We start from the raw sequence: 63,744 nt of genomic DNA, 5'->3' as shown, positions 1-63,744 counted from the left end.
CCATTCTTGTCAAAGCTTCTAGATGCAGCCATGCCAACCATTCTTGTCAAAGCTTCTAGATGCAGCCAATTTTGACATGTAAGACAAGGTATTACCTACACTTTTAATCACATTCATTCTCACAGTTCAGCTGAATTGGTCTATCGCTGCATCATTGCTCAGAATTATGGCCAAACTACCCCTTCCAAGATATTCGTAAAGTAAAAATGATTGTCGGGGATGGAAACTGAAACCATAAAATTTCACAACATTTCGATGTCGCAACTCTGTCAATGCCTTGATCTCATTCGAGAATGCTTGTTGCACTACCATATCAGGATGTGGTGAGTGAAATTTCTTAACGGCTACGATCTCCCAAGATGGTAGCTCAGCTTTGTAAACACTGGCCTGTCCACCTGTGCCGATGCAATACTTAGCGTCAAAATTGTTCGTCGCTCTAATGACTTCTTCATACAAAATTTTACCTTCAAAAGTTAATATCGAAAATAATTTTACCTTCAAAAGTTAATATCGAAAATAGTCCTTGATTATTCAAACAACTTACTTTGTTTTCTCTTGAAGCCTTCTTCATTCTTCCAGAAATCATTCTAACCACAAAGAACAAAAGCTCAAGTATTCCAAAAAGTGGAAACATATTTAAAAACCATTTCTTTTTGAAGACATGTTTGTGAGTTACATAGTCTTTGCAATGCTGAAAACCGTCAACATCACCGCACAATCCTTTGTTCCCTTGTAATGCATCCACAAGATTATAATGGATTCCTGTGCTGTTACGAATTAGACCTCGCAACTCATTGTATGATATGTCTATGCATGACAAGCCATGCATTCCTTCAAATTAACCTGGAATTAAACCAGAAAGGTTATTGTACGAGAGATTAAGCTTCTCCAAGCTTTCCAGATTACAGATTTGGGGCGGTATCTCTCCTCCCAGAAAGTTATGACTAAATCTAGCTCTGTAAGCTGAACCAACTTCTCCAATTCAACTGGAAATTCTTTTCGAAACTCATTGTTGCTCAAGTAGTGCAATTTCAACAAGTTTCCAAGAGTTTCTGGGATAGAGTTGCCCAACTAATTTGTAGACAAGTCAAGATACTCTAGATCACTAATTGAGCCAAGTACTCGAGGTAAGCTCCCATAAACTTTATTACCATTCAAAGCACGGTAGTTTAAGGACTTTAAATTTCCAAGTTCAATTGGAAGCTCTCCAACTATGTGATTCAATGAAAAATCAAGTTTATGAAGTTGGTATAACTTTCCAATCTTAGGAGGTATGCTCCGAGTGATGTTATTCATTGAAAAATTTAAAGAGCCTAATTACTGACATTTCCCCCAATTAGATGAGATTTCACCATAAAAATTGTTTTGACTAAGATCTAAGAACGTCAGGTTTGGGTATATGCCGAAAACTTCATATATGTTTCCCGTGAGATGATTTTGTTCAAGATGTACTATGTTTAAGCTTGTGAAATTTCTCGGGCTTTTAGGAATTTGACCAAAAAGCTGCTTGTTGTCTATCTCTAGCTCAATTAATTGCAAGAGATTTCCTATTTCTGCTGAAACCAAACTAGAGTATAGGTATAAACCTTCTAAATTGCTCAGATTGCTAATTGAAGGAGGAAGGACACCATTGAGTAGATTAAGATCAAATCCTAAACTCAAAAGAGATTGGACTTTTCCTAGAATTGGGGGGATAGAACCGAAAAGTGAATTATCACCAAGATGCAATACAGCCAAGTTGCTCAAATGGCCCAAAAAATGGGGGATCGAACCACTAAGCTGATTTTCAGACAAATCTAGATGAAAGAGAGACTTCAAGTTTCCAATAAGTGAAGGAACAGAAGAAATGAGTTTTCATAAAGATACAAAATAACCAAGCTGGTTAAGTTACTCAAAGAATTTGGCATTGAACCACTAAATTTATTTATACTCAAGTCTAAAGTGGAAAGAAACTTCAAGTTTCCCATAGATGAAGGAATAGAGCCAAAAAAGTTAATTATTATTGAGATTCAACATAGCCAAGTTGTTTAAGTTACCGAAAGAAGAAGGGAGCCAACCAGACAAACCGTTGCATATAAGACTAGTTGTTTAAGAGAGCTTAATTGACCTACTTCTCGTGGAACTGAGCCGCGTAACTTATTCACATTAATGTAAAGGTGTTTTAGATGAGTTAGAGGGTCGATTTCTTGTGGTATTACTCCAGACAATTGATTATTTCCCATGTCAAGGAATTTAAGATTGGAGATGTTGCCAATTTGAGGCGGGATGATAGCAAAGAGTGTATTACTTTCATGCACTACTTGGAAAAAAAAAAAAAGCCAAACATGACAATCTACAAAAGCAACAGTCAGCTACTTGCTTGCATTTGGTGGCTCATTCGGTGGCTTTATAAAATGCAACATTTTGATAATTGCTTCATTTACCAAATTGGAGAACCGAGAGCAAAACAAAAGAAGAAAAAGAGAGAGAAAAGTGAAAAAGAGAGAGAAAAGTGAAAAAGAGAAAGAAAAGAAAAGAAAGAAGCTGAAGGTGGGAAAAGAGAAATTGAGAGGAAACGTTACAGAAAATAGAATTGGATATTTAGATTAATATCTAGTAAACTCGTGGGTAATAGATTTATGAAGTTTGAGCAGTTATGTTACTGTTTACATGATATGCATAAGTTTTTATATCAGTTCTAACCGGTAATTACAAATCCTATATTTTAGGAGGAACTCTATAATCCGGGAACCCACAAGAGACCCAACGAACCCCGGAGTGAAACAAGATTTGTGAGTGGATACTATTATTACTATTATGTATTCCGTGAAGCATTTATGTTTGATATTATGATTTAATATCATGTTATGGTTACATGTACGCATATCGTATGTTTGATTGAGTCATGAGATGTGATTACTAGTCACCATATATGTACCTTTCCCCATAGACTATGTGCTTGCGTATTGAGAGTTAGGTTACTTACCCGTGCGATATAGTTTAATTACGCTAGGTATTGAGAGGTTTTTCCCTCGCTCTACTCGTGCGATGATGATCCCGGCGAGTATTAAGAGTTATTTCCCCTAATACTGTTTGGTGCAGTTTGTCATGTATGTATGTATGAATTCCATGTCTGTTGATGTATGATATTCAGTGTGGAGTTATGTCACATGATATTATGTATAAGTACTAAGTACTAGTATGCTACTTATTAGAGTTATTTCTCCTGGTATTGTTTTGTAACATATGTAGAATTTAAAATAAAAATGAGGCGGTTAAGGATTTTATTAATAAAAAAAAGCTGGAAAAAACAGAGCAAACACAGAAGCCACACGTGTGTGAGAGGTGAGAGAGAGAAGCCATCAACCCGACTCGAAAACCCGACCTAGAACCCGCAAACGTGACCCGGCCATATCTCCCATTTCCGGCCACCTTTTCGGCCGAGCTTGGTACCAATCTGAAGCTTAGAAGCTAGTCGTCGTTCCCCTGCCATCCTCGCCGCCGAAAACTAACCGGAACACCGGCGATTGAAGCTTGAAAACCCGCAACTGTTTTGCTTTGCTCCGCCAGGATTTTCACTGGTTTTGGGTGACACCACCGGTTGGATTTTTTTCCCCACGATTCCCTCTTCCATTTCTGACCATCCATAGCCACCGGGAGTCACTATTTTTCCGCCGGTCAATTGTTGGAATTCACGGCTGCCGAGCTAGATTCTGGCGTCGTTACCGCGCGTTGGAGCTCACCGCCGGTACCATTGAACTCAGCTTGGCCAAAAGTGTCTAACCCGTGCTTCCCGGCCAGCGTTGACTAAATTTCGGTGATCGTTGACCGACAAGGGCATTTCAGTAATTTCACATTATAAGGGCAATTTTGTAATTTCTGAGCCTGTGGATATTTTAGTAATACATGAAATTGAGGATTGGATGTAATTACAATTCCGAGGGTAATTCAGTGATTTACAATTTCAGAGTATTTTAATGATTTACGGACTCTAGGGCATTTTAGTAATTTTACCGACACAGGAGTTGTAAATTATGAATAGATGTTCGTTTCGAGTTTATTGCATAAATTTAGTCGTAATTCTGATTTATGGAAAATAATTATGCCATTTCCTTGATTTAGGAGGATTCGCGAGCGAGAACCGATCCGCGGACGTAGACGATAACCGAGCATGAACACCGTCACTGTGAGTGGAATATATAAAACCTATTTTCATAGTTAATTATGATAGTAAAGTATGTTTGTGAAATAAGTATTTTAAATGTTCTGATTTAATGATTTCCTCGAAATGGATTTTATTCATGCATTGAGATTTTATTAAAATGTTTAGTTAATGATTTTGCGTATCGACTTTGAGTAAGCATGATAATATTTTAAAGATAAGAAAAGTGGATTCAAATGTGGTATTGATTTAAAGTATGGTTAAACGGTATGTGAATATGAGTGTAATGATTATTTTTGAAATCATTAGACAGTACCCTTCCCTCCAGATACAGTGATACAAATGATATGAGAGGCCTTTGGGGCCCGTCTGAACACACATAGAGGCTTTGGACTGTGTGTTTGGGCGTTTATGCCTTTTGGGGGCATATGTATGTGGTATGATGATTACAGAGATACAGATGATACAAATGAGATACAGGCCTTTGGGGCTCGTCTGAGTACACACAGAGGCTTTGGGTCGTGTGCTTGGGCGCTTTTGTCCTTTGGGGACTAGATTATGCATGCACAAATATGATGAGATATGGGATGGTATTTCCCTGTATATCAGTGTAGCTCCGGGGTGTTATGGTACCTAGATAGTACGTCATTGCCCGTCCGTTGAGGTCCGGATATGACGAGATTATTTCCCTGGGTACTTGTTTGGTGATGATTTTCAGATTTGTGTATTCTATTTGATATTGTGATATGATTTCTATGGTTATTGGGTACGATATTATATATGTTTTTCATGGTTAGTAATCGGATTTAAATGTTAAATGATTTATTACTGGTTTCTCGCATATGGTTTGATGAAATCGTATCTGGAAATGATATGATTATTTCTTTTAAAGTAAGAATGAATTTTCAAAAACTACTATCCACTCACCCCATTTTTATTATATTTTCCCCCCTCACCAGGAGATTGCAGGTACACCTGACCGACCCAGCGACTGTAAATATATTTTGAGTCTTGGCCACATGATGGTGTTAGAAGATATAGATGTTTTTGTCAGGACATTTTGGTTATCTCATCATGTTGGGATTGTATAATTTTGTTATATTATTTTTTTGGGATTAAGAATAAATTGAGATATTACTATTAGTTATAATATTATCTTTTGAGATTCTGAAGATATTTTGAGTAAAACTCAGCATTTTAGTTGAAGATATTGATCACTGGAGTTTGTTGTATATTGAATTACATTGGGAGTGTTATATTTATAGAAGAGACTCTGTCGAATTTTCGGCAGAATATTTACTAATTAGATTATTATCAAGTCTGTTTTGATGAGACTAGATTGACTCGCTCGGGGGGATTCGGGACGGATCGTTTCATGTTTGGTGTAGTTTGTCATGTATGTATGTATGAATTCCATGTCTGTTGATGTATGATATTCAGTGTGGAGTTATGTCATATGATTATGTATAAGTACAATCACTTGTGGATGTATGATCATCTCGATCAGTAATCCAACTAGCATCCGAAAATCCTTCTAAAACTGAAGGATATCCAATATGGTATATACCATAATCCATTGTATATTTTAAATATTTTAGAATTCTGTACACTGCTTGCCAATGTGCTTGGATTGGATTATTAGTATATCTACCCAGCTTTCCAACAACGAAAGCAATATCAGGCCTAGTACAAGTCATCGCATACGTAAGACACATAATAACACATGCATATTCTAATTGGGATACTGATCTGCCAGTGTTAGGATACAGTCTTATGTTGAATCAAAAGGTGTTGACACAAGCTTACAATTATAATAATCAAATTTCTTTAAAATTTTCTCAATATAATGTGATTGGGTCAATACTAGCCCATTCTCATTTTTTATAATTTTAATCCCCAAAATCACATCAGCAAGTCCCATGTCTTTCATATCAAAATTAGATGACAGTAATGATTTAGTGAGTTCAATGCTCTCACTCTCAGTACCAAAAATTAAAATGTCATCTATATATAAACAAATAATCGCACCTTTATTTCCATTGAATATGCTATAGACACATTTATCATATTCATGAATATTAAATCCATTTGAGACAATCACTTTGTCAAACTTTTTGTGCCACTGCTTTGGAGCTTGTTTAAGACCATATAAAGACTTGACTAGTTTACAAACTTTATGTTCTTGCACTACTAGAAAATGGTTTTTACTAACACTTGTCTTGTGACACTTTATTAACAAGTATCTATAATTACATGAGATTGGGGCATTTTCCGTGTTTAACAGATAAGTATCACAAATTTCTAATACTATAGCATCTGTAAATTAAGTATCAAGATATGTGACATTAAGGTATCAGTAATTAAAAAAATAAAATTTTAATTTTGTCTCACTAGAGTCGAACCGCAGACTTCTGAACCTTAGCTTTCTAATTTTAAACATTAAACCACTAGACCACAAGTTGCATTTAATTTTTAAAAATTAAATTAAATTATCTAGAAACTATGTCTTAATGAGGTGTACATGGAAACCTAAAATCTAAAAATTTTGACGAGCAAAAAATTTGTCCCCACCGCCATTTTCTTCTTTGAACCGAAGCTCTCTTCTCTCTCTCTCTTCCCCTCTCTCTCTCTCTACCTCTCTCTCTAATAACGATTTACCTCACAAGCCGCTACTGTAAACCTTCAAAGCCGCCATCCTTGAGCTAAAATACCCCCAGAAAGACGCCTAGAAAGTGTTGTGAAGAACTTGGCCAAAGTTAGGGTTCGAAAGTCAGATTAAAAAAAATAGAGCTTTTTTTGTTCAGGATATTTTATTGTTTTTAATGTTGAGATCGGAGAGAATGAGTTTGTCACCGTCGACGAAACCAATATCAGTTATAGAATCCACAGAGGCTGATATACAAAGAACCTGTGACTTAGAAAAGGTTTTGTTTTATCTTTATCTATAATTACTTTTATATATATATGAAACCCTGATTTTGATTTCCTTTGGGGTTGATGTTTTTGGTTGAAGCTGGGCTTTATAAAAGCAAAGAAGAAGCAACAAAGAGAAAAAAGGTTCTCGATCGAATTAATCAGGCAAGAATTTTTTTTTTTAAATTATGAGTGATTTTGAAACTAAGATGACTTTTTGTGATATGTTTGTTATCAGTTGGTTCATTCTTCATTTTGTAATTTGCTTATGAATTGAGCTTGTTTGAGTTGTATTGGTTATCTTAGATATTTTATTTTGTTAGAGAATTTAGTGATTTTGTAATCAGGAAGTTTTGTGGGTGTGTTTGGATTTGGGTGTTCTAGGGTTTGCGAACTTGAATGAGGTTGTGATTTGGTGAAATTGAAATTGATGTCAATTTTGAGCTTGAACTATTGATTCTATAGATGGGTTTGTTCTATACTTGTCGAAATTATTCGTATTCTTTGAATGCATGAGTATGCCCTATGGACAACCTTAAATTATTTGAAGGGTTTCTCAATAGTTTGTTTAATGATGATGGAGTTCAAAGACAATGATAATATCAAGTTTAAGTCACAATTCCCGTTATGAGTATTTTTCCTTTTTATTTATTTTGTGGTTTATGTTAAATTATTTGTCTTCTGAGTGCCAACGCGTGTGTTGTGTACGGAGTTTAGGCACCAGTGATAAGCATGAAGTTATGGAGCCTTCTTCTGTTTATGGTAGAAGAAGTACTGTTGCTAAAAGGAAGAGTAAAGGCAAGGAAGTATCCATGCATGTGGCTGGCTCTCTTGCAGCTACTATCAAGACTACTGGTGCCAGGTATGAATTGTGAATTTTTTTTTTCGCTTTTTATTTTCCCAATCAGCATTTGAATTTGCTTTTTGCACAAGTTTTGATGTACGTTAAGTTTTGACTAGCTAGGTTCGTATTAATTTAATCCCATTATACAATTTTTTACTATACCGAATACAAATTGAAACACAAGTCAAACTTAAATGAAAGCAAAATCAAACAGATAAATTATTAATTAGCTAAATAGCCAAGGAGTCGACCATAGCTTAGTGATTATATAAAGCAATTGGGTTTCTATCTTTTGATGAGTCACCTGGACGTTTCATATTCATGCAATAAATAGCCACAGTTTCTATAGATGTTAAAAAGCCTTTGCTGCAAGAAACCACTTCAGCTTCAAGTTCCAGTCCCATTATTAGCCCTCTTTCCTTTCCTTTTTCCTATAAAAGTTCTTCTCTTTAAAGTTGGTTTTTGCACAAGTGCTTTTTCATTTGCTCTCATCAGAGGTGAGGAACTTTGTAGATGATGCTTCAATGGGTCCAAGTTTCATTATGAAATTATTTCATTTCAGTTATTTATTTTCTTTACATTATGTCATCGCAGGCTGCTGGTCTAATAAATTAAAAATGAGAAATTCCCTTCTTTCTTCAGTGCCTTCCCAGCTTTACTACTTTGGCAATGGTACTTTCAATTAGTTTTCTATGAAGCTTGAGTAGAGCCTAATATAAAATATTTATTTTTGCTTGGAGTTAATTTTTTACTAGGTTTTTAATTAATGGACAGACACATTGTGTGTTGTGATGATATTTAATTTTGTTCTTTTTTTTTCTTTGAGTTCAGATGCCATATTTGGCCAATTCCATGCAAGTTGATAGCCTAGTGTATGCTTTCTTTCTATCCTTCAAACATTATTACACCATTTTAATTACTTAAAATGAATACAAGATATTTAAAGATGCTGCAGAGTGCAGGCAAATGGCGAAAGATTTTTTTTTTTTTTTTGGTGTGATTATGGACTATGGTGTTTGTTGGAATAATCAAAAGTATTTTTTGTTCCTTTTTCTTCTCAGGAAAACATACACATTATCGTAGATTCCTCTGCCATTTGCAGACTAAGACAGCCCAACACGAGGTTAAAGCGTTAACTTGTGATTTTTATTTATGAATATAGTGATATTTGTGTTAAAACGGTATCAAGATTAATGATATAAGGCATTTGTTTGTAAAGTATAGGTTTGTGAATTCAAAGGGGGTGGAACTATATGAATTAAAGATTGCCTTAGAAAGATAGAGAATATGCAGAGCTTTAAGAGGTACATCTATTAATTGCCTTGAACTCTATATTTATTGTGAATATTTTGGATTAGTACCTCCATCAATATAATGGCTGAAATATTTTATTATTCTAGTAGAGTAATTTGGAATGAGTTGACACTAATTGTATTATGCAGAAAGTGTGTAATTATCAAGAGTTAAATGCTTTACTCTCACACTTAGGCTTGGTGGCTAAAAGACATAGTTGCAAGCCTTTTTTTAAAAAAAAAACATACTATGTTGTATTAGATATTAAATTTTATTATGAATTTTTTTTAGCTGGAAAATCATTGTTTTTTATATAATGAGAAATAAACACAATTTCTTGAAACTAGATGTTATACTAAAAACTTGAATGCTATAATTTGCTCTCTCACTCTCTCTTATTCATATATATAAGAGAATGAATTCACCTTTTTTTTTAATTTATATCTATAGTTAAATATATTCTACCTTATTTATAATCAAATGAGCTACAACATTCTTATTCTCTAATTTTCCTTTAAGATAATTGAGTTGATATGTTCATAGCTTATGAATATTTTTGTTTTCGAGCAAAATATGTTTATTTCTATTAACTTTTGTCTCTGTATTGCTTGTTAATTTATTTTGCAACTGTTAGAATTTGGCAACCAATTTCTTTTCCTTTTTCTTTTATTTGTTTGCAGATATGATTAATATGTTTAAAGTGTTTCTTCTTCAACTTATATCCCTAACCCATCAAATTAATCGAATGAAGAAGTTGTCCGTGATAATGCATGATCGCAGTACTTATGTTCATGGAGTGAAAAATAATAATCCTTCTAAATTTAGCTTTTAGATTTGGTAAATTTAGCCCTTAAATTCAGCTACGAGTAGAAGGAATTTGATTGGATAATAGCAGTTAAGATTATTCAATTATAAGAATAAGATGTCTTGTAATAAGATATCTTGTATATTAAAGTATTTGGATTGTGTAATATATATTGATAATATTTAAATGTTATGAAAGGTTTTGCAATATAAATTGATTTTTGTTCTTATTTCTCACAACCTTTTAATTCTATCAACAAATCAATGGGCAACATGTCATTTTATATAATTATTTTTTTAAATAATAAATAAAGTAGTGATATTATAGTAATAGTAATCACAAATACTAATATAGTATTGTAATATTTTGATAACATGGTGTTATGATTTTAGTGATACTATAGTAATAGTAAATACTGACACCACTTACAAGTGTCACTATTTTTCTGACTCCCAGATTACTGACACAATTAACAAGTGTCACTAAAAGTAATTACTCACACTATTCTAATGTCAGTAAAGACCATTTTTCTAGTAGTGTTGTCCTGGCATAACAAACCCTTCTGGTTGTTTCATGTAAATTTCCTCACCTAATTCTTAATTTAAGAAAGCTGCTTTTACATCTATTTGATGGATTTCAAAATGATAAATTGAAGCCAAAGCAATCAAGACTCTAATAGTAATAATTCTTGCAACATATGCATAAGTATCAAAATAATCAAGGCCTTCTTTTTGTGTAAAGCTTTTCGCTACTAGTCTTGCTTTAAATCTTTCAATTGTTCCATAAACTTTCTTCTTCTTTTTGAAAATCCATTTACAATCTATAGGATTAGAACCAGGTGGTAAATCAACTAATTTCCAAGTCTTATTACCTATAATAGAGTCCATTTCATCATTAATGGCCACTTTTTAAAAAGCAGCATCTTGAGACTTCATTGCCTCTTCATAGGTGAGGGGATCAGAATCTATAGTAGGTGTGATCATGGTTTGTTTTGATTGTGAGTCTCTTGTCCCTTCAACTAAATAGACTATAAAATCTTGTCTAAAGGATTTTATAGTCCTTATTCTTTTACATCTTCTCAAATGATTTTGCTCATTATTAGCATCACGCTTTTGATCAATTTCTATTTGTTTATCATTCTCTTGAGAATCAATACTTAGTAGAAAATCTATTTTCATAGAATATTGCATCTCTAGATTCCACTATAGTATTGATCTCAACGAAGCTATTAGGTTCTGTTACAAGAAACCTATAAGTTTTACTAAGCTCAGCATATCCCAAGAATATGCATTCAATGCCCCTTTCTCCTAATTTCTTTATCTTAGGTTCAGCTAGTCTTACAATGGTTCGACAACCCCAAACTCTTAGATAAGAAAGATTAGGCTTTCTCTTTTTCCATAATTCATATGGGGTCACCTTTGTTTTCTTATTTGGCACTCGATTTAAGATATGACATGCAGTTAAAATAGCTTTACCCCAAAAACCTTTACCAAGCCCATTATTAAAAAGCATAACATAAACCATTTTGTATTAATGTCCTATTTTTCCTTTCAGCTACGCCATTTTGTTGTGGAGTATATGCAGTGCTAGTTTTATGCACAATGCCAACATATTCACCTCTTTTATCACTTGTAAGGCATTTAATTTTAGTGTCACAAAAATTCTCAACTTCATTTTTATAAGTTTTAAATTTCTCTAAGACTTGATCTTTAGAATGTAATAAATACATATAGCAATATTTTGAAAAATCATCAATAAATGTTACAAAATATTTTTTACCACCTTTAGTAGGATTACTAGGCATATCACGCACATCACTATGAATTAAATGCAATAAAAAAGATGTTTTTTTCAATTTTTGGAAAAGGAGATCTTGTGATTTTAGTCTGTGCACATACTTTACATTTTTCATGCATATCATTTTCATGCTTAGGAATTAACTCTAAATTGGCCATATCATGCAATCTTCTAATATTCACATGTCATAAACGATTATGCCACAAAGATAATAAATCAACCATATAAGCAGAAGAAATATTCCTATTATTGATATTGAGTTTAAACATTCCTTCATACATGTATCCTTTCCCAATAAAGGTACCTACCTTAGAGAATATAAATTTGTTTGATTCAAAAACAAGTTTGAAGCCAAACTTTAAGAAGGCTACTAGATACAAGGTTTTTCCTAACTTTAGGAACATGATAAACATCAGTAAGAGTTAAAGTGTTTCCAGAAGTAAACTCTAGTTGCACATTGGCTTTTCCTTTAACTACTGCACTGGAGGAATTTCCCATGTAAGGAACACTTCCATCATCCATTGCTTTATAAGATTTGAAGAGGCTACGATCCTTGCATACATGCTTGGTTGCACCAGAATATATCCGCCATGCATTACCATCTTCAAGAACATTGATCTCAGATATCATGGCCACAAAATTTGTGTTTGAAACTTCCTTTTATTTCTTTAAAAGTTGACAATCTCTTTTGAAGTGGCCAAATTTTCCGCAGTGGTGGCATGCACCCTTTTTTTTCTTCTTCTTGTTTTGATTCTCTTTAGAATCAAACTTTCTCTTTTGGTTATTCTTGTGGTGATTAGAATGCTTAAACTTCTTCCTTTCCTCCACAACATTAATTTTAAAGGACATAGCAGCTTGATCCTCAAGATTATTAAACTTGAGTTCCTTTTCAATACGAAGACTTTGGCCTAAGCCATCCAGACTAATTTCATGTTTGCTATATTTAAGACTTTTCTTATAGCCTTTCCAAGAGAGAGGAAGTTTACCAAAAATTGAAAAGACAATAATAGACTCATCCATATTCATGTTATGTTGGTTGAATTGATCAAGAATATACAAAATCTCATTATATTGTTCAACCACAAGTCTATTATCAACCATTTTATAATTAAAAAATTTAAAAGCCAAGAATTTCTTACTTGTGGCATCTTCCATCATGTACTTAGTCTCTAATGAGTCCCATATTTCTTTTGTTGTAGGTTTGTTGTGATATTGATCAAACAAAGTATCAAACATGGCATTGCAAATATGTCCCTTGCACACATAGTCATCTTGCTCCCACTTCTGCCGCACTTTGGTTTTCGCTAATGTCTCATCGTCACGTTCTTGAGGCTTTGGTGTTGTGAGAACATAGACCACATTGAGGCTTGTCAACACGAAATGCAACTTTTTCTGCCAACGAATAAAATTGCCACCATCGAAACACTCTAATTTGACAAAATCTATTGCGAATTTTCGAAGAGATGAATTTGGTGCCATTGTTGTAGAAATAACGTCTTAAGATTGTTGGTCGTTGAAGTCTGTAGGGAATGGAAAATGTGGAGAAATACAACAATAATGGTGGAACTTTATTGTGTAAAATAATGTGTTTACAACTAAATCTGTATGTAGGAAGAAAAATAATAGTAATAAGTAAACTGTAGAAAAATTTGTGTACTTCAAGGCACGTTATAAATGTCGCTTTCCTTAAGACGTTATTTGCCCCCACCAATTGAGTGATGCACATGGGTTAAGCAAATATGCCTCCAGGATACAATGAAGCACTTGTTTGTTTGTTTGCATCGTGCATCGATGAAAGAAAACCAGAATACTCTTGATTGAAGCAAGTCTACCAAGAAACAATATATTGTTCCTACATAAAACAATATATTGGATTTTTAATGCACAAAAGAAATGGATGTTTTGTGTTGAAATTCGTTCTAGAAAGGAAGGCTAAGAAAATAGTAGTGTAGGATCATTAATTTCATGTCTAAATGGCTTAAACATGACCCCTATTTATAGATATACTTGTGCCCCCTCATTTGAGTTGTCATCTTGCATGATACCCCTTCATTCATGGCCATTAGATCTATATTTAATTTTAATCAATGGTTCAAATTGAACCATCACCATTTCAAATGAAATGTCCCATGAAATGATGCATCTCTAAGTGAAATGTTACCATGAAAAATTGTATCATTTAGTAAAAAGATACATTTCCATAAGACACAATTAAATGGACATGTCCTTACAACAAGACATCATTCAATTAGACATGTCTTCAGTGAAAAGTATCTTTTCTATAAGGCACAATTAATTAGACATGTCTTTACCATAAGACACCATTTATTTTGAAAAATTTCCAACAGTCAATGCATTGCTTAGCATCAAAATTATTTTTCGCTCTGATGATTTCTTCATATGCAATTTTAGCTTCAAAAAAGTTAATATCAAGAGCACTCCTTGATTGTTAAGCTATGTGTGAAGCTAAGATGTCAGACCAAGAATGTGTGAAGCTAAGATGTTAGACCAAGAATGGATTCCATATCTACTGGATGATGGTGTTTTCCAATTGGAAGGGATTAGAGCTCATATTGGAAGGTGTGACTGCAGTGCAGTTCTGTCAATGGATGTTATAGGAGTAAACGTAATCGAAGTCTATATTGCGTAAGTGATTCATAATCATTCTAGTTTTATGTGTACTTTTTATGGGAGTCCCAATTAATGGACTTTAACATTGTTTGTCTATTGTTTATCAGGATGTTGTATGCTTCCATTCTCCTTGGGAAAAGAGGAGTGAAACCATTTGGATTCATTCGTCCAGGTCTGGTTTCGCTAGGCAAAGAACGTAATCCTACTGCATCATTTGACCTTAGGGCACGTGGAGTTTGTGATCGATTGAAAAAAGCGAAGAAGGGACAATTCATCTTTATGCCTTATAATCCCTAGAATGCTCCTTTAATACTTTTCAACTCATATTAATTTCCTTTCTTGCCTTAATTTACTAAAATTGCTACCTAAATGTTCTTTCATTTATTATAGTTATCATTGGGTGCTGGTCATCTTTGATGTGTTGAAAAATGAAGTTTATTATCTCAATTCTTATGGAGGAGATCTTGATGATTATTTAAAAGAGCTCATTAAAGTGTATGTCCAATTTTCTTTATTACCATTGTCAATATAAAATTACTTTTACATACTTTATAGATACTTTGTTACAATTTTTTTTTTTGTATACAGCTCTATGACAATGTTTATAGCATAAGAGAGTAAGGAGAAATGGAATTATAATAAGATGGTCAGATCCGTAAAGGTTTGAACTATTGCCTTAACTATAATTATATATTACCATGCTTAATTGTTATTAAAATGAACTGTGCAATTGCTAATTGTGAACAGGTCCCACAACAACCAGCAAGTTCAGTCGTGTGTGGATTTTACGTCATGAGATTCATGAAAGACTTAATTAATAACTTCTCTTTACTAATGAACAATGTGAGTTCCTTGATCATAATTTGCTTCATAAAAAAGAACATGTCATGTTTTAAAGTTTCACTAAATATTTAATTTTCATAAATAGTTCAACAGAAAGACAATATATTCCAATGCTGAATTAGATGAAGTCCGTATTGAGTGGGCAAACCATTTTTTCTGGAGTACTTGCTGTTATGTGAGATAACCCTTACCTATTATGTTGTTATTGTGAGTTCATTGATGAAATAAATTAATTTACTACCTATATTTTACTTGGGCAGTTATCTAGCTTATTATACTTCTATGTTGGATTATGATGAAGATGGTGGGTACTGCTGGAGTTGGCTAGTTTTTTTCTTTGTTTGGGGATATTGATGCAATTTTACACATTTCGGTTGTTCTTAGGTTGGATTTTCACGTTTGGGAACTGCTGGCCTTGTCTGATCAGTATTTTTGGCTCCTCTTGTGTTGCTGGAAGTGTTGCTGGAAATGTTGCTGGAAATGAACTATGTTGTTGCCTTTGTTCATGTTGGTAGAAATGACTCTGTGTTGGCTTCCTTATGCTACTAGAATTGAACTGATCATGGTTCATTTGTGTTGTACATGTTGCTGGAATTTAGTTCTTAGGTTGTTACAATACTCTTCTTCTATTTATGTTGGACTTGTCACTCTCGAATTTGATTAAATTATGTTTGTTGACAATTATGAAATCTTAGTCAATGTTATCCATTTCATTTTCTTTGTTAGTGAATTTTTAATTGCAATATTAATTTTAATAATCTAATTAATTAGCTAATTTATGAAATATTAATTTCTAATAAATCAATTGCAGGATTGTTATTAAAATGATAATAATTTCATGGTGCAAAAAAAATACCCATTTTTTATTAATTATAATTTCAATTTTTGATTTAATTGAAAAAATTCATTTAATTATAATTTGCATTTCGCACCAAATTTAATTTTCCCGCCAAAAATTCAAAATATGGCGCACAAATTTAAAAAAAAAGAGCCAAATTCAAATTTATTATATTCCCCTCTAAGTAAAGTTATGACAGTTATGTGACTGGTAATATCTATCACAGATTATGACTGGTATTGTTCTGTCATCAATTCTTGACGGTGGCTACAATGACTATATGAACAACCGTCATCCACCTCCTACTATGACAGTTTTTGCCTGTCATAGTAGGCACTTTTTCTTGTAGTGAATTAATTATGGGAAACATTACTAATACCATTCCTTTTTGAAGACTTGTTTCTGAATTACAAAGTCTTTGGGAGGTTGAAAACCGTAAACATTACCTTACAATCCTCTGTTCCCTTGTAATGGTATTTGTATAAAACTCCTAACGAATGACATGTTAGTGATCATATCTATCTATGTGCTTTTATCTGAATTTGTAATTGTAGCAGTTTATGTTGGTAATATGAAGTTAATTGGAACTCCAGAAGAGCTCCTAAAACTGCTGAATATTGAAAGAGAAAATTTGAAATGCAAGCTTTTCTTGAAAATAAATTAGTATCTCTACATACAGATCGAGCATAAAATAAATGGATTGATTATCCATCAATCAGCTTATGTTTAAAAAAAAAAACCTAAAACATTTCAATATGAATAATGCTCATTTTATTAAATTTCATAAGTATATCATCGATGAGACAAAAAGGAAAAAGAATTTAAAGTCATAAGTGAAGACTTAAGTCTAATATTTTTCGCTTCTTACTATTATCTCCATCATTTTTCTTGTCTTTATTGCCACTCCTTTTACCGTCATCATCTTTTTTTTCCTTATTATCATCTGGCCTAAGTTCAGATTGATTGGGCGGACTTCAAGCCCATATGCCTGAAACAAATCGATCAATTCGTTGGCGCTATTGACATGAATAAAGATTTTTCGTGCCGATAAAGAGAGAAAGCCCTACATCACAGCGCCATCCAAGAAAAACAACATACCATATAAATTATTTGTGAGGTTTGCTGGTGAATCAAACTCATCAGAACCAAGCGATGACGTTTTGGCAATTGAAGGAGCACTTAAAAGACGCGTGAAAAGCACGTGTGTTGTCACTTAAGATTAAAGCTTGAAACGGCAGTTCAACCATGTCGTTTAAAGGAAGCTTATAAGTGATGCACGTGACAGATGTGTGAAGCAGCTCATCTTAGTTCGTTAAGTTTGTTACGCTACGTGTAAGCAATCAGTTCGATCTGGGTTTAGCTGGTTAGTTGCTCTGTTAGCTATAAGAGCAGGCTGATGAAACGATTTGGGTTAAGCTTGTGAATTCATATCAGAGAGAGAGAGATTTCAGTGAAAGGGTTAAGAGTTCTCTGAAATCTTGTAAACCATTCTCTGTAAGAAAGATCCTCCATTGTTGAGTAATAAAAGCTCTGCAGAAAACTTTTCCCGTGGATGTAGGTTGTACCAATTTGGTGCAACTGAACCACGTAATTGATTCTTCTGTTGTCTGTGATTTTTTTGTTTCTTGATTCTCTGTTCTTTCTAGTTCTTGGGTACATTGTTTTCACTTGGCTGGATTCATTCTTCAATCTGTGCATCTTGTATAGTTCTTTATCAAAGATCCTGGGACGTGTTTTATTTGTCTTGCATGTTATATAGCAGATTAAAACACTACAATTATTTACGTTGAGAAAACCAAAAGCTTTCTGATATCTGTTTCGTTGTGACTTGTGGCAATAGTAAACATTTCTTCCAGGGTTTTAAATCCAGGAGGTAGAACAATAAAAGCATCAACACAGTTGCTCAAATCAAGAAGTCATTCATATGTATTATAGATAGTCGCATATCCAGTTGTGGGAATAATTTCTGCAATACTCCCCATAAACCCAACATCACTATTCCCAAATATTGAACGTATTTTTCGTTTGCCTAATACCTTTCCCAGATCCCTTGTACCATTCACAAAATCTGAAATATTTTCAGAACTATTCTCGCAAAATACACAAATTTTTTTAAGCTGTCAAACTAGGGATTCATCCATTATTTCTGTAGAAGCTTTAAATGTCTGATCTGCAGTCTTTGAACGCGATATTTGTAAGAGACCGAAGTTGTCTAAAAAAGCGCAGATTTTCTTAATCGGGTAATCTTTGATAACTGCATGGTGATTACGCCATATGCAGGTGCGATTGATACCATGTCTTGATTTTACTTTAGACTAATCATATATTTTGGCCTTTGGTGAGATTCATTTAAGCAGATAATTTGATATGATCATTTGTGACCACGTATCTCCAATGATTAAAGGAAATAGAACAAGAAAATTGATGTCAAGTAGATACGTTCTTACTGATATAAGATTTTCCACATGAATAATTGAGAAGATATTTTATCAAGGAGCATATTTTTGACGATAAGAGTTTCTGCAGCTCTATTAGATAGATGTGCACTGTACTCTTTTTTCTTTGACTAGATTTTGGTCCACTAAGTTTTATTGGCAAGGTTTTAACAAGACAGTATTAAGCACCTTTAATATTACCTTTACATTATATGTAAAATAAATGGTGAATCCAAGGGGGGTATTGTGAATAGTGGATTCACCATTATGCCATTTTATGAAATTACTATAACACCCCCACAAATTGTGTATGTGTAATACTCAAGAAAGAAAAAGGAATGAAAAATAAGAAGCCTAAAGCTTCTCTCGGCTATTTACCATATTCTTATCTCGTTTCGTTGTTGCATGCTTTTTTCTTTCGTTATAAATCATTTATATAAATATGCAAATGAGCATGTAAATTCATAACAAATTCTTATTTAAAAGAATATAAATGGCATAGACACAACAAATCATCAAGAATTTGTGTTTATCAGAAGAGGCATGTATGCAGCACATAAATTATAAATTCTCACAAACATATGTGACATTGTTATCTTACTGCGTGTTATTAATTTCCAATTTCTATTTTTTTTTAAATTTCACTGTTTATATCTCATATCAGTTTATATGATTGAATTTAAATATATATGAACATCTGCTCTAAGTTTCCTATCATAAGTTGTGGAAAATTATTAATTTCATCATCAAGTTTTGTTGGTTTTATTGGTTTTGTTTGTACTCTTGACTCTTTTAGGGCATGCATTGGAGACAGCTTTAGTACTAAGCAAACTAGGTGGTCTCCTAAGGCCCCAAATTTTAGAGAGGCCCAATATTTGACATTTGTTTAATTAATACGCTAATAAATAATTATTCTTCTAAGATTTCAAAGATTTTATTTAAGTTATGTATATTAGAAAGCCTAACTTTTAGATATGTCCCTATTATTACACCCATTTATAATTATCCAAAAATAAGATTTGTTTTCTCAATAAAAATTGTATATTTCATAATCTTCACCTTAAAAATAAGATTTATTTTTTTATAAAAAATCTATATTTGATAATCTTCACATATGGTAGGATTAATAGTTTTATAGTTAATTCTTTATTTATTAATGTTTCCAAGGAAAAAATTAAATAAATACTTTCATTTTCAAAAAGAATACTCTATTAAAATTACTAGCATAAGAACTGACTTTTAGTATTCCTTCAAACTGTATTAAGAATCTCAAAACTAATAGACATTGAATCAACAATAATCTCAACTAAAATATTTCTTTCTCTCTTCTCTGCAAAGAAAATTATTCTCTAAGAAATATATTGCTATCAATTAATCATCATATTCATCTCCACTAGACAACTTCTATGTGCTATTATTCATTATTTATTTTAAATTATTATTATTCTTTTTTTTTACAAATTTAATTTATTTTTAATTTTATATTGATATACGGCTTGTGTAATCCAAAAGAATTTAAATTTTAAGTTATTTTATATATCCTTCAAAAGTTGATGTTGTTCAATGTACAAAGACCTAAAGCGAAATTCGCTAAGGCCCCGAATCCCTTAAAGCCAACCCGGGATGGCATGATGGGTATAATTTTATTGTGTTGTTATTTTGTTGCTTTTTTAACAAGAAAGTGTGTGTGTGTGATCAACTCGGCGATGCATTAATTAAAGTTTACTTAATGCATCGCCAAGTTGAATATGAAAGTCTTGAAATTATATCACATATTCTTTATGCTTTCCGAAGAAGAGATAGGAAAGAAAAATGCGAAAAAAAAAAAAAATTAGGAATGGGAATGAAAGGCGTCCATTGTCTAATGGATAGGACAGAGGTCTTCTAAACCTTTGGTATAGGTTCAAATCCTATTGGACGCAATTTTTTGCCATTTCCCCATATTCAGATTCAATTAACATGTTTTCATTATTGCACACTAAGGTCTGGCTCCTCTGGTTAGTAGGCAACCTTACCAAGACCTAGGTCTTAGGTTTGTATCTCATATAGTACGTGTATATATTTAATTGATATTTTTTAAAATAAATATTTTGTTTATTATGGAAAAGAACTGTGACATTTCGTGGTCTGGCAAAATTAAAAGATTTAGCATACACTTCCTCAAATTTTAAGAAATAGTCATATAAACTTATTTTAGGACACATAACACATATATTCTTTTTTGGAAAATTATCAATCATCCATCCAAACAATATTTTGTTATCAAAAATACTAAAAAAGTTTGAATTTGTTCGATTTTACACTCATTGTTTTCAATTTATATCAACCGTCCACCAAAATATTAACTTTGCTAGAGTACTTATAAGGATCTAAACAAAATGACTACTTTACTATTTTTAACTTAATTAAATTAAAAACAAAAATAAGTAAAACATCTCGCCATATTCTTCCTTGTCATATCTCTCTAAATTTTTAGTATTCATGAAATAAATATACAATTTGTGTGAAATCCTTCATTTGCCAATATCGTTTCCCACCAAATCCTTCAACCACCTTTGATTATTGACAAAACTTGCCTTGGACTTTGAAGGCCGGCCATTCAGGAGTCTCTGGGAGGTCGCAACTGTCCATAAGGCCGACAGAGTAGGCAATGACGGGCAGCAGCAGCAGCAGTGGCTATGATGAACATGCCCCACTTCGATGAATGTTTGATGCTGGAATTTCTGGGGCTGTCCTTCTTTCTTACCAAATCCTTCATAATTAGAAGAAGATGAAGTCAGGTCTAATTGTTTTTATTCTTGTTCATCGTTGATTTTATTCTTTGATTTGCAATAAAAAGTTTATTTTATGTTATAATGTGTCATTTGAGGTGTATGAAGTCTGAAGGATTAGATAAAAAATAGTTTTATTTTAATTTTTATATCTTAAAATATTATTTAATTTATGAATTTAGTATGTTAAATCTTTAAATTATCGTTGTGATGCCATCAATTATAATAACTTAACATTTTAGTGGATAACGGATACAAACTAAAATCAAGATGAATTAAATCAAATAAATTCAAACTTTTGTAGTATTTTTAATAACGAAATATTTTTAGTGGATGGCTAAGCTTTTATGTATGTTGAAAATGATCGTGTAATGATCAAACAAAAATTTTATTGTGGCTCGAGTTGGTCTTTATGCTTACGTAGTTGTTATATTTAATATTTTGTTTCATTTTATTCCTTTATTATTATTGTTGTTGTTGTTGTTGTTTCTGTTTCATTTTTCATGGTCTAGTATAGTACGTTGTTTTACTTGTGCTTGATAACTGCTAGCTTGCCACCTAATCTTGACTAAAGTATGACCGCATTTTTTCACACTGAAGCAAAAGAGGGCGAATTGAAGAGTCCGGAGAAAATGAGAAATGGTGGAGAAATTAGATTAAGAAAACATATTATTTACTTTAATAATTATTAAACTATGTATTAAAAATAAAACAATTGTTGGTTTAGTTAATTAGTAACTTTAGTTAAAAAAAAATTCTTACATAGATCTTAGATTTCTCTGTTTGCATGAAATTTAAATCCAGTACGCTGATTTTAATTGTGCTTATTTTTTAAATACTATTTTACCAAACATACATTACTTCTAAATTCTTAAATAAGTAATTAAATTATGTGCCACTGAAGGATACATAATTCTTAGATATTTACTACACTTCTCAAATATCTTGCAGTTTAAATTATATGCTACCTATCATTTTGGACAGTTGTTTCATATTAATTTCTTATTCGATCATACCCATGTATATGATGAATGAATGATATATTACTAAGATAAAAGAAAAAGGATATTGATTGGAAAGGAGAATTTCTTTTGATCTTTAATACTTTTCATATTCACCACGACGTTACTTATTATTTAATCATTTAACTTTACGATTAAAAAAAATTAACATACAAAAGTAAAATTATATATTAGACTAGACAATAAGATGAAAACTAATTTTTACCATAAACTCCATTAAATCGAATTCATTAATTTTTTATTTTTTTTGAGCGATGGTTGGGCGATAGCCATCTCTCAATCCGGGCAATGGGCTATCGCCCAAACAGAGTGGGTGGGTGAAAGGCCGTCTCCCGATTTCAAATTTGATTTTAATAGGAAATGATAATTTTAATAGTTTCAATAGGCAGAATTTCGGATCAAACATTAGTTACCCAAAACATATGACTGCATTTCTTTGAGTACAAAGGAGTGAAGTTTTGATTTTGTCTTATACGGCAATTAGTATAAGCATCCTCCAAGAAGCCCAATGGGTTTTCTCAGACAGGCCCATGGAACATTCCTAGGCTCACTATAAAGGAAATGAAAAATTAAAATAGGCAATTTAACGCAAGAATTAATTTTATTTTTCACAATTTCAAGCAACTATTTGGCTGAACAAAACCAGAGGCCGATCCATCAGCATTCCTACACGATGCTTCAGCTGGTTGATTCTTGTAAATGAGCTTCACATCCTCCAAGTTTATGCCAAAGCATGGATACATTGGACTACAATCAAACTTTACAACAACTTCTGTTGCTGATGATCCATGAATATCTTGGTATGTCATATCACTGATTTTAACTCCTGATGGCTGTTGAATATAGAAAATATAATTATTAAGTTTAATTTTATTCACATCAACGTCTAACATTCTCACATACAAACTTGTGATAAATAAAAACCTTTCCAGGGCAATTCTTGTTGTCGGGGCAGTAATTTTGATCAATTACGATGGGATTATCGACATTCTTCATAAGAGCATGTTGGAAAAGAATGTTCTGAGCAAATCCAGTGCTTGGTCTTTCCCAGGACTTAATCCTCAATCCATTTTCAGTTCCTGTAAAAATGTCAGTGTTTTTACTGTCACATTTTGCACTCCAGCCTTATGTAGCTCTTTGCCTAAGCTACCAATGCTGCAACAAATTCACAATAGTAGCACTAAATATTATGACATATAAAAAAAAATAAAATGATATAAATAAATCATCATGCATGTTCTTTATTTTCTACCTGATGCCATGGCCAGGACCACAAGCAACGTTTTCACTCCATAAATTGGTGGTGCCAGGGCCAACTGATACACAATCGTCTTCAGTCCCAATTCTAGCGTTCAAAATTGTGACATCACTTGATGATTGAACATGAATGCCATCGGTGTTAGGGCTGTTTCCTGAGGCCGAGACTCTCACCCCTTGTACTTTCACATTGTGACATGCATTGATGACAACATGAAACATCTGGCTATTTTGGGATGTTAGTCCGTTAATCAGAATGTTGTTTGAGTTGCTAAAGCCCAGTGTCTGCTCATTTACACAAGAAGGAACGTTATCAATTATTTTAATCTGAGGAGAATAACGAAACCAAAAGCCACTTAATTTATGGCTATAATTAAAAGTAACGATCTTCCAACTTACCGTGGCACCGCTAGGGCAATTATTATTGCCTGATCGTTTACAAGCCCAGAAACCAGCACCTTGGCCATCAAGGATGCCACCATAAATATAAACGCCATTAACATGCTCAAATAAAATCAAGTTTCCCCCATCTCCAATGACATTATAATCGGATGGAGCCACTAGAGTCCCCTCAATACGTATGGTAATGTCATTGTTCCTGCATTGGCCTTGAAACACAACATTGTGTAGCAGGTACTGTTGGGAAAATATGCTCTTTAAAAGCATATGTGTTTATTTAATTGTAATAAATATTTTTTCTGATTAATAAAATTAATGAGATATTTTATTCAAATATCTTAATTGCATTAATATTTTTATTAAAGTCCATTTAATTATATTATATGTATTTATGTGATCACCATGTGGATTCACAGAAGACATAAATACAAGTTATCTTATTATTAAATAAATTTAGTTCGCAGTTAATAAATAAAGTTGGGCACTTTATTTAGGTATAGACTATAATAAATTCATTGAATGATTTGTCTTAATCATGTATGAATTTATTGATGTAGTACGACTACATTGAACCTGATCACATATGAGATTTAATTAACTTTGTAATAATTGTCAGACTTATTAAATCTCATAGGCATTGATTTTACTGTAATCTTAATCTTGAGTTAATTATGATTTCATGATTGTAATTGTTATTCCATTTGAGTTACCAATGGGCATGACACATACTTGTAGTCTAGATTACCCGGTATCTTGGTGGGAGCATTTATGAGTATTGGAGTTATAGATTAACAATATAGAATTTGTACAACACATCTCTTGATTGGTTTTCGGCACTTGATCATAGAATTATCTGGCCAGAGTGTGTCAACATATTTAGTATGTTGAAAATGATCATTAGAGAAAACCAGTAAGTAGCAAGGAATAAGATGTAATTAAATCAATTGGACAGTTGAGATATTGATTTAATTAATGATGTGGTACAAAAGATTGTGCAGTAAAGAAATCAATGTGGCTTGGGACGAATTATTATTCCAACATACAATTATGGAGGTCAATTCCAATCTTTTAGTGGAGTAGATTTGGAATTAAACAATTAGGCTAGTTTAATTACAGGCCTAATTGTTATAGCCACTATTGTATGTTCCCAAATGATCCCTGGATTAGCTCATTTAATTGACTGCACCACTACTGGATTAATAAGCAAGATAACTAGCTATTTGGGTCAAAAGCCTAAATATATCATTTAGTGCGAGGCTCCATTTAATTAGCTTGTGTGTAAGGGGCCTTATGTTATTTTACAAGGTGGGTCCCCTATAGAAAAAGCAAGTAAAGTGAGTTTTGATTTTCATTATTTAGAGCCTAGGGTTTTCACTAAAGGGAGATATAAAAAAACTTATTTTCTCTAAAGAAAGAGGCGGTAGCCATTTTATACAGATCAGAGAAAAAGATTTTTCTCTCTATTGTTGAGAGAAAAATTTTCTCGTGCTAGTTGCTTTGGTAGTGATAAAGGTGCCCACACGTCTGAGTCATAACCTGGAAGATCATTGGTGTCAGTTCGTGTTCTAACAAGCGTGGTGGTGACGGATCGTGATCTAACAGGAGCGGCGGTGACGGATCATGTTCTGGGAGCTTAAATCATTTCAGCGGAAAAAGGCAAATCGGATTTTCAAGGTACGATTTCTAGATTACAAATTCTTATATATTGTATGAGAGTGATCTTAAAAGGTTTTATAAAAATTTAAAAAACTGTATTTTTCCCAACAGGTACCTCCCAGGTGGCACGTAAATGGTTGAGGCCGCGGTTGAGACACAAGCTTTAGCCCATGCAGCTAGAAAGGCTTTCGTTGAGTCAGTCCGGCCATCAGATTTGGCTCCCAAACTGATCATACTGTAAGTGGCCAGTGGAATTGCTAAAGATGAACTAAAGAAGAGAATCAAGAATAATAGTACTAAAAGAATATGCAAAGACATTGATTATGCCATTTTCTTGAAAACTTAATTTGTAAAATTAACTAATACAAACTTTATTTACTTAAATGCCCTTACTTGAGACTTGGATGATATATATTTGATGACAGAAGGCTACAGAAGCAAACAAAGGACAAGTGCGCATAAATGGTTTGTAACTTTGTATGATAATAGGAGATTTCAAAGGCAGTTCTATTAAATTAACAGAAAAACGGAAAAGTATTTATCTATTTTCAGCTTGTCTGTTGCTATATAAAATTATGCCCTTATGTTTGCTTTAAGCACAAGATCAGGCAATTCCCGTGGAACACATTTCTGAACTATTTGCCCTTGTAGCTTGAAATGGCAACCTATGCTTCGTTCTGACATTTTGTTTCCTCAATTCATGTGGATCAATCTATTCATTTGTGAACTATTTGTGATCGTTGCTTCAAATTGCAGCCTTTGCATAATTTTGTTTTTGTCCATCATGCCAAAAAATTACTAGAGATTAACATTTTGTGGCAACAGCTAGCCAAAATATAGCACACATAGTTAACGGAGCTAAATTTCAAATTCCTATATCAAAGAATGTAGCATATACACAACAAATCATTAAAAAGATGTAATTATTAAAAGAGTTATATATTAGTTCGTTAAATATCTTATTAACTGAGTAAGACCACCAGTATAAATTCTCACAAACATACGTGGCATTGTTATATTACTGTCATGTTATTATTGTTAATTTTCTAATTTTTTTAAACTTTTTCGTTATTTATATCACATGCTAGTTTATATGATTGGATTTGAATCTGTATAAGCATATCCTCTAAGTTCCCTGTTATATGCTAGTTTTATGGGTTTTGTCTCTACTACTGACTCTTTCAGGGCATGGCGTGATGGATGCAATTTTATTGTATTGTTATTTTGGTCTTTTTAGCCAGAAAAAAAAAGGACGAAGAAGAAGAAAAATGAATAAAATTTTAATAATTTCTGCTAAAAGCATTCCATATTAATTAATCAATTACATCGCCGTCATAATTGTTGCTTGTAATGGATTAGAATAAAAAATGAATAAACTTTTAAGAAAAGAGCTTCCCCACCCCCGACCCCATACCATTACGTATTATAGACCTACTTGCTTGATATATGGCAAGGATGAGAGGGGGTTGGGGGGTTGCTTCCATGTGGCAAAATATCATTTGCGAGTTAGCTTACAAGTTAATCAGCCATAGCACAGCAAGCCATGTGAGCTCAATGATAGAAAGCAATTTTTATGTATTCTGAAAATGGTCGTGTAATGATAAAATAGAAAGTTTAATTGTTACCATAATATATGTTTTAGACATTGTTTTACTACAGCAAGAGACGTATTCTAAAATCCTCATGGTAATAAGGTATGTAAGACATTTTTATTTTGAATAGCACAATAACATAGAAATTACCTCAATTAATTTCAATTTCAATGATTGTTCGTTCGTTTTTACTATTTAACAGAAAATTGAGGAAATAATTATATCATATTTTGTTGGGTTAGCTATGTTGCCACATCGCTCATTTTAATATATGATAGTTCTCATGTTCTCACAAGGATATAAAGGAATCAATATTAATATATAACGAGCCAATTCATGGGCACTGCCCACAGACATATTTAGAAGTACTTTTAGCACGAGTTAATGTCATCAATGTACACTGATTGCACAGACGAATGCTGCAATTATTTGTGCTTTAATTGATGTCCCGAGGGCTACATGCGTGGGTTCATTGCTAAGTTTTTGGTGTTGGAAATACGAGTTAATATTGTTTTTTTTTTAATTTCAAAACCTGCCGAAACATCAATTTCAACATACAAAAGAACTCCATAAGTAGTAGCTGTTGACACTATTTACGTCACTATTCACAGATACTGTTTATCAGATACTATTTACAGCACTGTTCATCCACCAGCAACTACAAAATTCATCAAGGCGTGAACGAAGTACTATCCTTTAGACCAGTTTCCGCTCCTCTAGGAAGATTTCCTGATGGAAAAAAGAAAACAAATAATGCGAATTGATCTTCAGGATTTAATCACGACACTGCTGCCATGTCGCTCATTTCGATATATATGAGGGTTCTCAATTCCCACAAGGATATAAAGGAATTAATATTAATATATAATGAGCTCAATTCATGGGTAATGGACACTGACGTGCTTAGAAGTACTTTTAGCACGAGTTAATGTCAGCAACGTACAATCATCACAAAGATAACGGCTGCAATTATTCGTGCTTTTATTGATGTACCGAGGGCTACATACATGGGCGCATTGCCAAGTTCCTGGGGCTCCCCTATTTAATGCAATTTTTGTTTAGTACGGATAGCAAGTGATTGGTCGAATATTGACTAGCACACACAATGGAATTCGAGAAATTGCAAGTATATTGTGAGGCTTATAGTTTACCATAAAATAATGGAGTTACCTCTAAAGGAAAGTCTTTGTTTAATAGGCCTCTGACGATGTAAAAATATAAAGATTGAAAGATAAGAGAAACTAGATTTTTGAATAACAAAATTTTATTAGGAAAAGTCTGAATGAAGAAAATCAGTTTTTTTGGATCCTTTTATAATAATCTTAAATATTGCTAATTTATCGAAATTGGAAAATTTGAAATATTATTTTATAATAAAATTCTCTTAACTAAATAAGGAAACCAAAACAAAAAGTACCTAAATATGATATTTGAAAAAAGATAAAAATCTTGAAAGTAATAGAAAAAATAGGAAAATATTTTAAAATTGAAAAAAGACTAGGAAAGAAATGGAATTACTGGTTCAACAGCATCTTGTCACAAGTTTCGAAATGATATATTATACACAAAAAAAGGACTATTGTATCCCAAGTTATGACCTCCAGAAAGGACCCTGCTTATCCTACTCAACCGTCCTACCTCAATCAGAAACTGAACTGAGTAGTTCAATTCTTATACAATTTGTTGGGAAAGGGACTCACACAAGTAATCGCAAATTAAGCGAAAATAAAATTATTTTCCTCTTTGTGTTATTAAAATAGGATGCGGACCACAACTAAATAGGCAGAAAAATAAACCAACAAAATCCAAAACAATAAATCAACCACAAGAGACAAATTTTTACGTGGAAAACCCAAGGCGAGAAAAACTACGGGGCTGTAGTCTGATATAATCTTCCACTATATTAATGGGATTACAACACAAATTCTTCTCTATATAATATTGGAGACTAACAACTTCGAGAATCTCAATATTCTTAGCCTACAGTAATAGCCTAATATTTGTCTCTCTAACAAGTGGGTATCTCAAATGATAGCTAACGAGAGGATAAAATAAAAATCAAGACCAGTAAGATTGTAGAGGGTGAACATATGCTCTGCAACCAAACACTCTTAAGTGTTTATAAGAAACATCTTTCCATGTCTAGACTCTTTTAGGTACATCGCCATCTAATGGAGTTGAAGAAGAAATGTTAATCAAGTTAACTACAGTACGCATAGTCTCCACCCAGAAAGATATAGAAAGCTTTGCATCATAAAGCATACGTTTGACCCTCTCTTCAATCGTTCTATTCATCTTTTCTGCAACTTTTTGGTACAGTCTTCTCAAGTCTTATTCCATGGGATCTGTAATATTGCTCAAATGGTCCTTTGTATCCACCACCATTATTTGCCCTGACACATTTTAATTTTCTTCATGTCCCTCTCTCAACATAAGCATGGAAAAACTTAAACGTATCAAGCACCTGGTCTTTAAATTTCAAAGTAAAGGCCTACACTTTTCTATCAATAAAAGTCACAAAATAAAGTGCACCTCCTATTGATTTACTTTGCATCATACAAACATCAATGTGAATTTAATTAAGTATTTGTGACTTTTTAGACGGAGAAAAGATTTTAAAAGCTACTTCGTGTGCCTTTTCAGTTAAGCAATGAACACAGGTCTTGAGGGACATACCTGCGAAGCTGGGTATAAATCCTTTTTTGGCAGAGTTTCTAACCCTTTCTCACCAATGTGAACAAGCATTTCGTGCCTTGTCTGAATGTCAGAATCTTTTACAGCACATTCATATCTTCTTTCTTAATCTTGGCTTCTATCACATAGAGAGTGTTTACTTTCCCCCCTTAGCTAACATTAGGGAGCCTTTGGTGAACTTCCATTTTCCTTCACCAAATTGGTTAGTATAACCATCATCATTAAGCTTACATATAGAGATCAAATTAAGGTGAATATCTAGTACATGTCTGACATCTTTAAGCAACAACTTACAACCAATGCTGGTTTCAAAGCAAATATCTTCTATGCCCACAATCTTGTATGCTCTCTCATTTCCTATCCGAACATGGTCATAATCGCCATTAACATAGTTTGTGAAGTAGTCACGACGTGCAGTAACATGAAGCGAAGCACCCAAATCAATCACCCAATCACTGGTGTGGCAAGTGAGATTTACCGAGCACTCATCATAAACAATACACATATGGCCATCAACTATGGCTGCAATGTTGTCATTGTCATTTTTCTGAGCATCACCCTTTTCTTTCGCCTGTTCTCTTTTCCACAATCTACACTCCATTTTAACATGACCCATTTTTTTACAATGAAAGCACTTCATGTTTCTCCTCTGGGATTTAGATATTTCTCTACAGTTATCATTGTTCTGTTGGGCAGAATTTCTAGTTTGACTTCTCCCCCGTCTTTCTTGCTTTTCTGAAAGGAGTGCATCTAACTTAGAGAGAACTGCTTCAACACTTTTTTTTTTTTAGATTCTTCATTTTGTAACCTCTTTGTAACTATACCCAAGGTTAATTTCCTGTTCAGCTCTGGTTTATTCACTGACACCACTAATGTCCCCCAATTATCAGGTAAAGAACTAAGTAATAACAATCCTTGTAACTCGTTATCTCAAATAATTTTCATAGCAGTTGTTGAGTGTTAGAAAATGTATATTTATAAAGGAGAAAATCATCATTTTACATTTCACGTCTTACTAATAACCCTTACTTTTCTGTATTTAAGCTTCTTATAATTTAATTATGTGTGTTTTTATTTTAATTAAGTATTTTATGTATTTTAGGGGCATCATGATTATTTCACAATAAACGAGAGATCAGACGGCAAAACGGACATCACTTTTGAACTCAGGACGGTCGAAAACCTTAGGAGGAGCATAAAAGGAAAAATGGCACTGTTCACATGTACGGTACTATTTACGTGTACGGTACTGTCTACGTTACTGTTCACGATGCTGTTCACATAGACAGATCGATGACGTGGCATTGACCAGTGATGTGGCATTAACTGATGAGGTGTCACGATCCTGTTGGACTAAAATTCTTACGTACTGTTGACTGATGACGTGGCGCAATCCTGAGCGTTCAAATTGTTTTTAATCCGATGACCACGATTTACTCAATGTATCTATAAAAAGGGGGCCTTCCCCCCCTAATTTGATATCTCTGAATCCATTTTTGGACTCCATTTTCTATAATTCTCTCTCCATCTTGTATTTTCTACGTATTTTAATAAATTCCCATTGTTAGAGTGCAATTTATGCACTAGTTTTGCATTGTTTACTCCCCTTAATATCGATGTTTTGCACTTAATAATAGTGATTTACTTGTGTTTTACTTTTGTAGGTGCAATTCTATTGATTGGTGATAAAATTGAGCTATAAGATTAGGTTTAAGGATGATTGTTCTCTTGGAGAAATTATGAGCATCAGAAGAACTTTGTTGATAAGGCGTGGGCGCGTGCTGTCAATTGCGGACCTGCAGTTTTAGTTTAACATGTTTTGTATTTTTGGTTATTTTTGTAATTACGAATTTAATATTTCAGATATTAGTATTTTATTTTAAATAGAATTCTAGAGGAGAAGAGAGAGAGAGTATTTAAGAGAGGAATCTATTGTGAAAAAAAGGGGGATTTTGGATTGGAGGAAAAGAAAGAAACCCTAGATCTAATTTTTCTCTTCTCTCTATGAAGAACTAAACTTATTTTTCTGGTTGAAGGATAATGATGCTTTGATTCATCACTACTGTAAGATCTTTCTTGTGCTTTAATTGTTTTATTGTTTTTTGGGTATTTGTTTATTCTCTGAATTAGTTTCATGATTATGTTTGTTAATTAGGTAATTGGCCACTATTTAATTATCAACTTAATCTATTGTCAATTAAAGGATTCATCGTATGAAGAATTTAATGTTTGTGACAAATAACATAGCAGTGAGTTGTGTTATGAGAATAAACAATCTAATTTAAATGAATCATCGTATGTGTTGATTAGGATTTGGGTCTCTCTAGTCTTTCAGGCTGTCAATTGATTAAATCCTATGATCGTATCTAGGGTTGTCTATTGATTAGGGAAATAGCCAACGGTCGTACCTTGGTTATCGACTAGTTAAGGAGAGATTGGCTATTAGAGGGTCTCAGTAGCTATAACCGGTCTATTCATAAGTAATAATAATCTATATTTGAATCAATGATCAGTAGTCGAATCAAGCTGAGTTAATTCCTTCAACCAGAGCTTTCTCCAATTTGAATTACAACTTTAATTTGCATTCTTATTATTTTAATTTGATTTGTATTATTGTCAACAATTCCCCCATTTTATGTTTTGCGTTTTAAAAGGATTTAAATAATTACCGATCTCTGTGGACACGACCCTGCTCAATCACTACACACAATTTAGTTAGAGTAGGAATTTATTTTTGTTGGTTTCGACAACCATCAAATTTTGGCGCCGTTGCCGGGGATTGGTGTCATTTATTTAATCCTTTTTACGTTTTACTTGGTGTATGGTTCATTCTTCTCGTACAGGTACACTTTCGTTTGATCCTAAAATTGAGAAGACAGCTCGCCAGCTGAGACAGCAGACGAAGCGAGCTAAGCAACGCTCCTCGTCGCCTTTGCTTTCTGAAACATATACAGTGCCTGATTTAGTTGAATCATCTAGTGATTCAGAAGAACAAGTGATGGATAGACCTGCACCTGTAGAAAAAACTCTTAGAGAGTTAGCTGAACCAGACTTGAATCAACAACCACTCTGCATTCAATATGTAGACTTTGAGGTAAATTTTGAATTAAAGTCTGGTCTTATTCATTTATTACCCAAGTTTCATGGTTTTGCAGGTGAAGATCCTCATAAACATCTTAAGGAGTTTCATGTTGTGTGTTCAAGTATAAGACCACAAGGCGTGACTGAAGAGCAGATTAAACTGCGTACTTTTCCGTTCTCTGTAGATGGGCTAGCTAAAGACCGGTTGTATTACTTGCCTCCTGGATCAATTACAACGTGGAATGATTTGAAGAAGCAGTTCCTCGAGAAGTACTTTCCTGCTTCAAGAGCTGCCAACATCAGAAAGGATATTTGTGGGATCAGACAACTTCCTGGGGAGACTTTGTATGAGTATTAGGAGAGATTCAAACAATTGTGTGCCAACTGTCCTCAGCATCAGATTTCTGATCAACTTCTTATTCAATATTTTTACGAAGGACTATCATTGATGGATAGGAGTATGATAGATGCTGCTAGTGGAGGTGTGTTGATGAACAAGACCCCTACTCAAGCAAGGGAGTTGATATCAAATATGGCTGCCAATGCACAACAATTTGGCAGTAGGCAAGATCTCACATCAAGGAAGGTGAATGAGGTAAATATTTCTTCTGTTGAACAACGTTTACATAAACTTACTTCTCTTGTGGAAAAGTTTGTTGTAGGTAATGTGCAACAAGTGAAGACTTGTGGCATTTGTTACAATATGAGTCATTCAACCGATATGTGTCCTACACTTCAAGAAGAACCCGTTGAACAAGCCAATGCAGTTGGAGGATTTCCAGGCATGCCTCAGAGGAGGTATGATCCTTATGCACAAACATACAATCCGGGATGGAAGGATCATCCCAACTTCAGCTATGGAGTTAGGCAATCAGGATTCTCACAACAGTATCCACTAAGACAACCAGCACCTCCACAGTCAAACTCCAAGTCAGGTATATCTCTTGAAGAAATTGTTAAATCACTTGCGACTAACACTCAACAATTTCAGCAGGCAACTACATCAAGCATTCAGAACTTGGAGAACCAAATGAGTCAATTGGCGACTACAGTGAGCCGTCTAGAGTCTTAAGTATTAGGGAGATTGCCTTCACAATCTGAGGTGAATCCAAAGCAAAACGTTAGTGCTGTCATCCTTAGAAGTGGGAAGGAGTTGCAAGAGCCTAGTAAGAAAGTGACAAAGCATGTAGAAGATGAGCTTGAGATGAATGAATTGATGCTTAAATCTTAAGATGCGCAACCCACCAGAGCGAAAGCCCTACCTATTATGATACCTCCTCATTTTCCAAGCCGATTTGCAAAATCCAAGAAGGAGGAACAAGAGAAAGACATCCTTGAGACATTTCGCAAGGTTGAGGTAAATATTCCTTTATTAGATGCTATTAAACAAATACCTCGATATGCTAAAGTCCTTAAGGAACTGTGCACCTCTAAGAAAAAATTAAGAGGAGATGAAAAAGTTCACATGGGGGAGAATGTTTCAGCAGTTCTCCAAAAGAAACTACCTCCTAAGTGCAAGGATCCAGGTATGTTTACTATCCCTTGTAAAATTGGTAGTGTTAGAGTTGAAAAGGCTATGTTAGATCTAGGAGCTTCTATTAATGTCATGCCTCGTTCCATTTATTCATCTTTGAATGTTGGTCCATTAAAAGAAACTGGCGTGATAATTCAACTAGCTGATAGGTCTAATGCATATCCTGATGGGGTATTAGAAGATGTCTTAGTACAAGTTAATGAGTTGGTTTTTCCTGCTGATTTTTATGTACTTGATATGGAAGATGATAACTCCTCTAATTCTGTCCCAATTTTGCTAGGAAGACCTTTTCTTAAGACTGCTAGGACTAAAATGGATGTACATAAAGGGACTCTCACTATGGAGTTTGATGGAGAGGTTATAGAATTCAATATGAATGATGCCATGAAATATCCTAGCGATGAACATTCAGTATTTTTTGTGGATGTTATTAACCCTATAGCTCAGAAAGTTTTTTACAAGGAAAAGACGAAGACATTTCATGATAGAATGATTTTGAGAAAGGAGTTCTCTGTTGATCAAAAAGTTCTTCCTTTTCATTCTAAGCTTAAACTTTTTCCGAGTAAATTACGTTCTTGCTGGGTTGACATTTTATTGTTACTAATGTTTTTCCTCATGGTGCAGTTGAGATTCGGAGTCCGACCTCTGACAAAGTTTTTAAGGTTAATGGTCATCGCTTAAAACCTTTTTATGAAGGTTTTTCAGTGAATATTGTGGAGGATGTGGCTCTCGAGAGTCCCAATTATGGAGATTGATGCATAAATGTGTCTAGCCAAATACATAAAACAAAGGTGCTTGTTGGGAGGCAACCCAAATGATTTATTTATTTTAGTTTTTGTTATATCTTCTTTTAATTTTGATTCAGAATTTTTTTAAAATAATGTGTTTGCTTATTTTGGTCAGAAGAAAATTTTTGATAAGGCGTGCCCACGTCTTAACTAATAAGTACTTCTGTGATTTTTAAAGTAAAATGGTTTTAAGGCGTGCCCACGTGCTTATTAGAAAAATACTTCTGAAATTTTTAGTGTCTCAAGTGATTCATAAAAAAAAAAAATTAAATATATTATTTTTTTTTCTATTTATTTATTTATTTTTTAAAACGAAAAAAAAATTTTACTGTTCACAAAATCTCTAATTTTCCAGAACTTGTTTTCTTCTCCAGCCGCTTGCAGCACACCAGCAACAAACCAGCCCGCCGGAAAATGCAAGCCCCCGCGCGCGCAGCACCAGCAACGAGCACGCCCCACAACGCAACCTAGAACCAGCTCTCGCGCGCAACACAACGCGAACGCAGCAGTGCGTAGATCCAGCCCCGCAACGCAGCGCGAACTAGCAACGCGAACCACCAGGGCGCAACGCAAGCCCCCACGCGCGCGGCACCAGCATCGAGCACCATCCCGCGAGCGCAGCACCAGCATCGAGCACCATCCCGCGAGCGCAGCACCAGCATCCCGTGTCTCGCAGCCCAGCAGCGCGCAACAAAGCCCCACCAGCGTGCAACGGATCCGCAACGCAACCCAGCAGCGCGCAACACATCCCACGCAGCAGCGCGAACCAGCTCTCGCGCGCAACACAGTCTCGCGCGCAACATAGCCACACAGACAGCAGCCCGCATGCAACCAGCAGTGCGCAACTAGCCCCAAGTCGCACAGTAAAGCTCCAGCCGAGCAGCAACGCAACGCAACCAGCCTACGCCCTGTATTCCAGCCGGGTAAATCGAAATCCGTGAGTGCAATTATTGTAACAATGCCGAAGAGGAAAGCATCTACTTCCAAGTCATCGAAAAAGACACCCGTCGCAAAGAAATCTAAGATTGCCGCTCCCACTACGGTTCCATGGAACACAATTTCAGATTCACGCCAAGCCGTGAGACAAAGATCGAAACATGGAAAAGGCATGAGTGTTTTGCCACTTGCGGAATCCAATCTCGGAGGGTGCCTCGCATTCGCGACTCAACAAGAGAAAGAGAGGTGTGGTCGAATTCAAGGAGGGGAGATTTCAGTTTACTGAACCAGGACCCACTCAACCTCCGAAGAAGCTTTATGCTAGGAGTGGTGTTACCTCTGATGACGAGTTTGACGACGACACTGCTGCCCCACCAACTATTCCTTCTACATCCGCACCACCTTTGAGCATTCAGTTAGAGAAAATGGAGCACAAGCTGAACAAGATGGAGCAGAATTTGACCGCATACTTCGAGAGTGTGGGATTTACCCCACCATTTCTGCCAAGCCCATAGACGTTATGTGGATCAAAGCTCACAATTCAGGAAAGTTTCTTTTTGCCTTTAATCTTTTATCCTTATGCTTTAATTTTTATGTGAGTTTTGATTATCTTACATTAGGGACAATGTAAGTTCTTGGTGTGGGGGAGGGATTTTTGCATTATTGATGCCTGGAATTATTATTTTCACTCTACTCATCTATTTTCACTCTACTCATCCTTAAATGATTTTGGAGTTAGTATGCTTCATATATTATTAATTTTCTTTTCCTTTCTCTCTCACTACTCTTTTCCCATCTATCTCAAATTATTTATATCTATTTTTTTTCCTATCATACTCTTTCATCACTCACATTTTATTTATCTTTCATTTTTTTTACTACATACATCTTTCTCGCTTATTATCCTTTTTATCTTTCCTTTTATATCTCACTCATACCTTCTTCTCATTCTACACCACTATTGATGGTTGATTCATTTGAAGAGTGTACATGATTTGATGGCAAATTTACCAACTTTGTGAGGATTTGAGCCTATGAGCAACCACTTTGCTCTAATTATTTATTGTTATGTGAATATCAATCCTAGTTTGTTTATTCTAGAACTTGCTTTGTTATGCATGTTGAAGCCACATTACGGGATTTTATGCATTAAAATGATAAGGGCAAACCATTTTCCATTTTTCTATTCTCGCATTTTTTTTTCTCTACCCGAAGACCTTTATTTGCTATCTTTGTTTGAGCCTTAACCATTACCCATCTAATTCTCTCCATCTACTTAACCATTTTTCTTCTTTTTTTAGCCTCAATTTAAGGAGATTTTTGGACTCATTGTGTGGATATATTTTGTTGCTTTTTCTACCTTGTATTAAGGTTTCTCAATTAGATCAACAAGCATTATGCTTGAATTAAATTGTGCAAGGTTCGTTTATTTTGTTTGATTCATCACTAAAAAAAAAAAAGGAAAAAGAAAAAAAAAAGAGAAAAAGAAAAATCGAAAACAAAATTGAAAAAAAAAAGTTTACATTCTTGGTGACTTGAGTAGAAATAAGCATTTTGATATCATAAGTTCATTCAATGAGTTCATTCTTCTCATTTTGATCTCTTTTTCTTTCATAGACCTTTCTTTTTTATTTAACCCATTTAACCCCGTTACAACCTTTTTAAGACCCTTAGATTTTTGCATTTAATTCATGTTTTGTGGATTGAGATATGATATATAAGCAAGCTTATGGTAATAGCATTCTTTGATTTGATTTGAGTGCATAAATGACACCCTAAACACTTTGAGTGCATGGAGTGAAGTCATTGAGAGGGCTATTAAATCTTGTTGCACTTGAATTTTGAATGGATCTTCTTGGTGGTTGAATGTTCTTATTCTATCTTATGAGATTCTATGCTTTAAAAATCCTTGTCTCTCGAATGTTGATGGACTTAATTTCTTGAGGTATGCTTGCTTGAAATTGTTTTTGGATGAGTTGAGATGAAAATTGAGTGGAGATTTGGGATTAATCTTGAGTTATATGCTTGAGGACAAGCATCATCTTGGTGTGGGGGAATTTGTTAGAGTGCAATTTATGCACTAGTTTTGCATTGTTTACTCCCCTTAATATCGATGTTTTGCACTTAATAATAGTGATTTACTTGTGTTTTACTTTTGTAGGTGCAATTCTATTGATTGGTGATAAAATTGAGCCATAAGATGATGTTTAAGGATGATTGTTCTCTTGGAGAATTATGAGCATCAGAAGAACTTTGTTGATAAGGCGTGGGCGCGTGCTGTCAATTGCGGACCTGCAGTTTTTAGTTTAACGTGTTTTGTATTTTTGGTTATTTTTGTAATTATGAATTTAATATTTCATATATTAGTATTTTATTTTAAATAGAATTCTAGAGGAGAAGAGAGAGAGAGTATTTAAGAGAGGAATCTATTGTGAAAAAGATGGGGATTTTGGATTGGAGGAAAAGAAAGAAACCCTAGATCTAATTTTTCTCTTCTCTCTATGAAGAACTAAACTTATTTTTCTGGTTGAAGGATAATGAAGCTTTGATTCATCACTACTGTGAGATCTTTCTTGTGCTTTAATTGTTTTATTGCTTTTTGGGTATTTGTTTATTCTCTGAATTAGTTCCATGATTATGTTTGTTAAGTAGGTAATTGGCCACTATTTAATTATCAACTTAATCTATTGTCAATTAAAGGATTCATCGTATGAAGAATTTAATGTTTGTGACAAATAACATAGCAGTGAGTTGTGTTATGAGAATAAACAATCTAATTTAAATGAATCATCGTATGTGTTGATTAGGATTTGTGTCTCTCTGGTCTTTCAGGCTGTCAATTGATTAAATCCTATGATCGTATCTAGGGTTGTCTATTGATTAGGGAAATAGCCAACGGTCGTACCTTAGTTATCGACTAGTTAAGGAGAGATTGGCTATTAGAGGATCTCAGTAGCTATAACCGGTCTATTCATAAGTAATAATAATCTATATTTGAATCAATGATCAGTAGTCGAATCAAGCTGAGTTAATTCCTTCAACCAGAGCTTTCTCCAATTTGAATTACAACTTTAATTTGCATTCTTGTTATTTTAATTTGATTTGTATTATTGTCAACAATTCCCCCATTTTATGTTTTGCGTTTTAAAAGGATTTAAATAATTACTGATCTTTGTGGACACAATCCTGCTCAATCACTACACACAATTTATTTAGAGTAGGAATTTATTTTTGTTGGCTTCGACAACCATCACCCATTTTGCCCCTAGTTCAATTATGAGTAGCTAATTTTCTTTCAAGCTTGGGTTGAAGGTGAAGTCTCAACATGTGTCATGGGCTTTATTTGGTAAATTTATTTTCTCTTCCCCTCTAATTTTTGTGGATGTTTTGACTTCTCGTCGACAAATAATACTAATCTTGTCTAGTACCGCCTTGGTTTCACCGGCCCCCTAGTACAAGGTTATTATTATTTGGCACGATAAGCCCTTAGCACCATATTGATTAGAGTGTGGTTCATGAGGTGTGGATTCCCCCCTCATGATTTAATTGGTATTAATAAGGAATATTTAGCCCATGATGCATGTTGATACGGATCCAGATACCCAAGTATGTCATTTTAATAGATTTCTATTCAATTTATTCTCGCCATTTAAATTCCAATTTTAGGATAATCCAAATCATTTTCACCACAAATCCAACCACCTTCATACAAAATTAATTCTACATATAATTAAAATCCACCTCCTTGTGAGATCGACACTCGTCACCATTGATTTATACTACAATAGATTCGTGCACTTGTGAGTTCAATAAAATTTGCACAACAGCAGTCAACTGATAACCAAGCCCTAAAACTCATCAGTGTGTTCAGTTATACTACACCCCTTCTTGTGTTTCAAATTAACAAACCTTTTCATCAAATTGGCTTTGTTATGTGTTGTCGGCTGCTCATAAATTATCTTTAATTTTCTCCAAAGAACATCAACCCTGGATTCCTTCACGACATGATGGTACACACTCTGATCAATCCATGATCTAACAGTACACACAAGTAGGGATGGCATTGGGCACCGCCCGCAGTGGGTTTGCCATTACCAAACCCAAACCCGCACAAAATTTAAATTACCAAACCCACCCGCAACCCGCAGCGGGTTTTAATTTTTTTACAAAAACCCACCCGCAGCGGGTTTTAACAATTACCAAACCCGCAATGGTATCCGGCGGATTTTTTGCGGGTTTCCGTATTTAAAATCACAAATGTTTAATATATAAATTTATAATAATAACCTTAAATTCCATATAACATACTCAATTTTATATTTAAATAATGTAAATGAAAAATTAAAATTTCCACATCAATTCAACACAAATTCTCAAATTTAAGTATAAATTACACAAATCCATTTAAAAAACACAAACTAGTATCTAAAAATAATAATTACATTTCATATTATCATTTAAAACAAGCTCCAAGAGAAGATATTCATTTCATTCACCACCATAAGCACCCATCCAACACAATGCCTATAATAATAATTAAGATTAATATTTTCAAATACTAATTCGAAGGAAAATGCCTTTAGTTTTCTTTAGATTATGACTTTAGAATAGGATATAGGCCACATACACACATACACAACTTTGAGCCTTTGGCTATTTGGTAATTTAATTAATGACATTATTTTCTTTATACATTTTTAGATTAAAATTAAATTAAAAATATTTGAAAAAAATATTGCGGGTTTGGTGGATATCCATGCGGGTATCCACCGGATATAAGGTTAATACCAAATCCACCCGCATCCATGTGCGGGTTTTAATTTATAATACTAAACCCGCCCGCAACGGGCGGGTTTTGGCGGGTGGGTTTGGGCGGGTTTGCGGGTACAATTGCCATCCCTACACACAAGCAGTTGCAAATTAAGCGGAAATAAAACTATTTCCCTCTTTATGTGATTAAAATAGGATGTGTATCACAAATAAATAGGCAGAAAAATAAACCAACAAAATCCAGAGTAATAAATCAACCACAAGAGATACAAATTTTTACGTGAAAAACCTAAAGTGAGAAAAACCATGAGACCGTAATCTGATATAGGCTTCCACTATATTAATGGGATTATAACACAAATTCTTTTCTAGATAATACTAGAGGCTAACAATATAAAAAATCTCAATATTCCTAGCTTACAGTAACATCCTAATATCTATCTCTCTAACAAGTGGTTATCTCAAATAATAATCAACGAGAAAATAGAATAAAAATCAAGACCAGTAGAATTATAGAGGGTGATGCCAGAAACTTACCATCAAAATTTGGGAGAAAACGAAGTTAATTAACCTTATGATTATCTAATCAAAGATTAAAAATTTTACCCCCAAATTATAATAGTTAGCCACTGTTCTTCCTTTTCTTCTCTCGTCTTTTTGTGCTTTTTTTCTTTGTATCAGCCGCCCCCACTTACTCTTCTAAAGCCACGTTTTTTAAAACCTAATTTTTTTTTTTGTAAAATTTCATGTAACCCCTCAACCTTTCTTTAATTATTTAAACCCAACACAATTTTACTTAACTGGCCACTTTAACTCGAATGTTGTACTGGTAGGGGGCTAAAAATTAATTTAGGTTTAACCTACCTCATTACTTATTTTTCCCCAATGTTGATGTAATTATAAATTATTACACTGCTCTTTTAAAACCTTACATTATGGGCAGGGGTTTACTGTAATTGTTGATTATGTTGAACGGCCAAATAGAAATCTATTCATAGTTGCACAAGTAGAAGTCCGTCAAAGACTTGCTTTGTTAGTGCCCATCTGAAAGCTTATGGCTATCCATCTGAAAAATTTAATTTCCTCATGGAAGAAACGATCTACTTACAATGATGACAAATTCTACGCCCATAACACGCATGGGGTTGATCTAAACGCTCGGACTCAATAAAGATAAAGCGTCGAGCTAAAACCACAAGGTATATAAGCCTCTACATACCAATCGGGGGGAGCGATTATTTAATTAATTTGTTTTTGGCTTTGGTTAGAATGTAGCTATTTCGTTGTTGTTCACTGTCTTCGCCTGCCCCTTGGTCTCTTCAGAATATGTGGGATCAACTGCAAAACCTAATTTATTCTCCCATGTTGTCCCAATGTTATCACACTTTTAGGAAGAATTACAGTGTTACTGATTGTCTTGCGAATTTGGGAGATCCTCCTATGGTCATTCGAAAGTTTCTTTCTTTATAGACTGATGGCTTCTCCAACTATAGATTCAGTTAATTGGCTTGTTTCATTTAGGATGGTTATTTTACATTAATGTATTTTTTTTCTATTAAATCTTATGTATATTTTCTTATTCTAGAACGATAGTACTTTTTAAGAGGTAAGGCTCACTATATCCTCTAAACAATTTTTCTCTTTCTTCTTAATTTAATGGATTTCTCACTTTAGCATGGTTGCTTTAAAAAAAATAAAAAATTTAACAAGTCAAAAATTAAGCGGAAAGGCATCCACACCCCTAAGGTTTGCTTAAATGATAAAATGGATCCCCTTAATATCATAAATTGTTACATAGACTCTTTTTTAACTATTATACACTTAATTACGATAAATCAATAATTGATTTTAAATAGACATGTATGATAAATATAAATTAAACGTAAAATCATATAATATATAAAATAAGATAAAATTTTTAAAATATTTTGAATGTTAGAAAAGTTATTCTAACATTATTAATCTGTCATATTCTTTTAATAATAATAAATATATTTGACATTATAATAATATTAAAATAATTATACTAACATTCACAGTAATTTATAAAATTTATATTATTTTATTTACAATATAGTTTTTAACTATGTCCATATTACTATAAATCTTAAAGTCAATTTTTGGATTAATATATTTTAATTAATGAAATCTTTTGGGATAGACTAATAATAACTTAATATTAAAAATAATTTTCATTATACATGTTATTTTGATAATTATACTTATTATAATATTTTATTTGTATCATATGGTATAATTATACTTCTAATCTTATCCTTGAGCATGGATTCTTTGAACTACAATCAAAATTTACCGCTGCTTTTGTTGCTGATGTTCCATGAATATCCTGATATGTTACATCACTAATTTTAACCCTTGAAACTTGTTACATCACCAATTACATCACTAATTGGTATATATATTAATAATACAATATGTTACTTAACTTATATTAAATATCCTTTTGATATCTCACCTTGCCAGGGCATCCTTCGTTATCAGGGCAGTAATTTTGATCAATTATGATTGGATTTTGGACATTCTTCATGACTGCATGCTGGAAAAGGAAATTTTTCTGGCAAAACCATTGCTTGGTCTCCCCCATGACTTTATTCTTAGCCCATTTTGAGTGCCTATAAATGTCACAGTTTTTAACTGTGACATTTTGCACTCCAGCCTCAATCAAATCTTTCCCCAAACTCCCAATGCTCAAAAATATTCCCAAAAATCGATTTTATAAATATTTAAAACAATAAGAATATTAAAATGACATTATAATAGTAGGAGATTTTTCAATTATTATTATTATTATTATTTTATTTCTCACCTGATTCCATGGCCAGGACCACATGCAACATTTTCGATCCATAAATTGTTGGTTCCAGGGCCAACAGAGACAGTCATCGCCTGTGGAGATCCTAGCGTTCAAGATTGTGACACCACTTGATAATTGAAAATGAATACCGTCGGTGTTGGGGCTGTTGCCAGAAGCTAAAACCTTGACGCCTTGCAATTTCACATTGTTGCAGCCATTGAAAACAATGTGGTACATTTGGCTATTTAGAGATGTTAATCCGTTGATTGCAATGTTGTTAGAATTGGAAAAGCCTATTGACTGCAGAAGAACGTACATAATTGTAAATGGGTAATTAGAATAACTTTCCAAAAAAAGAGTACAAATTGAATAAGAATTAATGAAAGGCCTATATATGGAAGTTGACCTTTTAAATTCCTTTCTTTTCTAATCATTAATTACTTGATTAATGTTGAATTTTTCTTTCCACGCTTTAAAACAATTTATTAACATAAAGTATACCATGCGAATGAAAGTGACTTGATACTAGGGGTGTTCAGAATCCAATCCGATTCGCTCAATCCGTCTGATCCGTACAAATCCGATCCGTGGAGTGGATTGTAAATTTGATAATTCGCAATCAGTGAATTGGATATGGATCTACTTCTATAAGTATGTTCTTCAATTAGAGGAAGCTATGCGAGCCTAAATTATAAACACAAATTATATATCTCCATGCAATTTTTCAACAACTAAAGAAATCCAACTTTATTAAATTCATCTAAACTAAATTTTATATTCCACATGTACCATTAAGGTGAGATCTTTCATTATAATGTACAAAAAGGTGGGGGTGGGAGGAATTGTTTGGCTCCCTTGGCACAACTCCATTGACTTTGAATGTTTGCAACTGTGGTTAGTCGAGTACGAGTAATAATACTAGGTGATAGTTGGAGTTTCATGGGTGAGATTTCTAATTCACTTATAGACTTTTATTTTTTAAAAACATTTATATAAGAAATGGTATGATATGGTATTAAATACCATTTCTTTTATAAGGATGGTAGCATATATCAACATGATTTTGACTGTTAGTCGATTAGTTTTTATCTTCTTTATCACTTCATTAATTAGCTAATTCTATGGTAACTATCTCTAATTGGGGTTCATTACACCCCTGATTGCCTAATCTTCTTTTGTTCTATATTACATTTTTTTTTAGTAAGAATATTGGTAAAAATAAAAAATATCAAAATATTTATATTATTAAACTTTTGGGCCTAATTAACTAATTAAAGTCCTAAATTTTTATTTAGGACATTAAAAAGACCGAGTAGATTCTATTAGCCCAAATTTTTTTTTAATTTTAATATTCTTTAAATATTTTAAACTTAAATATATTTTTTATTTATTTTTAGATGTTATAATTGCCCACAACGAATCACAATTTTAATATCTAATCTAATCTAATATAATATTTGCTCTTGATTTGCTCCGATTTAACTATTGTGTTGTAAAGGGAATAGTCCACATTTATAAAGTGCCCACGCCACCATTGAACAAGTTAATTTTGAATCTAAATTCGATTTTATTTGTAACAATTTTGTATTAGACTATTAATTTGTTCATTATAGTTTGTAAAAGAAATTTGTCTCCCTTGCATGCTGCGTTACTTACTAATTTAATGTATGTGACTTTTGTAATGGATATTAATGTAAGATATATTTCGAACTTTACTTTTATTTGAATTTTTTATTTTAATATGATTAACTCAAAATCGAAAACAAAAAAAAATGTATTAGTTATTCGGGGATCGGGGACCCTCGGGGATCCCCTGTTATTATTCGGGGAGGGGATGAGGATTCTCTCAAGTAATTCTGACGGGGACGAGAAGGGGACGGGGACATACGCAAAATATTGGGGATGGGTATGGGGAGATTGGTCCCCTCCCCTCCCCTCCCCATTGCCATCCCTAGTGATAGTTGGAGTTTCGTGGGTGAGATTTCTAATTCACTTATAGACTTTTTTTTTTAATTTATATAAGAAATGGTATGATATGGTATTAAATACCATTTCTTTTATAAGGATGGTAGCATATATCAACATGATTTTGACTGTTAGTCGATTAGTTTTTATCTCCTTTATCACTTCATTAATTAGCTAATTCTATGGTAACTATCTTTAATTGGGGTTCATTACACCCCTGATTGCCTAATCTTCTTTTGTTCTATATTACATTTTTTTTTAGTAAAACAATCTTTTCTTTAAAAAAAAAAATTGCTGTCGAGCTCATCGTAAACCTATTTAATTAATTATAAAACAAACTTTGTGGTGATACCATCAATAGAAGTTACCGGTGGGTTAGCTAATAACTCTTAACAATTAATGGAACTATGCGAAAGTAAATTCCTTAAATAACCAGTAATGTATAAAAAAATCATTTGGTCAACAGTCGTAAACCTTTTTTCAGTTGGGCAGTTGAAGAAGAAATCCCCATGTGGTGAACTTGTAATCGGTTAATTAACTTCTGCTAAATTCTGTTTAACAAAAAGCAAATGACTAAACTAAGTCACGTCTTTGACTTGAGACCTAAGCTTTGTCCTTTCGGTGCAGAATTTGGCATGAAGAAGGACCTAATTGGTGACTACGCTTTCTTGATAACCTAGTAAGGTGGCTTGATTGTTTGCTTAATCTGAGTAATTGAAACAAGTAAAACAGTAATATGCATAAAAATTGTAATAAAAAAAAAAAAAAGAAAGGGGGTTGAACTCATCTCAAACATCCATTTCGAAAGTAGGAAAATTGCGGCTAGGAAACTTCTTCCCATCTGAATAATCTTGATAAAATGAGAAAACATATTTGTTTTCTTTGAAACTTTATGATATTTCCATCAATTTAGTAAAAGCAAAAAATCGTCAGCACTGATGTATCTTGCTACATAACGCATTTTATCCACTTTCATTGAATCATTTTTTCACATGGCTTTTCAAATTTTTTTTCTTAAAAAATCAATAGTTGATGTTGATGGAACTGCGCTCCGGATTCATTTTCCATATGTAACTAGAGCTGAACTTTGAAATTTTCGGAAACAAGGGAAACTTTATTTATGAATTTAGCCTTCCGACCCAAAACAACTATCTGTGTTTTGAAGATATGGCCATTAAGAATTCAGGAATTTCAATATTCTTATTAGGCATTTTCTAAAATTGTGGGTCAAACAATAATTCAGTTACTTTCAGAAAAAAGAAAAAGAATTACAATACAAGGGTCATGCTATGATGCTGTTAAGTATTAATAGTCGCATAAATATGAACTGTTGGATTTAATCAATGGCTTATAAAATTAGAAGCCAGTTAGTGCAATATTTAATTTTAATAATTTAAAATTAACAGGCTATCAGACCAATCTATTTAAAGATTTAAAAAAAGTTACAATCTATCTAAAATTATATATTTTTTAAACTATTGTTTAATACTAACATAATTGAAAATTATTTTTAATAATATTCTTTCTTTCTTTCTCACCAAAAATTTAGTAGATTAATAAATATAACGCCAAGAAATTAAAATTGTATTGTTCCAATTATAAATAATAAAAAGAGATCACTGTTAATATGTGTTGGTGAAGGTTAAATAATATTTCAATATTTATTATGCATAAATCTAAATTAATATGTATATTTGCATGTTTAATATTTTTATTTGTTAGTGATTAAGACAATATTTACATTTAATTAAAATAAAATTCTATCCACAAGCATATATATTACCTACAAATAGAAAATTATCTATGGTTTATTAATAGGTAATTTTCTCACATAATGCTCCACTACTTTCATGTAGTTCCACAAAATAAGTGCAACTACTTTTGACTAGTTCAAAATTAACTAATACCATAAAATTAAATAAGTAAAATAAATAATTTTAATTATTTTAAGAGTTTGTATCATTCCTTCCCCCTTGAAAATACTGTTGTCCTCAAGGGTAGATTTTTTTGAAATAATTTGCTTTCTCTTCCGTTTCCAATTCATAATTAGATATAATGATGCCTTGAAGCTCTTTTGAAAATTCACCATTGATCCAACCATGTTCTTCATCTCAATTTTTGGCACTTCACCGATGAATAATTTCTCATCATGGTGGCTAGGCAATTTGGCTTTGTCCTTAAAATAAACACTCTGCACCTTTGACTTGTAAGAGAAAACTCAAACCTTTTGAATGTTGATTTGTGGAATTTTCTTCAATGATGCCACTACTTTGTTGCATTGTTTAACACCTCCATCATGCGTTGCAGTTGCCAAATTGTCACTTTGTTGGAGACGTTGAACTTCAACCAAAGACGTAGAATTTTCTTTCACAAGTTTGATATGAGGGCTACCTGAGTTCAACCTTGCATCCCATGTTCTTGAAATTTCATCCATTTTGCACAATAATTTCTTGGTAAGTTCCTTCTACTTAAGAATTATACCCTCCATCATCTTCTGAATGCTCTCAATTCGCTGCTCCACTGTAAGGATTTACTCCTTTTTTATTACCAATCTCTAATACCAAATGATACGAACACTAATGTTTATAAGGAGAAATCAAATGAAATAGAAAAATTAGACGACAAATGTGTTGAACATGTGCATGCATGTGGCAAACAATTGCACGTGACTAGCATGCAACTTTTGACTCTTGGCATAAATTTGTTGAGTGAGTAGGAGGCATGCTGTTAGCCTATATGGCTATAGATATTGATTTTGATGATAACAAACCACATGTATTGATTAAACAAAGATTTATGAATTGTGCTTTTTATAATAAGAAAATGATGTTATAGAATTAAAGTGTTTTGGACTAAAATGAAAGTATTTTAAAATCTTTGAAATTGTTTTAAAATTTCAGATTTGGACTTATTTGAAACTATTTAAATATTTTGGGTCATTCTATAATTTCACCTAGTTTGGGTGAAATCATAATTTCAGAAAGTTTTGGGATTGACAAAGCATTATTTAGAAATTCTGAAATTTGACCTATTTAAAAGTTTTCATAACATTTTGGGCTATAATACAGTTTTTATAAAGTTTTGGGGTCAAATTATAAATTTAGAAAATATTTCACTGTAGTAGTTACTGTAGCAAGCGGCTAACCGGATATGAAAAGTGGCATACCGGATATTCCGAAATTCAAATTTTTGCCTTAACGGTAACATAAAAGCGGCTAACCGGATTCTATAAACGGTAAGCCGGTTACGACCAAAATGTGCATAACGGCTAGTTTTTGAGCTCAAACTATATAAACTCAAATCCAATTCATTTTCAATCTCTCCAGCAAGGATAATCAAAAAGCACACTAGATATCTTGAGCTTTCAATTTGCAAATCACAAAACACATTGAATCATCTCTTGATCTTCATTTTTGAATATCTACTCTTTGAGTGAGTTTTGTTGTAACTTTCATTTCTTCATCTTAATTGTAAGTGTTTGAGTGTGTGAGACACTTGAGTGAAGAGATTGGGAGATAATCTCTTTGTTGTAAAGGTCCATTGACACCTTGAAGTCAATTGTAAACGGTTGAAGCCTTGGAAAGGCTCGGATAGTGAAACCCTCAAGCTTGGATCGCTTGGAGGCGTGGACGTAGGCGGGGATTGCCGAACCATGTAAAAATTCGTGTGTTTGTTTCTCTTCTCTCTTACTCATTTGTTATTGTGCTTTTATTGAACTTATTGTTTTCAATTTTATTAAGAAGTTAGATTGTTTGTTGTGTGGATTTGCTAGGATAATTTTTAAAATACCAATTCACCCCCCTCTTAGGTTGCACACTTATATTTCACATGCAACCTTTGACTTCAGCACCAAAGTGGAAATTTGAGAGAAATTTATATTACTTTAGTGCCCGCCATTGTTGATTTTTGGGCATTTCCTGGCCTATAATTAGCAGCTTCATTTGTCCTCTTCATTCATCCCATTTTCTCCAATTCAAGTGAGAGTGCTAAGAGGTGTAAATTAAGAGTGTTGAGATCTTTGAGCTCTAGTTCTAGTGTTTTTGAGAGTTTGGGTGTAATTGTGTTCTGGGTTGTGAGACAAAACATTACAATACTTGTAATTTTCCTTCTATCTTCGCCCGTGAACGTAGGCTAAAAGTCAAACCACATAAATTTTAGTGTCCCTATGTGATCATTATTTCTCAATTTTCACTTTAGTTGTGCGTCTGCTTCACCCACCAAATTTACCAACGAAATGGGGTTAATTCGAGGAAACCCAAGCCTCCAAATAAGTATTGGTTATTCGAGTAACCAATAAACTCTCAATTACAACTTTTATGTTGCCAAAATAATAAACTCATGATGCTTTTTGTTGAATAATATCAAACTTTGTAGAATAAAGCTTATTTAAGATTACAACTTAAAAATTAGTAACACTAAGATGTTCTCACATAATGCTCCACTACTTACATGTAGTTCCACAAAATAAGTGTAACTGCTTTTGATTAGTTCAAAATTAACTAATACCATAAAATTGAATAAATAAATTAAATAATTTAAATTATTTTAAGAGTTTGTATCACTTTGCATTTTTTGTTACAGTCTCTTTAAGTTTGTTATTTCTCCTTTATAACCTTTGTCGAATCAAAATTTTAATTTCGAAAAATAAAATTATCATCTCTCTCACCCACAATTTCAAAGAGGTTAATTTCCACATGTGCATAAAGTGAGCTAGGGTTAAAGTGCTTAAAAGTTAGGAATGAGAAAAGAAAAAGGTCCTGATCGACCCAAAAGTAGAACTATGTATCTTGGGAAAGGTAAAGGCGACACATTATACATCGAAAATTAGAAACAAGCAAAAGGATTTGGCCCCTATCCTGATATAATAAACGCAGCCAAACTAAGCCACCGTCACAATTTAAAGGAAAATCATATTGTGTTTGGAAGAAAACAAATTTACAGAGGAAAAGAATATTTTGGAAATGAATGTTTATTGTTTATTTCACTTAATATCAAAAATAGTAAAACAAAGTATTTATATCAAGCTCGTGAGCTTAACTATAAACTGTAACTAACTGCTAACACTGAAAATAAAAAATAACAAAAATGAAAGATACAGAGCACAATAGACATGTGTAACTAATAAGCTGAGCTGTCAATGATCTGGCACACTCTCAATCACTCTGCTGACTTGGCTTCATTGGTCACTCTTTGCATTAACTGATCTTTGACTAAGCAGCTGAGATGTGCTTCTTTAATAGCCCCCCTCAAACTCAATGGGCAAGGTTGCACATTGAGTTTGCTTCTGAAAAAATTAAAATGATTGAAGGTTAAGGGTTTGGTTAAAGCATCTGCAATTTGTTCTTCACTGGGTATATAATTGATCTGCAATTCTTTGGCAACAATTTTGTCTCTAATGAATTGCATATCCAATTCAATATATTTGGTTCTTGAATGATAAATTGGGTTCTTTGAAAGCTCAGTGGCACTCTTATTATCACACCATATCACTGGAGTTGAAGTGCACTATAGATTCATTTCACTGAATAATGATTAAAGCCAAGTAATTTCTGTACAAGCTGAAGCAAGAGATCTATATTCACTTTCAGCACTAGATCTTGTCACAACTAATTGTTTCGTAGAAGACCATGAGTTAGATTATTTCCCAAGTATATGCAATATGCACCAACTAAATTCCTGTCATCAATGTCACAAGCCCAATCTGTATCTGTGTATCCAGTCAGTCTCAGCTCTCCTTTAGTTCCAAATTTCAGTCCATAATCCTGAGTTTCCTTTAAGTATCTTAACACTCTCTTGCACGCCATTAGATGCTGTAAAGTTAGCATAGCAACATATTGACTAAGCTTATGTACTGCAAAAGCTATCTCAGGCCTTGTAAGTATTACATATTGTAAGCCTCCAACCAAACTTCTATATCCTGTAGGATCTTCAATGAATTGACCAAGTGAACCATAAGCTTGTTCATAAGCTTGTTTCTGAAGCTTTGTTCTTGTAGTCATTGGTGTGTCACAACCTTTACAGTTTAGAAGCTCTGCTTCTGCCAATAAGTCTCTAATATATTTCCTTTGAGACAAGAAAATACTTCCATTGTAGTAAGAGACTTCAATCCCCAGGAAATAAGACAAATCCCTAGATCTTTTAAGGCAAAAACTAAACTGAAATGAGAAATAAAATCTTCAAGAGCTTTGCTGTTAGGGCCTGTAATTAATATATCATCCACATAGATTAGTACCATAATCATAAATCATTTTTCTTTCTTCAAGAACAGTGATGTATCTGCCCTTGAGTTCTGAAATCCCCACTTAATCAAAGTTTCCTTGAGCTTATCAAACCATGCTCTAGGAGCCTGCTTTAGTCCATAAAGTGCCTTGTTCAATTTACGAATATGACCAGGTTTATAAACATTGATAAAACCCTCAGGTTGCTTCATAAAGACATCCTTAATCAAATCACCATTCAAGAATGCATTATTAATATCTACTTGCCTTATTTTCTAGTTGTTCATTGCAGCCAAGCTTAACACCACTCGAACTATAGCTGGTTTAACTACTGGACTGAAAGTCTCAAAGTAATCAACTCCTGCTACTTGTTGAAATCCCTTTGGAACAAGTCTGGCTTTAAACTTAGCAACACTACCATCAGTATTATACTTGACTCTAAATATCCATTTATTGTCAACAACTTTATGGTCAGAGAATTTAGGTACTAGAATCCAAGTATTGTTCTTCATTAATGCATCATACTCATCTTTCATTGCCTGATACCACCTTGGATCTTCTAATGCTTCTTCAACTGTATCTGGTTCCCTATTTGATACAGTAGCACAATACACCTTTGGTTTGATTATGCCTGATTTAGCTCTAGTGATCATTTTGTGTGTTGGTTGATGAATAGTTTTCTGGTTCTGTGAAGATGTGTTGGTTGCTATGTCATGTGATAAAATTGGATTTTGAGGTTCTGGTTGAAAAATTTGAGCCGATACAGGTGAATTGTTTGCAATTGGTGTTTGTGTGTAATCTCGAGATCCAAGTAAATTATATTGTTGATTTTGTTGAGCAGTAATTGTATGATTAGAACTTGATAAAGATTGAGTTCTGTTACTGCTGGTTCCTGCTGAGAAAGGTTCTTCAAATCTGCTATCAGGAATATATGGCAAGGTAGACAAGTGAAAAACTTGTTGTTGGTTAAGTGATTTGACAGACTTAGAGACACAAGGTGAAATATTGGTTTTATCATCAAGGAGAGTTGAAGGAAAACAACTTTCATCAAATGTGATATGTCTGACAATATACACTCGACCTGAAGGATGAAGACATTTATAACCCTTGTGTGATGGACTATACCCAATGAATATACACTTGTTAGAATGAAAATCAAACTTGTGCTTATTATAGTCTCTCAAGAATGGATAACATAAATAGCTGAAACACTTAAGAAAACTATAATCTGCTTTGTGTTTAAACAAATTCTCGTATGGTGTTTGATTCTTGAGCACTGGAGTGGGTAACCTATTGATGTGAAATATTGCAGTATGAAAGGCATCCCACCAGTATTGAAAAGATAAATTTGCTTGAGCTAGTAGAGTTAAACCAAGTTCAACTATATGTCTATGTTTTCTTTCCACTGATCTATTTTAATGATGTGTATAAGGATATGAGTGTCTAAAAATAATACCATTTTGATTTAGAAAATCTGTAAACACTCTATATTCTCCCCCCCCCCCAATCAGATTGCAACATCTTGATAGATGTGCTAAACTGATTTTCAACCTGAAGTTTGAACAACTTAAAGACTGCTAAAGCTTCTTACTTAAGCTTGAGGGGATAAATCCATGTATATCTGCTATAATCATCAACAAAGCTAATGTAGTACTTATATCCATTCTTAGACAGAAATGGTGAAGGCCCCTAAAGGTCTGTGTGTATAAGCTCCAAAACATGAGTAGTTTTGGTATATGTAGTTGCAAAATGTAGCCTATGAGATTTTCCCAATTGACAGGCTTCACACACATTATGACTAGAATTTTTGAGTGACTGCAGAGAGACTTTAGCACAATTATAAAACTTCAGCAAGTGTATTAGAACATTCAAATTTGGATGACCAAACTTTCTAAGTAACAAGGTTAATTGATCAACTGTTTGAGTACAATTTGATGAAACAGAATTGAAACAAGCCTTAGCAAAAGAATCACATTTATTTGAGGTCTGATTGTTTCTATTGACAAAAGACAACATAGACAAAGGCTTATTTGAATGAACAACTGACATATGTGACTCATGAGATTGAGTATTGGGTGAACTGGGTTTAAGTTACAGCTTGTACAGTCCTTTCTCAGAAAGTCCCTGCAGAAGAACTTGTTCTTTCATTTTGTCCTTCACAAAACAAACATTAGCACAAAATTCAACAGAAATGTTATTATTTTAGGTTAGTTTAGATATGCTTAAAAGATTTTTAGTTATAGAAGGTACAAGCAGTATATCCTTTAGCAGAATGCAGGTAGTTTTAGAGCCAGACAAACGAAGAGAAGCATTACCAACATGAGTGATAGTTAGGCCTTTTATCATTTCCTATGATGAGTTGATCATTACCTTTGAATTCCTCTCTGATATGCATATTGGTCATGTTGTTTGGTAGATGATGTGTAGCTCCACTATCGAAATACCAACTTTCATCAGCAGGCCCTTCAAAATTGGCCATATAAGCAGTTCCAGGGGAATATAGAGTATGAAAACCAGGCATGCATACAGGAGACATTCCAGTAGAATATTCATCAAAACTAGGCATATAAGATGGCATGTAATTAGCTGGTTCAAAATTAGTCATATAAGCAAACTTTGGAGTTTTTCCTTTGTTGTAAACTCTAGATGGAGCTGGAACAAAATCCTCATTGAATCTACACCAGCAAACATCAGCACTATGTCCAGATTTAGAACAGATCTGACAGATTATAACTTCATAAGAAATGCTAGCAGCATTTTGATGTGAATTTCCAGAAAAATTGGATGGCATAGTAGGAGACATGCCATTGAAGACTTTTCCTTTCATCTGATGCATGTTTTGACCTCTACCATAACCACCAAAGCCAGAGTATCCTCCATTGAAACCATTAAATCCAAAAAAATTTCTTAAAGGAAAACTTCTACCAGTGCCTGATCCTCTTCCACCATGATAATTGCCTTGAAAACCTCCTGTATAACCACCTCTTCTATAGTTTCCCCTTGTTTGTGCAAAATTACCATTGAACATGCCTTGTGCAAAATTAGCATTGAAAACAGTTTTAGCATCTTGCTCTTGTTGCTCAAGCCTAGGTTTATGAGTGAGCAACAATGCATATGCATCATCAAAATCCATTCTACAAGCAGTGATAAAAGAAGCTAAATCTAGATTGCCTGGTCCAAGACCATTTAGAATGTGCAGCAACAATTCTCTATCATTCAAAGGACTCCCAGCACAAGCAAGCTTATCAGCTAATGCTTTCATTTTCATGCAATAATCTTCAACATTCATTGATTCTTTCTTTAAAGTGTTTATTTCATACTTGATTTGAAGTACCTTAGCTTCATATTGTACTCCAAATTTCTTCTCAAGTGTTTTCCATACAGTATATGAACTATCAAGATTAATAACAAGACCAAGTTTACCTTCACTTATTGAAGATAAGAGCCAGCCAAGAAGTGTTTGATCTTGTGATTTCCAGGTGATAAACTCTGGATTCTCAATCAGCAGATCCCTCAGCTGTTCTTCGAGTAATGCACTGCTCTGGTTCAAATTTTGTTCCATTAATAAAACCTTCAAGTCTGTTGCCTCTTATGGAAGCTAATACTTGAGATCACCAAATTAAATAATTGATTCGATCTAACTTCACAGGAGTGATGAATGAAAAATTTGTTGAGCTTATTGAATTAGTGTTTGTGTTTACGATTGGATTGCTGGAGCTAGCCATATTGATCTGGCTCTGATACCATAAAGGAAAATCGTATTGTGTTTGGAAGAAAAAAAGTTTACAGAGGAAAAGAATATTCTGGAAATGAATGTTTATTGTTTATTTCACTTAATATCAAAAATAGTAAAACAAAGTATTTATATCAAGCTCGTGAGCTTAACTATAAACTGTAACTAACTGCTAACACTAAAAACATAAAATAACAAAAATGAAAGATACAAAGCACAATAGATATGTGTAACTAATAAGCTGAGCTGTCAATGATCTGGCACACTCTTAATCACTCTGCTCACTTGGCTTCATTGGCCACTCTTTGCATTGACTGATCTTTGACTAAGCAGCTGAGATGTGCTTCCTTAAAACAATTGATTCAGAAAAAAAAAAAAAAAGTTCAATGATTGATGTGCTTCTCTTACTTCTAAGTGGCACAATACCATTTGTGAGTTTGCTTGCACGTATGTTCTTCAATCAAAGGAAGCTATGTGAGCCTAAATTATAAGCACAAATCCCCATACAGTCAACCTCCTTCTTTATGTTGTTTTTATTTTTTATTTCAAACATGCATCTCCATTTAAAGCATTGCATGATGTTTTAATGAAAAAATCGTTTCATATCGCACCGTTCCTCCATTTTTGCTAAGCTCACATGCTCTGTAGGTTATATAAATATTGATTCCTTCATATTCTTTAAAAACAGCAATAATTATTTAAACCCTAAATTCATGGCAATATTTAGTTTTTGGTTTTAGATTAACAGCAGAGACAGTAAATATAAATTACTTCAAGAGTCCATTAATTCATGTCTTGAACACTCACATGCGCAGACAAATGTGTATTGAGCTTTTTGGTTTGCGACTGCTACATTCCATGTTTTGGGGCTTGTTACGGGCATTTTCTTTTCTTTCTTTTTTTTAGTTTATTTTTCTCTTTTTTTAAAAAAAAAATTAAAGATAGATGTGATTTGTTGAATTCTGGCAATTACTCTTAATTAAATTTTCGAAAGGATATTATTGTATGTACAGAAAAAAATTAAACAAGTTTTCAACACCTAAAGAAATCCAACGTAATTTAATTCATCTAAACTAAATTTTATATTCCACATGCATTAGGTTAGTCGAGTACTAGTAATAATAGTGGGTGATGGTTGGAGTTTCGTGGGTGAGATTTCTAATTCCCTTATAGACTTTTATTTTTCTGAAAAAAAATATAAAAAAAATGGTATGATATGATATTCCAGGTGGCAGATATCAACATCATTTTGACTGTTACAAACTACTGCTAATTCTAACTAACTATAACAACTTCAGCTGATTATCACCTGTACAAGTGATTACATAACCACCAGGTGCCAGCTGGCATGCCATGTGATAAACTCTCAACCGTAAGCTGGAGCTGCTGCTATCCTCTGCTTTACAGTCTATGCTACTGATGTGAGCTTCCTTAATAACATATTCTTTTTTTGTTTTGTAAAACAATTTTTTATCTGAAAAATAAATAAAGAAATTGGCAGTCAAGCTCTTCACATACATTTAAAATTAATTATAAAACAAAATTTGAGGCGATACCACCAATAGAAGTTACCGTTAGATTAGCTAACTCCAACAATTAATGGTACTGTGTGAAAGTAAATCCCTTAAACAACTAGTAATGTATAAAAAAATCATTTGGTCAACACTCATAAACCTTTTTTCAGTTGGGCAGTTGAAATCCGCATGTGGTGAACTTGTAGTCGGTTAATTAACTTCTGCCAAATTTTGATTAACATAAAGCAATTGACTAAAATAAGTCACGTCTTTGACCTGAGGGACCTAACTGGTAACTGCTCTTTCTTGATAACCTAGTAATGTGGCTTGATTGTTTGCTTAATCTGAGTAATTGAAACAAGTCAATCAGTAATGTGCACAAAAATTGTAACCACTAAAAAGAAAAGGAAAAAAGTTGAACTTTATGTCAAAACATCCCTTTCGAAACTAGCAAAATTGCGGCTAGTTATAAGAAATAAGAAGAAAATAATTTCATTAACGAAAATGCACACGGTGGACTGAAACTGCTTCCCACTTGAATAATTTTGATAAAATGAGAAAAAAAAATATTTATGTTAATTACAAAAATAACATCTAGATAAAGAGACGTACTATGATAACGAACATTTTATCAACTTTCAACGAAATTTTCTTTTTCTTTTTTTCTTTTTTCACGTGGCTTTCTTAATTTTTTTCTTAAAATCAATAGTTGATGTTGATGGAACTGTGCTCTGGATTCATTTTCCAGATATAACTAGAGCTGAAATTTGAATACTGTACATTTATTGTGTGCCTAATTTATTCTCTTAAGCGAAAGTAAGATCAACAAATTAACGTCACGTGAAAAACAAAAATTTCCGGAAACAAGGAAGCCGTGAAACAAGGGAAACTTTATTTATGAATTTATCCTTCCGACACCAAAACAACAATCTGTATTTTGAAGAAATGGCCATTCAGAAATTCGGGAAATTTCCATATTCTTATTAGGCACTTGCTAAAATTGTGGGCCAACAATAATTCAATTACTTTCAGAAAAAAAAAAATTATAATACAAGGGTCATTCTATGATGCTGCTATAAAAGTTACAATATTAATAGTTGCATAAGCATGAACCGTTCGATTTAATCAATGACCTGTAAGATTAGAAGTTAGATACTGAGGCTTATCCATATAATTGACTTGATAGCCCAAAGGGATAATGGAAATATATATTAACCAACAAATGAACAATCTGAATGAGTTTGCAGGCCTTTTAGTGGTTGTAGCATTTGACAAAATTATTAGCTGTGTACTTTTCGTTTATCCAACGTTAATTCATGCAGTATTTACAGGTTACCCAAAAACTTAGTCCGAATGATTTTTAGACCGTTTTATTTTGCTGTAACTTCAAGCAACAAGGAGAGATAGTTCACAGAAATGAACATATCGTTCCGTGGGAATTGAGGAGGCATTGGTCTTGTGCTCAAGGCAAACAAAGGGGCATAATTTTACATGGCACCAGAAAAGCAGAAAATGGATAAGCACTTTTTATCTGTTAATTTATTAACTACCTTTGAAATCTCTCATCTTACGAAACCATATGTGGACGTGCCCTTGTCTTATGTATGTATTTGTTGCTTCTGTCATCAAATATCATCCAAATTTCAGTTAAAGGGTATTTTAGTAAATTAAGATCGTATCAGTTAAGGCAAAAATCACTCCCGTAATTCTGCGCAGATTGCATTCAATACTAGTGTGATTTATATTTCTACAGTTCATTCAAATCCTATAAATACCCATTTAAATCTTTTCAACTTCACCCCAACTACTCAACGTCTCAAATCTATTTCTCTCATATCCATCAGTAAAGTAAAACTTTGAAACAGTGTCAACATCAATGTCTTTGCCTATTAAATTTTTACCGTTTCTTTTGATTCTCTTCTTTAGTTCATCTTTAGCAATTCCTTTGAGTTACAACGTGCTGAGCTTCGGAGCCAGACCCGATGGCCAGACTGACTCAGTAAAATCCTTTCTTGCTGCATGGGCTCAAGCCTGTGGCTCGGCCGAGGCCGCAACCATTTACGTGCCACCCGGGAGGTACTTACTAAGCAATGTTGTGTTTCAAGGCCAATGCAAGAACAATGATATTACCATACGTATTGACGGGACTCTGGTGGCTCCAGCTGATTATCATGTTATCGGAAATGCCGAAAACTGGATTTTATTTGAGCATGTTAGCGGGGTTTCTATTAATGGTGGCGTTCTTGATGGCCAAGGTGCTGGCTTGTGGGCTTGTAAAAAGTCGGACAATAGTAATTGCCCCAGTGGCGCTACGGTAATTAAGTTGAAATATCCTATATATATCTGTATAGTCGTAAATTTAGTGGCTTTTTGTTTTTCATATTGATTGGCTTCCTGCTTTAGTTATAATAATTAATGTTCCCTCTTTTGTACATACATGAGCAGACACTTCGCTTTAGCAACTCAAACAACGTTGTGATTAACGGATTAGCATCCGTAGATAGCCAGATGTTTCATATTGTCATCAATGGATGCAACGATGTGAAAGTACAGGGGGTCAAAGTTTCGGCCGCCGGTGACAGCCCAAACACCGATGGCATTCACGTTCAATCATCAAGTGGTGTCACAATTTTGGACAGCAAAATTGGGACTGGTGATGACTGTGTATCAGTTGGGCCTGGCGCCACCAACTTATGGATTGAAAATGTTGCTTGTGGCCCTGGCCATGGGATCAGGTAAAATTAAAAAACATGATGATTTGTTTTTCTCTTTATTTTTGGTGGTACGTATAAATATTTAGTGCTAATTAAATTGAATATTGTGATTTTGTTGCAGCATTGGCAGCTTAGGCAAAGAGCAACAAGAGGCTGGAGTGCAAAATGTGACAGTAACATCTGTGACATTTACAGGCACTCAAAATGGAGTGAGGATTAAGTCCTGGGGGAGAACAAGCAGTGGATTTGCCAGGAACATTCTTTTCCAACATGCTCTTATGAACAATGTCGATAATCCAATCATAATTGATCAAAATTACTGCCCTGACAACGAGAATTGTCCTGGACAGGTACGATACTCAATTATCACATGTCTGTAGATGTGATTACGTAAATATTGATGCGATTAATATTCAACTCAATAAATGTTTTTTTTTTTCTTGTTCAATAGGCTTCGGGGGTTAAAATCAGTGATGTGATATATCAAGATATTCATGGAACATCGGCAACAGAAGTTGGAGTAAAGCTCGATTGCAGTTCGAAGAATCCATGCACTGGAATTAGCTTGGAGGATGTGAAGCTCAGTTACAATAATCAACCAGCTGAAGCTTCCTGTACCAACGCTGATGGATCGGCCTCTGGATTTGTTCTTCCAAATAGTTGCTTGAAGACTTGAAGTAGTGAAAAATATTTGAGTTGAAAAAAAAGAAGGCATAAGAAGCCGATCGTGATTATAATATTAAAGTAAAAAGATATAAGCAGTAGAATTTTGCTGAAGTTACTAAATTTGTGATAGGTAGCCATTAAAAACAGAAAAAAATCATAGGATGCCGATCATTATACTTTGAACTAAGGTTTTTCGGTTATCTGTAAAACTACGCCCATTGGGCTTACTTAGAGGCACTTCCTACAATGTGTTGAAAGTATCGCCATCGCTTTCGCGCGTAGATGTTCATAATGTTATCGAATATATTAATTTACTTTATGACAACTTCTATTTTCCTATTTCAGTTTTTTGTCCTTTGACAGAATATGCATATCCAAAGTAAGGGACAGAAAAGCCAAATGACATTACGGCAGAGATTGGGGGTAAAGTCAAATAATGCTTGAAATGTGTAATTCACGTACTTAATTAAAGTGTAAAATCTTTTACAACCATCATAAGTTTCAAAAGTCATATTTAATCCAACAAAAACGAAAAATGAAAAAAAAATACAAAAGAAAAAAGAAACATTTGACTTTCTGGAGTTCTTTTTTTTTTTTTTAAATGACATATTGTGTACATCGCGGGTCTTGATTCTGGGCCCACATCGAATAAGACAACCTCCATGATTAATATCAGCGTGTCCTGAACATTTCATGATGATGTTGAAAGCCGAGTGTCCGAAATTTCATTCAGTGATATGTCCCCGATGGAAGGACATAAAATCTCTTGGATAATTCCCCTTTATCACTTCTAATGCTAATTCTCGGAAAGCTATACCCGTTGCATTTTTCGATTATCTTCATCGTGTAAACAAGCTCTACAAAAACTGAAAGATGAAAATGATCAGTTAGATATGACGTTTATTAATGTAAAAAGTGATCAATGGGTTAATTTAAGAATGCATATGTGGAGCAACATATCCAAATGCGCCTGCAAAATCAGTCCAATAGGACAAGTCTGGCTTGAGAAATTTTGCGATTCCGGAATCTGAAACATGAGCTTCATAATCTAAACCCAGCAACACATTCTTGCTTGATAAGTCTCGATTGTCAATTGGTGGGAAGCAATCATGATGCATATAACTCATGGCCTTAGCTACAGTTTATATCATATACATTCCCAGAGTCCAGCTCATGAATTCTTCTATTGTTGCATCATTGCTTGGAATTGTAGCCAAACTACCCTTTTCAAGATATTCATAGACTGAAAAAGAGTACCAGGATGTTAACAGAAGCTATAAAATTTCACAATATTTTGATACCATAATTCTGGCAGTGCCTTGCTTTCATTCAGGAATTCTTGTAGGACTAAAATTTCACTTGGAAGTGGTGATGAAATTTGCCAATCGCTACGATCTCCCAGATGATAGGTTGCCAAATGCATTGCTCAGCATCAAATTTATTCGCTGCACTGATGATTTTTTAATACGCCACTTACGTTTTAAAAATTAATATCGAAAGCACTCCTTGATCGCCCACAGAACATTCTTTGTTTTCTCTAGAAGCCCTCTTCATTCTTCTAAAAATCATTCCAATCACAAAGAATAAAAGAGCGAGTATTCCTAACATAGGGAACATTATTAAAAGCCATTTCTTGTTGAAGACATGTTTGTGAGTTACAAAGGCTTTGCAAGGTTGAAAACTGTAAGCGTCACCTCACAATCCTTGTTCCCTCATACTGCCTCCATGATCATACTGGAATCTTGTGTTGGTAGGAATTGGACCTCGTAACTCATTGTACGGTATGTGAACGCATGACAAGCTATGCGGAAATTCTAGCTAAGTAACCCAAGAGAGGGGTGAATTGGGTTTTTAAAAATTAAAAAAATTAAATTACAAAATAATTTAAACTAATGCCTTAAGAGATTCAATAACAGTAAATATAACAATGAATAAGTTTAAAGAGATATGGGAGAAGAAAGCAAACACGAAATTTTTACGTGGTTCGGCAAAACCCGCTTATAACCATGCCTCCAAGCAAACCGAACTTGATTGTTCCACTATTCAAGCATTACAATCCAAGGCTTCAGGAAGTTTGCAATTGACTTTTAGGGTGTCAATAAACATTTACAACTTGAGATGATCCCACACCTCCTTGACCAAGTGTTTCCCCACACTTACAATCACTCAATTTTGATAGTGAAATGGAAATTACAAAGAATGCACTCTCGCAAGTGTATGTTACAAATGATAGCTCAATTATAAATTCAATGAATGTGGATAAGCAAGTAAAAGCTCAATACTCTTTAAAAAATGGCCAAAAAATTCCTATTTCAAAAGTGTTTCTCTTGGCTATTTACAGATTGAACGATAAAATTAGTTGTTGTTGACTTTCTAGGCAAAATCGATTTGCCCTTTCAAGAAAACAGTCTATAGTTTGCTTATATGGCACTTATCCTTATGGTTGTAATTTGAAATTTTTGCTTCACGATTTTCTGCTTCAAGAAAGTAGTTTGCCACTTGATTTCAGATAGTCATCTTGATGGATTTGGTTTGCCGGTTGCAGATAATAGTTTGTTGTCTGAGTCTAGTAAGTCATCTTGATGGAATTGGTTGGCCGCTTGCAGATAACAGTTTGTTCTTTGAGTCTAGTAAGTCATCTTCATGGAATCAGTTTGTCACTTCAGCTTCATCGGTTTACCATTTGATTCAAGAGAGCTAATTTGATGCAATCAGTTTGCTGCTTCAACTCTATTGGTTTATTGTTTGATTCCAAAGAGCTAATTTGATGCAATCGGTTTGCTGCTTCAGCTCTACCAGTTTACCGTTTGATTCTAGAGAGCTAATTTGATGCAATCGGTTTGCCGCTTTCCTTGTAACGGTATGCCATTTGTGTCTAGCAGCTAGTTTTACTTTAGTGAGCTTACCATTTAGATTATAAAGATTTAACGTTTAAGCACATAATAAAAGTTTTATCTGAAAAACTTATGCGAAAACGCGCTTTATACTTAGAATTTGAAATAATATTCACATAATAAAATTTTTCCTTTAGAAAATACAAAGAAAACAATTTTAAGGACATCTTAAAATACTCAACATT

General features: G+C 33.6%; 2 protein-coding genes, 1 non-coding gene and 2 pseudogenes across 3 annotated transcripts; 2 read left to right on the top strand and 3 right to left on the bottom strand.

Moving 5' to 3' along the window:
* Positions 1–126: 126 nt before the first annotated feature.
* LOC18046641 (MDIS1-interacting receptor like kinase 2) lies at positions 127–829 on the bottom strand. Its single transcript, XM_024187250.1, has 3 exons — positions 677–829; positions 545–587; positions 127–464 (listed from the first exon to the last, which is right to left on the bottom strand). The coding sequence occupies exons 1-3, from the start codon at positions 827–829 to the stop codon at positions 127–129; spliced, it is 534 nt and encodes a 177-aa protein (XP_024043018.1).
* Positions 830–20,390: 19,561 nt separating this feature from the next.
* On the top strand, positions 20,391–20,462 carry TRNAR-UCU. Its single transcript has one exon. It is a non-coding gene; the product is annotated as a tRNA-Arg (tRNA).
* A 2,479-nt stretch (positions 20,463–22,941) lies between these two features.
* Positions 22,942–25,975, bottom strand: LOC112100293 (annotated as a pseudogene).
* A 17,322-nt stretch (positions 25,976–43,297) lies between these two features.
* On the bottom strand, positions 43,298–48,254 carry LOC112099778 (annotated as a pseudogene).
* A 10,845-nt stretch (positions 48,255–59,099) lies between these two features.
* LOC112099777 (polygalacturonase-like) lies at positions 59,100–60,675 on the top strand. Its single transcript, XM_024187249.1, has 4 exons — positions 59,100–59,599; positions 59,731–60,020; positions 60,121–60,349; positions 60,451–60,675. The coding sequence occupies exons 1-4, from the start codon at positions 59,162–59,164 to the stop codon at positions 60,673–60,675; spliced, it is 1,182 nt and encodes a 393-aa protein (XP_024043017.1). The 5' UTR covers positions 59,100–59,161.
* Positions 60,676–63,744: the final 3,069 nt, after the last annotated feature.

The sequence above is a fragment of the Citrus clementina genome, unplaced genomic scaffold (assembly GCF_000493195.1).
Source record: "Citrus clementina cultivar Clemenules unplaced genomic scaffold, Citrus_clementina_v1.0 scaffold_3, whole genome shotgun sequence".
Classification (NCBI taxonomy): Eukaryota; Viridiplantae; Streptophyta; class Magnoliopsida; order Sapindales; family Rutaceae; genus Citrus; species Citrus x clementina.
This window is presented reverse-complemented; position numbering and strand designations above follow the sequence as displayed.

Bases quoted from the DNA above. Each gene is read 5' to 3' on its own strand.
- LOC18046641 (XM_024187250.1), bottom strand. From the start codon at position 829: ATGCATGGCTTGTCATGCATAGACATATCATACAATGAGTTGCGAGGT. The intron at 588-676 runs GTAACTCACAAA...CTTTGTGGTTAG, and splicing joins TTCAGCATTGCAAAGACTAT to AATGATTTCTGGAAGAATGA. The intron at 465-544 runs GTAAGTTGTTTG...TAACTTTTGAAG, and splicing joins AGGCTTCAAGAGAAAACAAA to GTAAAATTTTGTATGAAGAA.
- LOC112099777 (XM_024187249.1), top strand. From the start codon at position 59,162: ATGTCTTTGCCTATTAAATTTTTACCGTTTCTTTTGATTCTCTTCTTT. The intron at 60,021-60,120 runs GTAAAATTAAAA...ATTTTGTTGCAG, and splicing joins GGCCCTGGCCATGGGATCAG to CATTGGCAGCTTAGGCAAAG. The intron at 60,350-60,450 runs GTACGATACTCA...CTTGTTCAATAG, and splicing joins ACGAGAATTGTCCTGGACAG to GCTTCGGGGGTTAAAATCAG.